The sequence below is a fragment of the Necator americanus genome, chromosome X (assembly GCF_031761385.1).
Source record: "Necator americanus strain Aroian chromosome X, whole genome shotgun sequence".
Taxonomy (NCBI): Eukaryota; Metazoa; Nematoda; class Chromadorea; order Rhabditida; family Ancylostomatidae; genus Necator; species Necator americanus.
The window spans coordinates 5436256-5508134 of NC_087376.1; the positions used below are offsets into that span (position 1 = coordinate 5436256).

Consider the following 71879-nt stretch of genomic DNA (forward strand, 5'->3'; position numbering starts at 1 on the left):
TACTCATTTAATCAAATTTTAATAGATTGACGAACTTGCAGTGCCGCATTTCCTGTACTTTAGTTTCCGACTTCTGATTTTCAGTGAAAATTCAACGCCTATTCTAAATGTCTGATTTACACTAAACTACAAATTCAATCCAATTTAAATCCAACAAAGTTGACATCCTATGATGTCTTTTCAGCGTTTGCGGTTCGACGCTGTGGAAGATTTTGACGTAAATTAGACACAGCCCTTAGTGATTAAAAAGCAGATCCCTGAGAGTTTCTAAGAATAGACAACTACTCGAGATTTGAAAGATTGATGCAAATGTGAATGCAAACATGAAGTTTAGCGAGCAAAATCTTTTCTCCAAGATTTTTCAAATCGTATAGTTGCCACGGCTTCTGGAGCATTCCTCATAAAGTACAGCTAATGAATCACTGTTTTCGAATCACTTTGCTAATCTGAACATCTCTCTTTTATTCTCCACGGAAATGAAATTTTAAAATACGTAATAGAGGGGATGAAGGCATTTTTTTTTGTGTCACAAATGCTGGTTCTGGTCTCTGGTTCCATGCTGTACAGTTACTAGTTGCTTGGAAAAAATTTTATTTGGGGGTACCCATAAGTAGTCAATTATTTCTGTGGCAACAAAAAAGTATTTTTTTTTTACATTTGCTTTCAACCTTAGTCTAACATGAGGTCTCTGTTGTTGTTTAGGACCTTTCGCTATCTTGCTGATAGAGTTTCAGTCGCAGATTTCTTGAAGATGTCCTTGGACTGTAGACCAAGTAGGCTGAAGAGCGTTTGCTATTTCCTGAATACTCAGTTTGGCATCAGTTGCCACCAGTGATTTTAAAACTTCATTATCAAACTCAACAGGGGGTTCACTTCGATCGTTACGAGTAAAGTCAAAATCAATGCTGGAAAACTTTCCAAACCTTCGTTGGGAATTGTTGCCTTTCAATAGGTCTCCATACACATCACAAACTTTCTTTGTTGCAATAACAACCGATCGAAAATGAAACACCATGCAATGACGTAAATGTTCTTCAGTTGGTTGATTGTCCGACAATTTAGAAGGGTTCAATAAAAAGTTCGAATTTTAGTTGTTACAAAAATCATGGTCACGATTTGTAACATTGCCAAAACACGTCTTTATGCATTCACGCTCTGGATTACATAGACAGAAGCAAATATTCCACGATAATAATAATTGTCTACTTATAGGTACTCCTAATATCTGTCAATAATTTTGAAAAACCAAACGATTTGAACTGAAGTAACATTTTTCCCTGCAAAAATTCTTATTTCTTTTTCATATTTGTTTGTAGAAAGGAGAGATAATAAGATAGAAACAAAAAATGTGCTAAATTTTTCAGTTAAAAAGATTCTGATGCAAATGAGAAAGGGCTGTATTAATGTAGTTACCCACTTGTTGCGCGCTGACATTGCACCACATCATCAATAATACTTTCTCTGTAAGTTGCAAAAAGTGTCATCCATCTATTCACGTACAATTCACAAGCCATGTAGTTGATTTTTGTGACAGCTCAGACTTCTAGCACAGATTCCAAAAGGATAAATGTGGCAGAGCAAGGAGGAATGTAACGATTTCTATAACAGGAAGACTAGAGCACTAGCGGAAGAAATTCAGTAGCTTCTGGGAAAAAATGGAAGTTATAACTGGTTTTCCTTCACAAACGCAGAATTCCAACTTTACTGATTTCATGAGGATTTTCTTTTCTTGAGGATATGTACCCAATTTCTCCTCTTTGTAGCCAGATTAACTAGGAAATACGTAAGATTGCCTATGGCCTTGGACATCATGGGTTCATGGAGCAGGGATATTTGGATTTTGAATACTTATTCTCAGTACACTTCAAGGATACAGAAAAGTCGTGTCGTTTTCTTTCATGTCAATTCAATATTCTCGAAACTAAAACGATCTCGCTTATTCAGATCCGGAAGAATTGAAAATATGCCTATCGGATTTGAATAGATTGCATCATAATTAAGTTGGCTACAACACTGATTGAAAATAATATATATTAAGGATTAATTTTTCGTCGGCTCGACATAAAACTCCACTACTTTCCGAGGTCCCTGATATTTTGTCTCTTTTTTAAAGAAAAGGATAAGCAAATGTTAAAGACCTTCTGATGTTAGAAACCAAAAATCATTCTCCAAGTGCGCATGTGTGTGTTCTTCGATGTGAAAGAAATGGATCTAGTTTTAATGTAGCTAATCAAGAACAAACGGAGAGGTCTTCATGCTTGAAATGTGACTTAGAACCAAAAATCGAGAAAAAAAAAACTGAGTTGAAAAGTTGAAAATCGAGGAAACACTGATCAGAAACCGCTAGCAGCAATAAAGCGCCTTCTTAAGCCCGGTCCAACGACGAAAACGATCGTTGTCTAATTATGGAACTGCGTCGTTTTTGGAAAAAAATACGAGATTAATTTGCAAGAAATGAGGTTCCTCGTTACTTTTGCAAAAATAGTCTTTCGTGGAGTAATCGCCTACATCGCATATCCTTCATCTGATCATAACAATCTTCTATTCCCTTTCTCATTGAAACCAGGCCATCACCATATTCGCGAAGAACAAACACGAGTTTTCATGCAAACGCTGCAAACCTCAATATTGCATGTTTTCACCTTTGAAGTATTCACCGCTTCAGTTTGCGCTCTGAATCATTTGTCTGGGGGTCAACATTAGGGAAAAAACCGTTTCAAGGCCCTTCTACGCGCTTGTTACAATGTCGAGAGTGGGCGGAGCTTTTGAAGACGGTGACGGCGACCATCCACGACACGAACTGCTCCATCACTCTGTGTTTATTCCTCAGAAATAAGCAAATGACTCATTCGTTGATTATTTTATGATTTTTGACCTCTAACGTAGAAGAAACCTACAGAAGTGTTAGCGTTGCTTTAGGTATCTCATTATTGTTCGGTTAGTGAAGCTTGGGATTTTTCTTATTGAATTAATCAACAAATGTTGCAGCTGATTTTGAAAATAGACGTCCTCAATAATTTGCCATAGGAAAGCCTTCTCGTGATTCATGTTGTATGCGGGCATTTTTTTTTTATTTGTTTTTTTTTTGTTTAGTACTGTAAGTATATAATGCGATAAGTGAAGGGGTTAGATTAAAAAAAACAACACAGGCCGAGATCTACACTCCATCTCTTAGTTTCTAAACAGAGATATCAGATATTTTATTTTATCAATGCGTATTCTTTTGACACAATTAAAGACAACATCACATTGAAATCCTCGTTTATTAATTGTTAGCTGTTAAAATCTGTTAGTTGTATTGCTTTCGTGACATGAGGAGATCTGCTGGCTGGTTTTATTCGGTTCATTCGTTTGGTTTATATTTATTACTTTATACTTTTACTGGCGATTTGACAATGCAGTAAATGTGAATATTGTGTATTTGTTGAGAACGAAATGGTGTTAAGTCATTCCTGGGGGACATCAGGCGGCTGTGGTATTTAGTTCTATTTATTGTGTATGTTTTGAAACCGATTAATTCCTCACCGGTTCCATCTACTAATAGAATATTCAGTTAGTTGTTTTGTGTATCGTATTTTCAAAGATTGTGATACGAATGGAGAGCATTCTTTGAAAATACAACCAAACGTGTCACATTTGAAGGAAATAAGAGACTCCTTGCTTTTTAAATCTTGTCTTGTAGACAGTTCCTTTTCAACTTATAAACGTCTAAATTTGTATGGGGGCAATTTTAAGATCTGGTTATTGCATTCGATAGAAATAGATACACATAATAGAGACGCGTGTGCAAAAAATTACTTTACTAGAATGGAAAATAAAAACTAATTTGGTGTCTTGTAGATTGCGAAAAGCTGTGCAGCATATGAATATTATCTTAGAATACTAAATAATTAACCTGTTCTTTGAAGCGGATGAACAGAAGTAGAGTTTTGATCTCGTAGATTTTCTCAAATCTTTCTTGAAATGGTTCAAATGTTAGTGTCTAGCATTTCATTATTCGTGCTGCTTTATTGCTCTCATAATCGCATGAAATAATTATATACATAATTTGTGTACTTCATTATATTACCGCATAACGTTCCTTCATGTTGTGCGCGCATAATTTCTCAATTGTATACGTCATTTTCTGGTTTACACAACTGAAACATCAGAATGAGAATGCAGTCAACCTTCAGAAGAAAGTTTGATGAATTCTAAACACGGTTTTTTCCAGGTTTTTATTGCATTTTATTTTTTTCAGATGCAAACAGCATTCATTTGATTTAAATCCATTTATATTTGTGGTAAAGCAAGAACCTCTCTCCCTCATACTAAACTGTAATCAGCAATGTGGACGAATTCACCGTTGTTCGCCTCTTAACGTTCATATCTAATTCGCCTTTGTTGGCGTTAGAATCCAAGAGATTGAGTTTTTAGCTTTCAAAGTTTGTTTTCTAGAGTTCTTAGCTTTAAGCATTACTCTGGAACAGTAAGTCTTTCATCTACTTAATTTTTGTTTCCTCTTGCTGCTATTAGCAGAATAATTCTGTTAGAGTTTTCCTAAACATTGTACTCTAAGAGGGAATTCGAGTTAGGAATTTATGATGAGTTTATATATAAAAAATATTGCTAGTTACTGCAACATAGCCTGCTTTTTTCTGATATCTATCATTCCTTAAAAAAGATTTTAAAATGCTTGCCACAGCGTCGATTGTGGCGACGACCATTAAGGTGTAAACTGCGTAGTGAAAAACGTAATGTTTAGCAAACTCGCTCCTAGTTTCTTATCGGTTAATTCGTCCACCTAATTTCTTGCGTTATTTCTCTCACGTTTTTCTTCGCAAATACCCTTGCGCAAGTATTTGACTTCTAAAGATGCTTGATTAGTTCGGTACGCTAACGTTTTTAGACGCCAAATGATCAGGGTCTATCGAGTGCTTGACACAGTACTCATGGCATTAACATGTGTTAACGTCGTCGACACTTGAATCCACACACTCTCAAAAACATAAACGTACACCCACAACGCTCGTGATTACCAGTTGCTGGGGGGTGTTTCATGCGATTTCATGGGTCACAGAGAGGGAGCGCCGCTCAACCAACCACTTCTCTCGTCTCCTAATGTTAATGCGCTCGTTGCTTTCTATGCCATCCAGTTTGATTCATATTTCTCACAATCTTCACGTGTTTCATATCTGCTTGTTTGAACATTTCACCAAACGTCAAATATTATACGCTAAAGAGGAAAATCATAACTTCTCGTATCGTTCTAGAATGCGTCTACATTTCTGACAAACGATTTCTGATAACCTATCCACATCCGTTTTCTTCAAATCCTAAAAAATACTATGAAAAAATTCCTGAGATTTGCTGCAGTGCTGCAGTTTTCTAGTATAAATCACAAGAAACAATCTCCACATATACAAAAAGAGATAGAGTCCTTTCTGTTTCGTTTTTTTTTCCCCAATGTTTTCCTTCGTTTATGGATGATATATATGTACATAGAAAGTTGAACCACAACGCAACAACACAGAGAAAACGACAATTTTTCAAACACATATCACTTGCCATTTTCCTCTCTTGTTGCATTTTTGTTAGTACTTCTACGACACTTCACTTCTTTATGTACCTCGCACCAACGTTTATGGATTCTCTTTTCTACATCGAATTTTCATAAAGATATCCCGTTACAACTACGAATGAGAGATAAACAACTAAAAAAAATCCCATAAACCTAATAAGAATGTTGCGCAAATATACACTTCATGACAACTTTGTTTTGAAGTGTTTTATCCTACTCGCGTTTACTTTTTTATTGACAATTTAGTAACGACATAAAAATTTTTTTTGGGCAACTGTTACATGTGAGAGTGGTAATTCTACGGCTGTCGTATTTCGAAGCTCTTCTTGTATCTCGAATCTTCTTCAAATCATTTAGTTTTCGTTCTGTGTTTTTGTATACTGTGTATAGGTGGAACGTTCCGGTTCATTCATAAGGGTAACGTCCTTAGTGTTTTTAATTTACCATATTTCTCACATTGTCTAGGAAAAAGAAAAGGATTGTTGGAGGAATAATGTTTCTCACCTTTTTGTTTTGGGCGTCACTCAAGTAACACTTTATCAATTGTTCCGAATTAGGGGAATTACTTGTTTTTGTCAAATCGTTTGAAGGAATGTACGTCGTAGCAGATGAAGAAGTCAAGTGGTCAGGAAATACGCTCTTGTGCTACCTAGAAGGAATGCACTTTAAAAGAAGGAGTAGTGGTTACAGTACTACGCAAATAGGTATAAATATGTATCGTCCAAGTAACTTATTCGTTACTTTAACCTATTCTTACTCTATTCATTGTTTTATTCTCTTTTTTGCTGCTGATTTCCCCAGTCACGGTGCACGGACTGCTTCTCTTCCAGACACTCGTACATTGTATATTGCTTGATTTTTGACATTTTTGCTGAATCGAATAGAGCAGGGCCTTTGGGATTTCCCTGTCGTTTCACAAAAGAAATGCAATGGAAGGTTTCTGTAGGAGTTCAAGAGGCGCATAAGTGACAATTATTGAACCTGAGTTTGTGCGAAATACCGGTCCCTTCACTTACCTTTACGTATATATTTAGAAGAGCGTTAGTATGGAGATAAATGGGCTAACAACGATTATGAAAGTGTGAAAGGAGAAACAACTAAGATAGTTTTTGGTTTTTTTTTCAGAAAAGGGTGTATTTTGTTTACGTGTGTTATTCTATACTGTTCTTTATAGTCTATCCCTGAATTTCGTAGAACAACACGCTTACGATTCCAAAATCTCCCAGTCTTAAAATAACCTTACGTGGAAAGCTGTGTTTGAGATCCATGAAGGAACAAACATCACAGATCACTCGGAGTGGTATTTAAAGGCAGCACCCCACGAATCTGAGGTGGTACAGAGTTCAGGTGGAGTATTCGTATACGGTATAGTAGATTATAGAGAGGGAGGTGATTCCGTCCATTTCTTCCTAATTACCGTAAAAAACGGCCGGAAGATGCGGCGCTGCACAAGACTGGCGCGCTCCAATCGAACTCTTTGTAGAAAATAGCGCGCCAGAACGCCCGAAGCCGTATCTTCCTAGCCGTTTTTTACGGCAATTAGGAAGAAATGGACGGGATCACCCCTCTTTCTATAATCTGCGATCCCGTATACGAATATTTCACCTGAAATCCGTACCATCTCAGATTCGTGGGGTGATGTCTTTAAATGGCAGCGTGTATAACTGAGAACTATTTCCTTGACTGTACTACCAATTTTTCCATCAAATCTCTCTTCGGTTCTTGGAATGATGGTGAACGTATTGGAATGATATAAATTTAATGTCGAAAACATGGATTAAATTCTCTCAAAAGTGGTCTTCGCTGAAGAAACCTTCCCTACCACGAAAATTCTCCAAGTTCAGGGACCGGAAAAACGGGAGAATATCCAGATTACTGATACGAAGCGGCGACAAGTTTGGAATTTATACTAGGTTTTTTTTTCAGATAACATATACATCAAGTCATCCTAATATATGAGCTTTACATCATCAACGGTTTTCTTCATTCCTTTACTGCTGTTATTTTCGATTTCTGCAAATGCGGATGATGAGGAATTTTCTTCGTCACATCGACATTCAGTACGGAGGGCAACATATCGGCGACGACAACCAGTGTATCATTTTGTTCAAGCTCGACTGATATCGGTTATTTAGATAGTGTACATGTCTAACAAGTAACCACTTCAGATGTGTTCATGGCCATCCGGTAGACGGTGAGTGCGAATGTGAGCAGGATTACATAGGAAGACATTGCGAGAAGAAGAAACACTGTGCATCGTTTAGACGCTACAGAAACGGCTCGTGAGTTGGTGATTTTCTGGAATTGATGGTCTTTCCATTTGAAAAACAGTCGGATGCGGAACACTATTCTGAAATTTTTTGTTCTTCTATTCGGAACTCTTGGTATTTTTGTTGTTGTTTGAGCCATCCGATCCCATCCATAACTGTCTTTTATGCTCTATTTTTTTTTTCAAAGGGCTTTTATCTATCTATGAGTTTCTATGATGTTTTCTACGACGTCATATATTTTCATAAAATTTTTGCAAAGGAGGTGGGCGTGGGAAGTGCAACATAAAGTTTCTTTATTAATACAGGATCTTCGCCTGGAAATTCGTTAATAACTAGCAGATTTATGAAAATAATATATACGGAGCATCACATCCAAATAATGTCTGGATGTATGCACTAATATGTACGTACATGTAGCATTCGTAATTTTTCTGTTTTACTTGTAGGAAATACCAATATATACTTTGGAATTCAATATTTGTTGTATTCATAGAAATATGTCACAGTGACATTGCAAGAGCTTCACATTTGTTTTTACACTTTTTTCTAGACGGTATAAATAAGAGTTTCGCGTATTGAAAATATTTTCACTAAGAACGGCGGTTTTATGAGAGTACTGTACAGATACAATACCTGCATAGCGACATCTAAGTTACTTTTACCTATTCGGACCTCCTAATCCTATCATTAATTCAGGTTTTCTTTCTGGACGAAAGGAAACCTAATCGATGATCAATTAAGTGAACGAGTTATGGCGTAGATCAGATCGTCAGTGGAATTATTATTACTTATTATCTCACTTTGAGTCAATACTCTACTATATTTTCTTGAACTAACTATTAGCATTTTTAAATTGCGTAATGATTCTGGAGTTAATAAGTTGTTGAGCTTAACAGCACCCTTTTATCTTCTGTTTATTTTACAACTTCCTTAAAACCACGTCTAAATCTCTACTTAATTGTAGTACGAATTTTATTAGAGGGACAACAAGAAAACTCGATGGCTTCTTTCTGTACATGTGTAAATTTATGATTTCATTAATCAATCAATTTATCATTAAATCATTTAAAATTTCTGATTCTTCATTGATTTATTTCCTATTACAATGCTGTGCGTAGAATACGTTATTATGAAAGCTCGGAAGTACAGATTCCAAAATGGAAATGAGTGAGTTGAGGCAATTACGAGTTGAATTTTGAGCATATGATCTGTTATGATCATTGATTGCCTGCATGTCTGGATCGATACTTTGTCGAAGTCTCCACATCGTATCCAAAACCGATATTTATAACCACGAATTAATGGTTAATTTTGGTTTTATGCATTGTGTTCTCGTTTTTTTTTCCCTTTCGAATTCACATCCCATTCACATTTTTATTGTTCCATTTACCAGTCAGTCAGTCTCTTTATTGTTTATTTTATTTTTATTTTTATTTTATTGTCGACCTTATCGTCTTTATCCTTTTCAGCGAAGATTTGGATGGCAAAAACAATCTTCTGTCCTTCCTTTTTCGCTACTCCGTCTCCGTTTTGATAACGATTCCTTGAAGCATATTTTTCAAAATACAAAAACTTACGTATTCAGGATATTAGAGCAAAATTTGAAAGCCAACCCAAAATTACTGCTCATAGAAAATGTGAAATTCTAACAACAAACAAAAGCGAATGGTATAGTTCTGACTCTTTTCCACACATAAATTCATGTGTTGTTTCTAACTTTAAATATTAAGCCTGTACTCTTTGTATTTTTCAGTAGTGATTGTAAAAATTCGATAAAACTTGCCGTGAAAGAAAAAAAAAGGTTATGCAGTAACCAACACAATTTTTCTCCTTCTTTTCTCTTGCTTTCCCATCCAACCTGTAGATGAGGACAAATAATTTGTGATTGATGGCAATCTAATTATGATTAACGCCGTGATTTCCAATTGTTTGTCACAGCAAAGGCACTTTTTTCTTGCTCCGCGTTTAAGGTGTCGTTATAATTAATTGCTCTCCTATGGTAAACACCAAATATCACAGTGGATTGATTTATTGCACAGAGATATTTCTGCCGGAATCCTATACTAGTACTGTTTTACTGGTTGAGCGATCTAGTTAATTTGTGTTCCCTACTCTCCATAGGTTTTCCCACCCACAGATAGCAGAAATTTAGCTGATTCACACAGCATTTGTATTGATTTATTGTATTTCCAGGTGCCCATCATGTATTCCAGGATACTATGGGGAGTATTGCGAAGAGATTCATTGTGTTCACGGAGAACCTAGCAGATTGGGTAAGAGCTTTGTAAGTATTAGTCTGGACGCACGTACGTTTTTATACAAATATATATGATATGAGTCCTAATGGGAATTTCTCAGAAGAAAAAAAGTACAAATAATAGCATAAATGTGGGAATGAGATAGACGGGGACGTGTTCCACTACTTTTTCCTGTGATGAGTATTTACATAAAGGACCCACTCTGTGGCTTTTTCATGGAGAACATCTTCATACATTGTTTAAATATAAACCATATTAAAACAAGCTGAAATTTTCTTAGTAACCTTCAACCATAGTACCATGAAATTTTTGATTATAAAAAAAGTAGATAGCTTTATGCGAAGTTCCAAGAGTACGGTATAACAGCAGAATGGCGACATGAAAAAGTTACGAAGAAATTCCGAGGTCGACTCGAGGGATATAAAAAGTCGCTTGTGTTGATGAGATTTTGACTGCTTTTTTTTGACAGAGTATATGGGATGGATTTGTGCTATCACAGTCATTCATTATTTCAATGAAACAGAGAAGGCCTCCGTGGGTAAATCACAAAAATATAAGCACAAACGGCTGACATTCTCTTAGTTTGTGGTGCTGAAGTTCGTAATCAGAGTGCTATCCTGCCATTGTGAAACTTGTTCTTCAATTAGTTACATCGTTTATGCTCACTGCGTCTGTATGTTGTATCCCAGTACTTTTTTTTTTGTTGATATTCCCTATTTGGGTGGGCTTTTAGAGAAGCTAGATACATTCGTACCCTGTTTACTAGAAATGAAAACTGTGAAATTAAATCAAGAATTTTTAGAAGATTATGACTAAAACTTGTTGGTCAAGAAAGTTTTTTTTTTCTACGATCACTAACCAAAGCAGCATTGAATTTCCTCGGCACAACTGTCACCGAATTCTCTTTTCTTCGCTTTTTTCAAACCTCTTCGATACTTGTGACGAACATAATTATCACCGGTGTCGACTATTATCGCTGTCAAAGTAGCATTCCAGTTGTTCAACATCTGATACTCTGGATGATACACTGGGGCGGCTGTGAAAGTTCCGCTAGCGTGTTAAGCAATTTTTTTTTAGTTATTCTTTCATGAAGGATTCCTCAAATATCAAAAAAAAAACCTTTTTACCAATCCGCATAATTGTTGAATGGTATGTATATACACTTGCTCGAAGAAATTCGAAATTTTCTCAAAATCAACCACGTCTCTTTTTTCACGGAGATTTTCAAGGTGAAGGAATGAGGAATCAGTTTAGAAAAAAAAAGGAAGAATCTTATACAAGTGGTTCTTGAGATCTCTTTTAAGTGCTGAACACAGTACATTCCAGATATGCATTCTTTGCAAAGTGTTTTACTCACGGTCTTCTAGGCAACCCTATTTCTGACCATTTGAGAAGCATCATAAAGAGAAATAAATGGAAAGAATTTCGATTGATGAAGTGATAGGGCGACTTTCATAGCGCCTGATAGAATGGCTGTGTAAATGTTTGGGGATACATGAATATTAGATTAATGGGTAAATGAATGGAAAAGGAAGGAATGGATAAGTGTGTGAACGCTTAGTTTGTGAGAAACGTACTGAAAAGAAAATCTCAAACAGAAGATGAGCAAGAAAAGAAATGGAGAAAAGAAAAGATTGTTGTAAAAATGTGCATAGTTTTCATACAAATGAAATGTCATCCAGCGCTAGAACTGTGCTTTCTTTAAAATTTAAACTAAAAGTCACATTATCTCTTGATTTTTTTTCGCCAATATTTGTGCTTATATTTCATGTTAGTTGGAAAGGTGCTGAGACGTCCTAGCGATTTATTATTTGCGGTTTCTTTCTCCGTTCCACTCTTATTCGTTCAATCTTTCTCTATCATTGATATATTCTCTTTTTAGTGTTTCAGAGACAAAATGCGAATGTGAGGACCCGTATTCGGGGACATTTTGCGACGAACTGAGTACAAAACGTGTTTACAGCTACTATAATCGCCGAGTAAGTATTCTGGTATACTCTAACCATATGAATGGAGACGGCAAGTGTTGATCGTGATGAATTCGATAATTGGTGGACAAACGTTTGAACTTTAGCGTTGTTTGCAGCAAATTACACCCACTTTTGCGGTCTGGAACCAATTGAAATTCGGGGAGATGATCAAGGTCATTGTTCGCGAAAGGTCACTGTAGTTTAGTGAACAGAGCACATAGCTATAAGGCATCGTGGTTCGTTGAGTTAAAATGAGGTGGTCTATGATCGCTAATGTTGATTTTTATCCATATAAAGGAATTAAATAGATTCAATCGATTGAACAGCTGAGAAGTGATCTGGCGTTTCCGTTGTTAGTTTCAGCATGATAGTGAAGTCAATAACGACATAATAAGGTTCCCTGAATCTTTATAAACGGATTCCTATAGCATTAATTAGACAGTAATATATTAGTGTAACCCTTAAGACATTAAATTGGAGAATATGGCTTCGAAGTTTATTGTGAAGGAGTGATTAAATTATCAAATCACATAGATGTATGCCATAATTCGTCCAGATTCATAAGAATCACTATGATGAATTTTTCACCGCAAGTTGAGATATTCGGCGGTTCTTTTAAAGAATTTTTCTTTTTTCTTATTTCGTTTTGCGATGCTTCTGATGCTAGGAAGATTTTGCGCTGCAGAAATCTGGTATTTTGTGGACTATGTCTATAAGTTTACAGCATTTTTGAAAGTGATGAATTACATTCTTGTATAAATTTACTCTAATACGTCAACTCCTGAGATTATAATCAAAATTTTTGTGTTTTTATTTTAATGCTCTTATCCGTATTATATTCACTCAAGAAACCTCCTTGTATTCCAGACGTACTTGTTGGGACCACTAGGAGCTCTATCGTTAATCCCCATGTGTGCTCTATACATGGGATGCGAGTACATGGCTAAAAAGAGACGGGTATGTCCAAATTCTTTATGGATACTCAAAAGTAAATCTCTGTATGCAATTCTGTGAAATTATAGAAAGGAAGCGATTAATCCAATGAGGAATTTTCCAGAAGACTCTCAATTTTTCCAACTCGAAACGTTTTTACAGTAGAACGAAAAATTTCAGGTGAAACGAGTAGGAGAAATGCTTGGTGGCCAAAATATCACCGTTGACCAGGAAGTATTGCATCATCTTCTCACTAAAAAGGTCTCAGAGGTTTAGCACCTGCTCAGCGTCTCTTCTATGACACGCTTAACCTCAACCCCATTACTTTCTCTCCGTCACTATTTCTCCATTACTTTCCGTTTCTTTGCATTCTATTCTTAAAGAGGTGTTTTCTGTTTTTTTTTCCTGGAATTCAACTGTGGCTGATACTCATCAGCATGGACAACTCTGTGATCAAAGTAATAACTATATACTTACGCATAAGTATATGTATGTAATTATTGCACTCTTATCATCTTTACTTTGTTGGCTCTGTACGTTCACTCACGCGATCTTTTAGCGAATGCTATGCCTCAATTATGATCTTCGCTTTCGAGTGTAGTTGAATAGATCGAATAGTTCGAACTACCTATCATTTATCTGTGATTTTCTAGCATAACGGAAATGAAAGATAAAGTGATTTGAAGGTGACCGACAGAGCGATGAAGTATGGACTCATTTGTGAATTGAGTCATTGAGTGCTGCTGCATGGAAAACGTGCTCGAATCCGAAGAAAAAAGTTCTTGTTTAAGGATAGTTTAGTGGACTTTGTCTTGCTGTCCAACTAAGCACATTATCTATGGAGCATGAGAAAAATGAAATGAGAGTAATAAAAATGTAAGTGATTTTCTGCTACCCAACTATTAAATGGTAGAAATTAAATTATAAGTCTTCTGGCAACAGAGTGAGATATTCCTCAGATATTTATAAACAGTTCAGATTTTTTTTAATTGGAGGTATTTTTAACGGTAATGGATCAGGGTTTTCTGTTAGGGTAGGTTTTGTTTTTCCTCATCGTTTGCCCGGTCTCGGAGCAGTACTCGTATTTTGTTGTCCTAATGAAAAATTACTTCTTTCATGAATGAATACACTGGAAATATGGACAACACATAGATTTTTTTAAATAAAATTAATTTAGGCAGAAACCATTGTATTGAAATTAACACAAGAAATACTAATGTTAAAAATTTTGATTATATTATCTAATCTGACTACCAATGAGGTGTTGAACTTCTATTTTAGGGAATTCAGTTGAGTTTTGGCGGTTTTCCCTCCGCCATTGCCTCCTTGAATCTTCATTGAATCTGAGACTGAAATAAACAAGACTAATCAAGCAACTAAGTGTAGGAATGTTTCGCTTTTCTCTTTTTGACAGATGATCTAGAAGAAGTCATGTTAACATTGTTTTTGGGAGTAACAATCTTCTTTCGAATATTCGTATCGAAACCACTGTGAGCAGACAGATTTGGGAGTCATGTTAGGCAAAGAAATTGGAGTTTCACTGATCACTGCTCTGGTTTTCTAGTTTTTTTTTTTGAGCCTTTTTAACGATTCCTCCGCTCGATGAATTGAAAATTATATTGAAAGCCTTGTAAAATATTTAAGAATGAGAGAGATTGCACTGCATTGGAGGGATCAGCCTAATATGTACATACTGCCGTGGGATGCTTAACTTCGCTTGGTAATAGAAGTCCATAGATACTGTAACAGTTGAACTTGTGGGTAGTAAACGAATTGTGCAAAGAAAATTGATGTATAAATCAACTATTAGCGCCATGAAGAATCTTAATTTATAAAAATTTTGATTTTTTAAAGCTCATGCGATTATGCTGCTCAGTGTGTTGTTTTTTTTTCGAAGCGGACGAATCCACATAAAAAAATAGATTCATTTAAAATCGTAGAGAACACAAAAGGTAAAGCAAATAATTGTTAAGATGGCTAGCAATGGCATGAATACAATAACATTCTAATCTAATTTTAAAGTAATATGAACCCAACAACATGAAAGGCATAAAAAGCATAAAATGAAGAAGGGGAAGCGAATTGGTTGAAGTTTCGCAAATCAAACACGAAAAGATGACAATTTTGTGCAGGGAATGTTGACAGATTATTAACAAATTGAATTTAGTTCTCGGATAACATAAGCAGCGGAGAAATACGTTTTTCCGGTCCCCTAAAACAAAGATCCTGACAGTTTTGTTCGTACTGTATCGGTTGCTCCTCCATCTCTTCACTTTGTGAGCATCTTGGATAATGATAAGGAACACATGCTTCCGACATTCGCTAGAATTGATATCAGTACAAAATTAAGCAGAAATGTCTTAAAAATATTGTTAAAAAAAACAAATAATATCGAATAACGTAGAAATAGATATTATTGTAGTTTTGTACTAACAACATTCTCTGTTATTTGTTGTTTATCTCACCGTGTCCTCACTAGATAAATATAGTTTTGTGTCATTTCTGTTCTTTCTAACTTTTATTTTACATAAAATTGAAATGAATAATTTTCATATAAAGCTAAAGACAAGCTTCATAGAAGCAATACCAGGACATTTGAAAAATAAGTGAGACCTTCAGGATCTAAATATTTTTATTCTTTTATTATTTTGAGATTATTTTTTAACACCGGTTCAAGGAAAAATGTCTGCTTGAATTTTCATTCTGTCTCAATATCGACGTCATTTCGGAATTCGCTGTGGTTCAATTTCTTTCTATTCATATTATTATTATTATTATATTATCCAAATTTGTCAATTGTATATTCATTTATATACGTATTTATAGTGTTGTATGCTCAAAGGAAAGAACTCATTAGTATTAACGTAGCTGTACAATTTACTCAGTTACCAAATCCAGCTGAATTCATGGATCATTGTAACGATTGTTTTCATTTTCATAAATTTTCTTCGTCGGCCTGCCCGGTTTTTTAACAGTAAAGTTTTTAACATATTACCTCATCATTTGGGACATCAACTTTCGAAAGATATCCGAGAATTTTACATTTTATTTAGGAGCTGTATGACAATAATTCTAGCTTGAATAATCAGTTATCTTGGCATTCACTCCAGGATTAAGTAAGCGCTGTACCTTTTACGTTCGCGTGGTTCCCATGAAATCCAGACATTCTAAATGACCGGTGAACACAATTTCACTTTCATAGTTCCTGCATCGCTGTTTTGTCGTGGTGGTGTTTTGTTTTTTCACTAATGTTAGAAATCAGTAGGAACTGTCCTTTTACCATAATCTTCCGTAGAATTACTTCAAAATATGTGCCACCACGTAAGAGGGGGGAGAGGCATTTAGGAACATTGAATGATTTTAAAATGGCGGTTAAGTTCGGAACGCGTTGTATAATAGTATGTATTCATCTTCCGATCCTACATTTCCATAAAATTTATGGGAAATGCGTGATTGTTCCGTCTCCGGCTTTGGACTGGATCATTTGTCCGTAGTGGGAGTAAGAGGAATTCGCAGTTTAATCAGTGTCTCGTGTAAAAAGCAATTGGGTACAAGAAAAACACATTATTGGCCCAGTTTTGAAGCTACCACATTAAATTCTCAGATGTTTTGTCTTCGTAGATTTATATCGTTTGTTTTATCTTCGAAAAAATTCGCTGAGCTTTTGAGGTGGAATCAGTGCTCCGAATTCTCCAGAATCAAATTGCTCTGAACCGTCATACCATAACCGTTAATATATGTGAGGAATGTTTTAGGCTGACATCTGATATACGTATTAATTGATATATACTAATCGTTGAGTTAATTACTTTGTCCGGAGATTCTCTTTAATTACTTACCGGCCTGTAATATCTCTTCACATATTTCGGTATCGTACCGTCGGAGCATTCGGTTCGTGTAATTTTACAGCAACGTCGATTTTCCAGACCTGTAAAACAAAAAGAAAAACTTTAAAAATTTACAATTCTGTGGAGTGATTTTAGCTGAAGATCAATACGAGGATTTTGTATACTCCCATTTCATCAGGATATCTTATGACATTCATATGTTATATTCGCAAAGTTTCTCCCTATAGGCATGACATTTCTTTCTTATTTCTTACAGTAACCTTATATTCAGTCGGAGGTAGAGTCAAAAATCACCAAAACGGAATTTTCCCAGCCTTGAATTATATGAAGTCTAATTGGCGTTGAAATGTGTTCAGAAGAAATTCTGGACACTGCGATGATCGAATTTTGAGACAATATATAGAATAATGAATTTCACATATTTCAAAAAATAACATATTCATTTTTATGGTTTCGCAAAACTTTTGAATCCCACCTTCTCTTATTTTTTTTCTATTCAAAGATTTCTACAAAGCAATGTAATGAATCTTCCTCGTGATTATGTGAGAAATTGAGCTGTCTACTGACCTCTTCTTCTCTTCTTCTTTTTACCATAATAAAACTCGAGCTATTTAGAAGACTTTTCAAAAAATCTCTCTAGATCTTTTTAAAGAACGAGTGAGAGTAATCACAAACTACGGTGATGGGTAAAGCTTTTAGAAAACAAGATCTAAGAATTCCGTTCTTCCCTAACAGGTGCTGGATGTACAATCCCTAAATGTTATTGTGCCCTTTTCAACGCGAAGAGTCTCGGGAAAGTGATGCTTTAGAATCCTAGCAGCCAAAAAGCCTTGATAATTGCAAAAAAGTCATACTTGTACTCCATCTGACATCGAACGGATGAGTGAAACATTTAAAAGAAAAAAAAACGATCGGATGTTTCCATGTGAGAGGGTTTCGCAGATTTATTAAGAAACAAAATTGGATGCTGCAGATTTATCAAGGAACAAAATTATGTTTGCGGATTTTTTACGGATTTCAAAGTTTTAAAGAGCTGTAGTGATGTTACTGTAGCTGGTACAGGCGCTAAACCAAGGATACCCTGACCACCTCCAAAAAAAAGTCTGACCAGCAAACATTTGTGAACATATGCGGAAACTTATAATAATGACTGCTTGATATTTTATGGATTTTTCAGTGCACAATGTTACTTAACCGTACTTGGTGCTTCTAGATTTTGCTCCGTATTCTACTGATAGTTTATTTTTGTGTACAGTGAAAATCTCCTAGGATCACATCCCTATCACTGGAACTCTCAAATAGTGTTATCTTTTGCTCTACCCGAAGAATTCGAAGGTTCCTATTTCCATCTTGGAAAACCTATCTTTCTTTGTCAGGATTTTTCCTACTAAAGGTCTATGTGATTTATTTCTGTGACAAATTCGATCACTATGTCATATAGAGTCTCATGGAACTGCTTGTTTCCTCTCGGACCCCAATTTATTTGAATTTTTTGCAACTTGTAGGGTTTGTTAAGATAATAGTGATATCAGGTTATCAAATATTTGATATATTTGTTGAGGTCACATGAGGGGAAAAGTCACCTCGTCAAGAAAATGTAGGTGCTTAATTCGTCAAAAAATCGTCTGCTCATGGATTTCGGCAAATAAAAGTGCAAATACGGAGGGACAATTCCGTTACAAATGCAACGATTGTGCGCACCTTCTCGGATAATGATGCTCATTACATTCGCGCAGATCCCATTTACTATTTGCGATACATATCGCAGCTGGTTTTTCCAACAACACAGCTCTTTTTTTTGGTTCTCTGCATCCACACAAGAATTAATGAATCAATGCAAACTTACAGTCTAATCTAAGTATGGGTGAACGACGAATTGGATCATCGGACAGAGCCTAAGTTAAATTTTTCCTGGCAATATGGTGCAAAAAAAATTGAAACCGGAAATCTCTTTGAAGGAGCTTACCTGGACAATTTCTTGTGTCATGTAAAGTTTTGAAGTGATTTCCGAGGCATGTTTTCGAGTATTCGGAACATATCCCTGGAAAAATCTGTACTTTCTGTGTGATCAGCTCTTCCAGTGCTCAACCTCTTCATCCATGAAACATACAAAAAGAGAGAACACGCGAAAAATGCACTCGTGTTGTGAAAACACTTCTTTCACGTAAATCTACAAAAGTAGCACCTTTCGTGGCCAGTACGGAGGTGTTGTAGTCGTTGTCGTTGTGGCTTCTGTTGTCATGACACTCGTTGTCGACGGAGTTGTTTCATATGCTTCCAAGTCTTCATTCTCCGCAAACGAGTTGGAAGCTAACGCATCCGAGGATTCATCGAAATCCTGAGAGGTCAACAGATCGGTGAAAGATTTTCCGTCAATTTCTTCTGTCACCGCCGATTCGCTGTGCTGTACGGTCGCTTCTGTAGGTTTCGTGTTTTCCGTAAAACCTTGGTCACTGAAGTCGGATTCAGCAGTCGTTCTCGTGGGAACCCTAACGTCACCATCCAGTGGATTGTCGTATATGTATGAGACGTTATCCGGAGTAGAACTCTCTTCGCTCTCATCACTCGTGGCACTAAGGAACTCCGATGAAGAGGAACTTTCCTCTGTCGTAGACGGTAACTCTGTATTGAAATTTGACGTCGTTGTCTCGTCTTCCTGCAAGTTTGGATCATCTGTAGAGGTCGAATTAGCTGTAGGCTCTGTTGCAGTGGATAAATCTTGGGACTCATCGGTTGTGCTCGGATACAAATTCAATTCATCTTCCTCATCTGGCAAGGAACTCGTTGCTATTGTGGTGGTACTTGTAGTCGTCCTAAGTTTATACGCTTCCACCAACGCTTTCATAAGTTTTCTATTCCTTCGAAGCACCTTACGGATATGTTCATCATCCAGAGGTGTTTTGAAATCAGTGGCTGTTTCAAGTTCTCGTAGAACATCGCTGATTTGAGACTGTCCAGCAGTGTATTTCTCGTCATCTTCCGAGAATGTGCTCTGCTTAGCCACCAGTATTTTCTTTTCCTTGGCTGGTTTCAAATGTTTGGGAAGATCCACGGTCAGAGTGTCCAAAAATACGCCCGAATTGTTATTTGCTGCCTTACGAGACATATTCTGCCTTCAATGATAAGATATTAATCGGTGTTATTCTTACTTTAAAAAAGTGCACTGCTTACCTTGTCAACATTCTGCCTTCGGCTATTATTTCTCCCTTAAAAGAAGGGCGATGATCGGCTTCTAGTTCTACCGCCAACTGTTCGACAGTTCGTGTTCTTTGTCCATGAGATCTCCTCTTTTCACTGGGAAAACGAGGTAGATCTCTTAATTCGATGCCTCCTGTCAATTATTTCTTTTAAATTTTTTGTTTTTTTACTCTGGTGTTTAAATACAATATCGTTGTAACCGTCATTACATTAGTATTACCTCCATTCATTTTTCGAGGCACATGAACAACCTCATTTTCTAGCCCTCCTTTGTCCAAAAGCTGTTTTTCGATCACTACCTTGACAGGTGCCTTTTGTCGACCGGATTCGCTAGGAAGATCGACAATTTCGGATGCACCCTGAAATTTCGAGCGTTTTCTCGTTTTCCTTTGTCGAGTTCCACGGAGCATGGGAATATTGTGACAATTAATAAAATAAACTATAATAATAAGTAATAAAGACAGTAATAAGAAACTATGTGGTCTCTCTATTCCTTGTATAATTAGCGGAATTTGATTTTTTTTTCCCAGACAACAATTCTTTTTGGTAATATATTTGATCTTGTCGAAAATAAAGAAACCATATGTAATTCCACATAGAATTCTGGACGAAGCTACACCTTTTTTTCAAGTAGAAAAACTTGGTTTTGTTTTGTAGAGTGCTTACTTGACAAATTGTTTTGGAAATTTCAATGATAATGGATTGATCTAAGAGGTTTGGTTTTGGTTCTTTTACGATGAGAGAAAAAGAAGTTAATGGAAATTAATATGTATCTAAAACACGAGCTTTTTTCGTGGATTCATGCATACAACAAGCTAGTTATTATGCTGTTTATGTGTGAAGAGGTTTTTCCCCGTGTCAAAAGTGTTTTCGTGGATACGCGGCCCGTTTCTCATCCGGCTACATTCGCTGCAGTTCAAGGACCAATTAACGGGGAGTCCATTTAGTTTACAGTTGATCGTTTACAGTAATTTATATGGATTTTCTTTTTACAAGTTCCCAAGTTTTAGACATTGTGAATGATTTGCTCAAATGAGGAATTTCTTTGAAATGCGACAGGTGTTTAGGGGCGAAAACAGTAATTCGTGTTTGAGATGAGATTTTTGATGCGCGTGCGAGATTGGAGACCGTCTGACAGATATCGAAGTGAAATTGTTTCTGGAGGTGCACAGTTTCCTTTTTTCCCCTACCTCACATAAGTCTGGAGTGCAGGATGAGGTCTCGTAGAGATGTGGGCATCGTCTCGTAGGAGCGCCAAAACTATCCGGAAGTGATGGACGAATAACGTCACGATTGCGAACAGCTTGACCATAATAGCACGTGCCATAGCACGTACTCCACTCTGTCCATTCGCTTAGCTCACATTCTAAAAGAAAACGTTAGAAAAATCGTTAGTGTGGCTACTAATAGAATTAATGATGTAGTACTAGCTTCCTATAGATGTTTCTTAACTTACCTAAATATTTTTTCTTTTTTTAATCTTTTTTTAAAATCTTTTTTCGTTGACCAAGAACCAAGAAATTCCAATAATTCTTGAAATTTTACTTCTTTTTCTACAAAAATATTTATTTGTAAATTTTGCAAACAGTTGTTTTCTATAATAATTTTGTGTGATTTGTAAATAATTGGAAAATGTATGTCTCGAAACCATATCTGACTAATCCGAATTTATCACAGATATTCCCGAAGCAGATTTGGTGAAAAAGCAGAACCATTGTCATAAATGCGCACAAAATCGTCCAATCGGAAAATTTGTTTTTTTTTTCAAACTGTCCACAAACAGATCTACGTGTTTATATGTTCCAAATCCTACATTTTTTGGGATTCATTCTATATTTCTCTTACAAAATAATGCCCTAACAGAGTAATCCCAAAGGTCACTCCTGAGAAAATTCAACTATTATTCAGGATAAAACTGCTGCTATAGAATGCGAATAGTATAAGAAACAGAAAAAAATGACAGGCGTACATTCCTATCGAAACAATCACACTTCTCTACTATCAATGAAACCATCGCTTCACTTTTGAAGTTGACCGATATACATCTAGGAATGGAGCCAGTTTTTATTATAATGGGAATTAAATTGGTAGATCCAACAAAGTTCTGAATCGCCTAATGTCACCTTCATTAAAATTTCTCTCGCTCGTTTCAAAAAAAAAATCACCACTAGAGACTCCCCTGGAAGAAAAAATCCTTCTTGTTAATTTTTGAAGTTTTCGAAAATATCATCACCTTAGACGTAAAAAAAAGCGAAAGAAACTGTGTAGAGGGAGAAGATTACTGCTATTTAACTACAAAATCCTCGATTCAGATGTTTAATGACATTCTCTTAACCTATACATTAAATATCATGAAAAAATAAGTATCCGAAGAGATATGAACTAACCTGATCCGAGGACAATTGTGACGTATAGAGTTAATAAATAAATTCTGATCATCGTATTGTCCACAACAACTGACCGAGACGTTGTGTAGCTGAGATTCTCGAAACGTTGCTCCGCCCCAAAAATCCGTACATGTCTGCGTATCCGTAATTTGTGTACGCTCTTATGGATTTCGAGATAAAACAAATGTTCAGGTGTGATCTTATTCTCAATCAACGTCAAACCAATCCAATGATATGAAACAATTTACTGATAAGGAAGCAACGAAGATTCCTTTCTTTCTTATACAGAAGATCAACCGGATTTGTAGAAAGATCTTCGGGATTTACAGGATATATTTTCAAATCATGTTGAAAAAATACAATAAATTCTTTTAATTTCTCACTGTGAGATATTCTTCTATGAAAAGTACAAAATTGAATGAAAATACAAAACTACAATGTTTGTGAGGTAATTTGTGAAAGTAGACACTCATCCAACATCCGGCAGGATAATTTCCTTAACGTTTTCCTTGATAAGCCAGTAAAAGATGGAAGTAAGAGGAAAAATGTTGATTTTCACTCTTATTTTTCTTTTTTTTATTTTGAAGGGGGGGGGGGAGTATAATTTATGCTTTCTCTACAGCAATAGACTGTTGCACGATAAATTAGAGATCACAACTGTGATGGATCAGGTGGATTTTTTTTAAATTACAGAATTATGAACAATTCATTTTATACCTAATTCTTCTTAGAAATTACCCTAAGCCCAAAGCTTTTACAAATTTCAGTTTTAGAGTTGTATTCTGCACGAAAAAAAAAACTAATCGTACTCCTCCAACATCACAATTTTTGCTCATATATTGGTTATTTTACCAACATAAGTGGAGAACTTCCAAGCAAGTAATGAGGAGAAAAATAAAGAAAAAGGAAAAATGCAGATGGTAAATCATTATTCTCCGCCAAATAGAAACTTCTGGAATAGATGATGGGATGAATTTTTCAAAGAACTGGAAAGAACACACATCGAGTCTTAATCCTATGATAATCCAATCTTTTTTCGAATACTTGAAGAATTTTCATTCTCCTCTTTAAAAATTTCAGTTCTTAAGCACATTTTTGTGGTGACAATTCGGAAAAAAGTCTTGAACAATGAAATTAGAAAGGGCAAAAGGGTCTATTTTGCAAAAGGATCTATTTTCGACAGTACAAAATCAATAGATACTAAAAAAAATCGTCTCAATGTGTCTTCACAGATCTACATTCAGCGAAGAAGGCCTAAGAACAAAACGGTTCTGTGATATGTGTTTATAACTGAAAAACTAGTATGGAACAACAAACACCGTTCATAGTTTCCCTGAGAGCGACTTGTAAACTATCATTGATAAAAAATTTAAATCCCGTTTTATTGAGAACTCCCAAATCCAGAAAATAATGTCTTCTTTTTCACGTTCCTGCCTGAAATAGCTACCCGTATACCTAAATGGTTTTCGTTTCAATGATTTCAATGAGAAATCCTGGTGCTGCATATTTTTGCAAAGCATCAAGGATTTTCATCGTCCACCTATACCTTTTTTGTGCTGATAAAATATGAGGAAATTTTAAAAAATGAACTTTTCGAGGGCATAGCAGTTTGAGGACTTTAAGTTAACAATTTAGTTGTACACGTTTAAGAGAAAATAGGTTAGTGAATATTTTCTCGCTGGAAATGTTGAATATACTGTTTTTATCAGATATATGTGATCATATGTGTGTGGTAGAGGAATAATCATAGTTACCGTAACGTGCTTATCTATTATCCTGTATTTTAAGGAAATTAGTGCATGAGAAATAGTCACATTTGTTTTAATGTAACGAGCACCTTTTTATAAGAATACAATAGACCGACTGTTCCATTAAGAGGACAATTTTATGGATATTTTTACTCTCGAACCGGCTATGTCAGCAATGCTGAGGACTTCTTGCGAATTCTGAAACAAAAACGGAAAATATATACGTCTAAATATTCAGAACCCAGAATCCGGGTGTGAATTCTAGCCACATGTCTGTGGAATAGACTTAGAGGTTCTTTTTGGAATCTCGGATTACCAGACACGTAGATATATCTTCTAAAGAGAAAGATTAATTTCAAATGAAATCACATCCAAGCTCTGTGGAATTGCTCACTGAATTATCTGGAAGAAAATCGGAAACTTTTTAAATAGAGCGAACCTACACATTTGTTTCCACAACGTCCACGATATCGTGCTCACGACTGAGAGATTGGAATTCGTTGAATTCAGGATATTTAATTTTGCGCTCTGTGGTTTTGTTTATGTAGTTTTTCTAAAAGGTTAAATTTTAGCTGTTTGCTTAAGATTCTGTATAAAAAGGAGGAGTAGCCCGTTTCTCCGCTCAATATGTACGTAATAAGTGTAATAAATATAGCGTACGTAAATAATTGCTACGCGGCACAACATTCACCGCTCTCTCCTACTTGAAGTTCTCCCAATTTTCCAGAAAAAAAAATATGAGAATGCTTTGTAGAGCTGGATCCTAAATGTGCGCCGCATACATACCGGGGTCGGTCGGCAATTTGTCCTATTCCAGTTGAGTCGCCGCAGATTGAAGCTACATAATAACGTTGGACATTTTCCAAGAAATATTACATATTATACATGTTTTTAAAAAATTTTCACTGTATTTCATAGTTATCATTTTGTTCATTTCTTTAAATTCAACTTTTTCAAAAATTGATGACATATAACAAATTTGCAGGATCTGTTGAGATCCTGAATGCTGAAAGGTACAGTAAACTTAACATGTTTGTAAAAGAATACAAATTTCATAATTATCGCCACCAATTTATTGTCAGAGATTTAGCTGAGGAACAGTGAAAGGGAAAAATTCTGGAAGGTTCAGATTTCAAATCCAGAAAGTTAACGGAAAATCTATGAAAGCGATCTGAACGAATACATGCTAGAATAATTAGAAGTTTCTAGCACATACAACGGTACGCATAGGAAGTAAAAATGTTCAGTGTTTATGCGAAAAACTCCTCGAATTCCTTAAAAAATGTCTTTTTTTTTAAGGAGGATGAATTTTCTTTAGATTATTTCAAAGATTTCTGTACGGAATTTGTTTCAATACGACTTCATTTTTATATGTTAAGATTTTCTCATTCATTACTATTTTGGAATTCTTCGAGTTACTTAGACATCCGTTTGTGATTATTTTTGTTGCACAAAATATCATTTAAAAAATTTTTAAAAAATACTTTGAAGTCTCAAAGCTTTTAGTGAGAAAGTGCAACCACTAAGAATTCCAACATAAAAACCGAGCAATCTTTCAGGTAGGCGGCCAGAGCACACGCACATCCAAAAAAAAGTAAGTAGCAATAATATAAGCAAACACTTATATGAACTATAAATAATTAATAAATATTTTGAATAATAATAACAAATGAAATAATAAATAGCAAATAAAACAAAAAACCCAAACAACATGGAAAGAACAAAAACACAACAAAAAGGAGTAATAAATAATAAAATAAAATCATAATAATTTAAAAATTAGAAAAATAAAACAATATACTGTAAATAACAATAGAGAAACAGTGTTGAAAGAAAATAGTTTGCTCTATTTATTCCTTCATTAGAATAAAAATCTGTTGCGTCACTCTTATTTACAAATAGATGTAATAATCACGAGCAAATCTAAACATTTTCTCGTTTAATTATTTGCAAAATAATTTTTTTCTGATATGTCATTGCATCCTGCCTTACTTTAATTTATATTTTCAAATTTTTAAAGATGATAACATGTCTAATGATCGATTTCTACAGTCTCATAAAGATTGTAGCTTACATAGGAAACCATGAAAACGTGTTCCATTTTTTCCACGACCAAGGTGGTAAACCTCGGCGCTCATAGCGATTTTTTTTTCAGGAAAAAAGGCTTCAATGTAATATGAGAGGAAAAGCTGCATCTGGAGGGCGAACTCAGATGTAAGTCTCACGATGTTCACCTAAACATTTTTTGTTTACAGTCCCTTCTTTATCAATTTTCAACTAATTTTTTACATTATGGACGAAAATTAGAATCACCATAAGAAGTATCGAAGCTAACAAACTGCTACAAACTGCTATAAACTGCCACTGCAACAAATTACTGTTTTTATAATAACGTACTAAAAAAAAGTGCTGAATTATATCACATTATACGTTTTGGCGTATTTTTATGAGAGATCACAACGACAACAGCTGCTGTCATTGGATACTTCCACATATCCGGACATGTAAATGCATTCTATCTTCCCCTCGAATCTTAGAAACACCACTTCATTCATGTTCTTTCTCACTGAATTCCCTTGTCAAGCGATAAGCAATCCATCGCTTGTGTCGCACTTTTTTTTAATGATCCACTTGAGATGCTGGATGTATTCGAGTCCTTTCGCGTCAGCGACTTTTTTTTTTTGGGCATCAATTCCTGGCGTTTACGATTAGCCAGAGCTTTCTTTGGTAAGTCAGTTAGTTTCTGTCTTCCGTTATCTTTGCGCTCTTTCAATCATGTAATTCGTCTTTGAAACCTCTTAATTTTTCTTCCGATACACGAAAAAGAGATGTTAATATAAATTGGATGAAGTCAGAAAATCTCGAATGAAATAGCAGCTCCGTTCAAAGTAAAAGTCACTGGCGTATCAATCGACTCGGGATGCGCCAACGCATTTTACTGGAATTCGTAATTGTTGAGGTTTTGGAACGCTTGTTGGCCTATACAATGACTTGCGGGGGTTAGCCGATGATCAAGTCACTGTTTTTTTTTCCTGACCAGACAAGTCTGGTACCAATTTATCGACCCCGGAGGGATGAAGGGCTTGGTTTGCACTAGGCCGGTTTCGAACCCTCGGCCGTATGGCTACAACGGACATCTAACCGACTGCGCCACACCCGCCCAACTCTGTTTCCCTTCTATAAAAACTACAAATTCGTTCCATGATCTTTCACAACTTCTGTTCTCAATTTCTAAAAATTTTGTTCTTTTATTCTTTTATATTCTTTCACCGCTTATTTAAGGATTTTCCTTAAAAATTCAAGCGTGCTTTTTACCTTCGTTCATACCTTTTGCAGTTCTCATCGGAGTAATCTTTCATTTCAGTTGATTTCTAAATTCATGTAACTTGGATCATCTTGAATGTGGTTTCATGCCTTTTTAATCACTGGTTTCACTGGATCTCTGCGTTAGAGAAATCGCATAAAGCTGCAAAAACCCTTCTTTATAGATCCTTTCACTTCCACTACACATATTTTAGCAAACGTAGCTTCAAAAAGTGTTCTATTAACTGTAGCAGGAAGGAAGTCTGTTGAAAAATGAGCAGAAATGTAAATTTGCTGAAGAATACGCATTATTTTCTCATACGACATAAAAATATCAATTAGAAAAAAGTTGTTTACATCGTTTTTTGCTTCAAAAAAGTGTTGTTTATTATAGTTTAATGACTGGTTTTTGTGTTTCAGAACTGTTAGATGAAACGAATAGAAAACGTGGACATTGACTTTATAATTTCTGGAAAAATCGAATGCAATTTATTTTAGACGACAGTTTTTTTTCAGCTATTGAACTGCAGAGACCACATCTAAGATAAAGGTCCATTTTGTTGATTGGCAGTCCGCTCGTTTCGTTCCTTTTTGTTCAAAAAGAAAATCGCCTCCTGTAATGAAAGTTACTCGAGCTTTATCTTTTGTGTTTTTGCACTTTTGCGCCGACAAACAATGACTCTGAATCCTCAAAAAAAAACCAACGTATTTCTTTGCAAACGTGCCTACGGAACTAATGTGAAGACAGGTTTGGAGGCGAGTAAGAAAGCGATTTCGTGAGCACTATCGATTGTACCGGATTTATTCAGTTTCCTGAAGTATCCTGGAAGGCTCTGACGTTTTTCTCTAAATAAAATACAACGAGAATGATCCGATGTATTGTTTGCGGTGTACAGTAGCCTCTTCGCATCTCAACGAGAATTTTTAGCAGATCTTGGAGGCTTGGTTTTTGTCCGTGTAGAGATTTTTCAAATCTTGCTCTTAAATGGCATTCATAATCGTCAAAAACAAAAAGAGAACAACAAAAAAACATACAAACTATTTTTATTTACTTAACAACTTTGAAATATGTTTATTTTCCTCAGCCGAAAACTCGAAGAAGCTCTGGAAAATCATAACGATACAAAAAGTATGCTGTATTAGAAACAGTTATCCATGTTGAGCAACTTTAATCCAGAATCACCAAGAGAGATGAAAATCCAAAGTTGATTTTTAATAAAATTAATGAACTTGATAATATCAGCAGTGCGACCGTGATTTTATTTATCCGCATTGTTTTTTTTTATCATTTATTCATCGCGGAGTCTTTTTCCCTCTCTCTCATTCTCTGCTTTTCATCCTTTTCACTGTTTTTGTTCATCGGGCACTTACTCAATTTATTATTGCGTCACTCAAACTCGCAAAGTAAATCAGATGTGGGCGGTTGAGTTCATCCTAGCTATTAGCAAGTGTACTTTCCTTTACTCTCCTCATTTATCCATTTAAATACATAATACACATGAGTGCAAGTCAGATGAATACGTGAAAGCCAAGTTTTCGCATTAATATCCAGGCCATTCTGGAAGTTCCCAATCAAGGTTTTCAGTTGGAAGAAACACAATAAATATGCTTTTCGCTAGGGTTATTTTTACCATAATCCTCTAAATTTTCTATTATCGTAGCGCAGAAGCACTGTTGCCTTTTAGAGAAGATTGGTTCTCAGTGAAATCTTCGTTCCGACAAATTTTTCACAAGTGAAGTGTCAAAGCTTTTTTTCTAATCCCAAAGGAATCTGTTCGAAAATTCTCTGTTATCTTCATATGATGTTTCAAAAACGTTAAGACGCTACGAAATACTGTTTGCATCTAAGATGGGTCCCACTGTTCAAACTTAGAAAGCCTATTTTATTTTTTGCTTAATTGCCATCTTCATTACTGCATTAGTTACTTACTCTACATTTGTATGTAGAAGCTATATGTACAAAATCACCTCCAATACTTATTAACTTTATTAATTTATTTTAAAATTGCTTAAATGATTGGTTTTTACTGCTTCACTTTTCCTCTTTTTCTTCCGCCCTTTTTTCACATATTGTTCTTGAATTTTGAGTAATTATTTAGAAGTTTCTTATTTTATTTTAGAACTACTTTTATAGATTACAGCTTTGTTTCTTTTTTTCTTTTTTTTTAAATTTAATCTGTGAAACAATGCAGTTGTGGGATACGCACTGAAAAGTGATGCAACACTAATTTTTACTATGGATGATGAAATTTTTCCATGCATTTCTAATTGTTCCCGTTTGTCGAAAAGTATAATGGTCATGCGAATTTTCATTCTTTTGAAATTTCTCAATGTTTTTGGTGTTGTTGACATTTTCGCCTCTCTACTACTCTGTTATTTTTATCCGAACATCTAATCGTTTAACAAAACTGATTTTTTTCTAATCGACCACTAATTAAAGGACGAAGTGGAAGTTGAACTAATTTCTCAGTCCTTTCCTATCAGCACAAAAGTTCAACCGTAATATTTAGAAAATAACGCAAAATAAAAAATAAAAAAATAAATATAAATAAAATAGAATGATAGAGTGAAAGTGAATTTAAGCGAATGGGAATCTAAGGTTACTGCATCGAATAAATTCCCTGTTTTTAGCTTCGAAATTTGAACTGAATAGTGGTAACCGTAGAACCTGTTACCTTTTAAAGGATTGAAACAATTTTGTGACGTCCAAAAACGTTGCACTAAATTCCGGAATTGAATTTTTCTTACCATACTCTTGTTTATAAATAAAAACTAAGTATCCAAGAATGTTATATATTGTTCCTGGTTTTGTACGTAACTAATGGTATTTGTGTTCCACTTCGCGACCGCTACGCGTTCACTTCAATTCCGTGCTTTCACTGCCTTCGTCTTTCTGGCTCCGTTTCACTCTGCCCGATGTGGCGCCGGGTGGACGTAATGGAAACGGACACGTATCATTCCTTCTTGGTTAAACACAAGTTGTAGTAGTTTGTAGTATACTGTAGTAATTACAGAGGACATTTGAAGAACTCCTTCTCTGAAAAATCTTTCAGGAATTCACCAAAAAAGGTTTTGTCCCTAGAAAGTTGAAAGTCGAACCCTACTCTTCAACCGCTAAATTTGTATTGTGCTACTACGTGGTTCCCATTCTGAATCTTCTTTTATGGATCAATCCTCTCACGTGGTACTGTCATAAAGTTTTATTCGACCAATTAGAGTCGGCTCTGCTCGAATTAATCCTTAATCATCCATGCTCTGCATCTATTTGATTGATTAACAGAGAACCAAGGTCTAGGATCTAGACTAAAAGTTGAGACCTTATTTTTCCATGAGTCGTCCCTCATCAACTGACCAAATGTTTACTTTCGTTTGCACTAAATCCAAGTGCAGAATGCAGATGTCTCGTTGTCTAAAATTTGATTGAATGAGTGGTTCCCTTCAAAGTAGATTGGGACTTTGCATAAAAACTAATTCCTTTAGTGCCGTTAAGTTTAAGTTTTGTTTTTTTAATTCATTCGCTGAATAATTCGGGAAATTCTGCTAAAAGCAGCTATTTCCATTATCGCTCTATACTACATATTATTATCATTATTCCGTTTACTATCACTATTTCGAAAACCTTAAAATGTTGTATGGTTAATTTCTCGGATTGTTTTCGAGATTTTAATGATTTATTTAATTATTTAAATCGTTTGATAGACTTTTTAGAAGAGCACAAATGGGAATATTGATGAGAAATCACCGCCAAAACATCACCGGCAGATGAAATAGTAAACTAATAATAGTAATAGTAAACTGAGTTACATTTACTTGTCAAAATAACTTACTTGTACTTCATTTGAGATGCCGAAGTTGAGGACATTAACACATTTCAAACACCTTCTGTTAGCTACACGACGCCACTGTCGAAAATGTTTCAGGAATTCAACCAAAGCTAAAAATAGAACGAGAGGCTCACCGTAGCGTATTTGTATAAAAATTTGTATTTGTAAACTTATTCGTGTTAAAATAAAATCCATAAGCACTTATTTTCTATTTCTCATGAATTCAACTGTACGCAAACGCTGCAGTTTTCATGGTTTGCACCGAAGAAAATCTTTTCTCTTGCTAAAAAAAATATTCTCTTCTCGAATGTTTTCCTCAATAAGAATAGCATCTTTTGCTTATCTCAATGTTTTAATGTTAACGAAATATATTGCATCAAATTTTATCGTTCACTTTAGGAGTACATGTAGCACTTGTGAGTTTATATATCGACAAAGTACTGAGATGTTTTATTTGATGGGAAATTGAAAGTTCTAATTTATTAACGGCAACACTTTCTGAGGTTCTTTTAAGTTATTCTTTCTGCGGAGGCAAATCTGACATCTTAATAGTTTTTCTCGGTAGCGAAACATTTCAAGAATTAATATTAGCAGTCAGCATTTTCTGATTAAGGTGAAGAAATAATTACCACTGGACAAATCGATGTTTCCATTGGAAAACTCATTGAGTAGTCGTTTTAAGGTGAAATTGGTGAGCAAATTTATTAATTTCTGCTGCTATTTTCTAGAATTGATCTTTTTGATCTCCAACTATTGTGATCTGATCGAAATACCTCCCGTATCGCAAAGTTCGCCGATGCTATGATGTTCTTGATTAAGTATCATCCCTAATCTCACTTATATTAACTATTGCTTTCTAATTTTTTAAAACCATTATTGTGCGGTAATTGAAGTTTTATAATATTAAGAATTTTATATGTATCTTAGTTGCAAATCATTCCGTAAAACTTTGGTGAGCAGTGCGCATCCAAATGTCTTTAGATTTCGGCTGCTCAGAGAATCATGCTATATAATAACGGGTTTATTCTGTCGTATGTGTGTATGTATGTATGTATAGCGAAAATCCAGAACGCGGTGAGACGTGTCCAATGTCCAACGACGTTAGATAGGTGTGCTGACGCCCCAAAGCGTGAAACTAGAGTGGGACGGGTCCTACGCTGTCGAATTGGTGCGCCGAGGATAATATCTGCTGTTATAATAATATCTGATAATATCTGCTGGGGTGCGACGGATTCGATGGCATCGAATTGGTACGCCGGCATCAGAAAACGGTGGAATGGAGTGGGACGGGTCTCACGGCGTCGAAATAGTGCACCGTCGCCAATGACCGTTATTACTGTGTGCGAGGAGTCCCATGGCGTTGAATTGGTGTGCCTTCGTGCATCAGTGTCCCGCAGCAACTTCGTGTGGATGTTGAAAAAGATAAATGTTACGTTGCAACCGCTTCATATCCGTGGCCACTGCACGCGCTGCATTGTGCCTCTATAACTCCTCCCCGTACCTATTTCCTTGCAAGTTTGCCTCAGGATGGTAACATCACCTCCTCAGAAAGTGGAAAAACGCTTGCAAACGGGTGCTTAAATAGTAGCAAGCTGTTTATATGGTCTGACGTGGAACGTTGTCTTTATCAGTACGGTAATGTCGTCCACGTCATTTCATGCTAAAATATCATTCTGTGATAAATGTTGAGGGAAATCAGGAGGAACACCCATTCTTCGAGTAACGCTTTAAAATTGTGTCTGTATTATATTGGTATCGAAAGAGTGTTTGAAGCTGAAGTTTGAATATTCTCCAAATGTAGAACTGACGAGTTTAGCAAGAAAATTATCCAATCTTTAGCTTTTATTTATAATAAAAAAGAAGAAGAAAGCGTTGTTAGAAAACACAAATCTACTTCCAGAAAAATAGTACTACTATTAATTTTCATTGATCAGTGAAGGGGAGCGAAGCGAACATCAGAGAAAGTCTGAAGTCCGGCATTAGCCAGACGTTCAGACTGATCCTTAAATACGCTGATAATATTTGCTTTCCCATCATTGGGTCTAATAATGTTTTATACGTTTTTTTTTCTCAAAATATATTTGCAGTTGTTTACATAATTATTAATGAACTGTAGAAAATTGCCGAAAATTCGAGAGGTCGTTCAAATTTCGAAGATTATTATTCTTCCTTCCTCCTTTTTGCTGTTCTCGTTATAGTTAATCTGGAACGCGATTCCATACCATGGTCACTTTTCAATTCAAGTTTATCTATAAAGGACGAGGAGCTTCTTTTTAGACATTCTAATAATTTCTTCTTTTCGCTAGAAGCTAGCAGCGACGTTTCATTCATTTTCTACTGGCTAAAGGCGTTTGAATTTGTGATGGATTCAACCCTGTACAATCTACATGAATGCGTGCATTATTTGTGGATATGAAAGAGGAAGAAGGCGGTGTTAACTAAAAAAATAAAGCTTGAATTCTTTTGAGAACGTTTGCTTTAAGTGATGGCTCCATATTTCCGATTCAGTTCAACCAATCCCTCTCGATGATGTACAACCGACCCATTTTATAATAACAAGTTGGAATTCTTTGTAACAGATGGCGTACTCGACTCCAGAAATTTGAGCCATGAATTAGCTCCAACGCTGCTAATCATCGCTTTATGATTCGTTCTCAAAGATATGTCTGTTTCTTTTTTTTTTCTTGCGCAGATTACTTACGATCAGTGATCATTTTTGAGTGAAACCATGAACTTGGTCCATTCTCACAAATCCAGCGTATTATGAACTCTCTTCTGATGCAGTTTTGTTTCGGTTACGAAGAAATAGGTATGAAAACCTTTAGAAAACTGGAAAATTCGTTTTCCTCTTTTAACTCGTTAGTTCCCATTCACCAACGAAAAGTGCTAGAACTCTTAGGCTCTTAGGAACAACTTTTCTTCTCTGCTATTGGATATCAAGTGTTTTAAGCGCTTAAATATCAGCCATTGTAGGGCGCTCTTAAAATATTTTTTCACTAACGCCAGATCCGAAAAAAATTGAGATCACTAAAACTTCCCTGGTAACTGTTCGGTTGATTTCCTTTTTTCCGTCCAGTGAAATTTAAGTGTTATCACATTAAATTTTACATAAGCCTAGTATAAATCATACTGTAATGTAAATATATCAGTAGATGACAATGGTGCTCGCAAAATTTTTTCTTGAATGTCTTCCTTACGAAACATTCGCCAAACAAATCAGTTGTGGTTTTGATTATTGAAGATATGAAATATAAAATTATATAGTTTATGAATACAATATATACATCAACAAGTTACTAGTAAAATAAAGAACCAATAGCTTTCTTATACTTAGGTTGTTTTTCTTTTTCATAAATATGCGGTTATTCGCGTTTTTTGTTCATTCTTCTGAAAAAGGCCGCTTTAAAATGGCCAAAGAAATAGATTTTATTATTTTTAATGGCTTTTTCTTCGTCTTTAAGTGTCAAAGACTCGCCGCTGCCACCAAAATAAAGTTATAATTGCACAGTGTCTCTTCTGTTAGTGAATTAGAAATCCTTTAAATCCCTCACCGTCAACTTAACAATAAGTCATGAAGCATTTCGCGGAGAACATCTTTCTGATTCGATTTCTAACTTCATCTTCTGAATTATCCTGCAAAAAAAGAATTAATGTGGAGACGTATGTCAGTTTACTTAATTCCTCTGATCGTTAAAATGCCTTCAAAAAAGAAAACATAACAAAAATTTTGCAAATCCTAAACTCTTCAAAGTTGCTAGAAGATGTTCTGTACTCTTAATTCTTTGTAAAAGAAAAAAAACTTTGATATGTTTCGAAATTACCTTCAGAGCAAGTGAGTATCCTTGATGTTCCACAACAGAATGTGGAATTGTTGTAGGATATGGTAAGAACGTGAATTTCATCAGCAAATATTTAGAAAAGGAATTTGGTTTCTTTATCTATGACATCACTATGCTTCCGTAACAAAGCTTCAAAAAGCTCATCAATTTTGAACAAATTTTTGAATTATTTGATTTATTACCTACTATGTTTTAGTGGCTGCCGTAATAGCCAATTTTTCTTCTCTTTTTTTTTTCTTTATTTCGACATCAAAAATCTCTGCGATCATTCATTTCCAGGAAGAGCAAAAAACCTGCAAGCCTCCCTTGTGCGAGGTATTTCGAGCTGCAAGGCTTTGCGACCTAACATACCTCATGTTCGGACTTTATAGGTTTTCTGAGAATATTTGGTGGATAAAATGTCGATTTATAATTTCAGAGGTTTGAATTGGACTATAAACTCAAAGAACAACATACAATAAATTTCTTCATTACATTATTCTCTGATCGTATCTCCTAGTATTTTCGTTGAGTGTTCACTGATAGGAACTATTATTTTTGTTCATCCTCTCTTGTCTTTTTCTTCTCAAGCATCTGAAACTAAGTGGATAGCAATCCCTGAGTGGACAACTAACAAGCCAAGAGGATACTGAGACTGTGGTTTGGTGAGATCTCTATGCAAATCTTTCTTTATCTCGACGGCCCACATTTGAAATATCCCGTAGAATTTCTGGAAATGTTCATTTTAAAGTTCATTTTAAAACAATAATGATAACATTTAAAACAGCGTTTTGTACATTATTTGGTAAGCCTAGCTCTCTTTACTAGAACTGCTTGAAGTTCCATAACCTCCTTCTCTTAGCATGACTACACATTGCCGAATACAATATCAAAACCGCGAAATTATTTTTCTTTTAATTTTCATTTTTTAAAGGATGCATTTCCTCTTTTTTGAAACAATTCTTGTCTTCGCGAGGCACCTTTGACATTTACGGCAGGAGAGATCACTTCAAACCTCTGTTGTCTTCTCAAGTTTATATGCAAGATACAAAAAACAGATATTTATAGCAATAATCCTCCTATTAGACTCCTCATGCTACTTTAAAGGCATCACTCCACGAATCTGAGGTAGTACGGATTTCAGGTGAAGTATTCGTATACGGGATCGTAGATTATAGAGAGAGGAGTGATTCCGTCCATTTCTTCCTAATTGCCGTAAAAAACGGCCCGGAAGATACGGCTTCAGGCGTTCTGGCGCACTATTTTCTACAAGGAATTCGCCTGGAGCACGTCAGCCTCGTGCACGCGCCGCATCTTCCGGCATTTTTTTACGGTAATTAGGAAGAAATGGAGGGAATCACCTATCTATAATCTACTATACCGTATACGAATACTCCACCTGAAATCCGTACCACCTCAGATTCGCAGGGTGATGCCTTTAAAGTAGATTGTTCTCAAATAGAAATTGTGAATTGTTAGATTTGAGAAAAGGAACTTCAACATTATCCTATCTATATTGTGAAATGTAAAAATTCTTAGCAGTGCAGCAGCAGCGTCAAGGATTCATTAAGGAAAGAAAATGGAGAACGTATAGATGATTCGCCTGCATGAAAACCTCAAAAATCCTCGTCTCATCTGGTGGATTATTGATAACTGTTCTCTTCAATATACGGCTGAGCTACCGGTCCGCTTAGATTTTTGTCGATGCTGTAAAAGGTTAGAAAAGTTGGTGCCTTTCGAATTTGGTGGAGGATACTAAGTATTACTTAAATTCTACCTTTTAAATTTCAAGGAAATGTGATCTGCTCTCGTCATAATCCTAAAAAGTTGAAACAGGATCTTTAATTTTAATTTATTCAGCTAGTATTTCTAAGAGATGTTTTCGCTATTTCAAGCATGCTTTCCAGCTATTTGGTACAATTAAAAAAATCCTCACTTTATAAGCTTTCCATAATGATCGACATTTTGCAACTATGTTAAAATATTTTTTTTCGTAGATCCTTCGTAGGTGTAAAAATGTGATAAATAAGCACATAACAACAACAACAACAACAACAACGTTTAGTGAGTGTATGTACTTCCAATGTTCAACATCCGAAAATAGCTGGATGATGAATAGGGGGCGGTGTGTTTTGCGACTTCATTGTATTGCACTTTTGAGGATGGTCTGGAATGAACTTAAGTGTGGAATAAATTTAACCGTAATGGTCTAAACAAGAAACGAATATATTGAGATGCACTTCGTTACGAATTCCTTTCCGTTTATGCTTAAAACGTAGGTGGCGCCTATTCTGGAGGGGATTCAGGAGTATGTTTCTTGGAATAATGGACTCTGTTCAACTTCTTCTTTGTTTCGCCGGCAAATTCTTTAGATGTTGCGTTATGTTCCTTGATCTTTGTTCGAAAAAAAAAATTTGTAGTGTGAACGCTTTCCGTAACTGTTCATAATTATTCCACACCTAATGATGATTATTAACTTCTTAAAAAAACGTTGCACGAACCTTAAAAATCAACCTTAAAAATCACCTTAAAGTCATAAAATTCCTATATATTCAACAAATTTTTATGGTCTTCACACATTTCTCTCTTCTCTCTTCTCCTCATTTCTCTTCTTTCACAAATTAGGCATGACTGCTAGATTTTTCCCCTGTCCTGCTTTTAAAGGGTAGCACCTTTTGGTGAAAACAAATAACTCAATATATCCGCTGCAAATCCAGAAATGAAGGGCATCAGGAGCACCCGATGTATCACTTTACTCAACATGAGAACATTTTGCTACCATGAAACTGAAAAAAATGGAAAATGGAAGCACGTAGAATGGATTTCATTACTCATATGAGTGTATATGGTCGCTTTACTTGACACTTACACCAGTAATCTCTTCACATTGTTCTATTCCATTACTTCCATGGATGTGAAGAGTTGGCTCGTTCTGTAAGTCAATATATCAGAGTTTCAGAAGCCTCTGCGCTCAGGATATCTAGGGAAGTTCGGCATTTCGCTGCCATGCCCGCTAGCCACCTACCATTTTCTAGATATTTTCTACAGACGCCCACGCTACATCGAACGAATGGGAAGTGAGACGAAGCTCACTAGGATCACGATGAAAATGTTCAACTCTTACCACAAATCCAGTAATTTGAAACAGCAGAAAAACACGAAAACATTAGCAGAAGCATGTGCTGCAAATCCCTACGAAAATTTACGGGATTTACCCACATGTTCTTAAAATATTTTATTGCTCTAACATTATGAGTTTGTCATTTTGTATGAATGCGCAATTCATTTTCCCGGACATGTTTTCGCAGTCGTTGCAAGGACATGCAAATGTCTCTGATTATTGATGCTTTATGAATTTGTGGAGATAGTTTTCACTGGCATACTTGAAATCGGGACCATTCCCAAAGACTGCTATTAGGGATTAATATTGAGAAGACCATAAATCCGAGAATTTTCACAAATATTGCTTTTTAGAAGGCATTTCCTTGTTCTCACACACTATTTCCATTTGAAGTTATGACCACTGATATTTGTCATTCACCGTGATGCGTCTGAGGCAACTGACACTCTTCTTCTCCTCGAAGGCAGCGTTTCACGAAACTGACGTTGTTGGGAGACTTGTTGAAAATATAGGGCTCTAGGTGTTGATTACGAGTAAGCGTGTGGGCCCCAATCAATCCCCGGAAGCCTCCAGAAAAATACTCCCTTAGACATATACGCCAGCCTATTGATTGTTGTGTTTGAGTAGACTGGTGGGGAGCCCCCAATGATCTGTGACCGCTCGCACGTGCATGCGGCGCGACACCAGGGTGGGTGTTTTCAAATCTCTCATAGGAACAAATGCCGTTTCCCACGCAGTTATTCAAAGCAATAGCAAAAATTGAGCTTATTTTCTATTTTTTTTATTTTTCTAGTTTCTTGTTTTTTTTCTACACCTCGAACTCTATTTTCCCGCAGGTTCTCCAACGACGTCCGTTTCGGGATATGCTGCTTCGAACGCGTGCTCCCTTTTCCTCCTCCCATACCTCACCGAACGTGCAATGTAGCCTTTCGACAAGCATATTTTGGTACTGACACCTACATTTCTTGACAGGATCTTCTGAACGCAGAAATCTCTTGAGCTGCTCTTTTTTTCATACGTATCTTTTTTCATACGACAAGGTCCCGCACGTTCCCATCTGTATATTATAAATAGGCATAACACCTTTAGGAGTCATCAAATTTGATAACTTCTCGGCACTTTCCTACATTTCTCATTCCGCTCGCTGTCTAGCTAATTGCTTAGCTTTTTTCCGGATGCTCTTCACTAAATTCTATTAAAGGATAAGTTCATTTCCAAGCAATAGGATTCCAAGGACTGTTCTGCTCAATTTGCCCATCTCAGAATAACCCTAGAAGTTTAGACTAATACCAACTTTACACTAATGACTACGGGCTAATTCCTCTCTGTGAAGCCATGGAAGCCTCTGAGCTGCTGGCAGCTTTCAATGTTATCACTTTGGAAATAAGTATGGGTTTGTAAATTCAGGAAGAGTTCAATACTGGAGCATTGGCTGTTCTTATACCTAATAAGCAAGCCTAACATGAGTACTGGTTCCTTACACGATTACCAATAATCATTTCCGATCCAACATTTATTCGACATTCTCAATAAACACCTGGATCCTTGTTTGGAAGTTAGTTCTCTCCCATTTCGGTTGTTTTCTCTTTGCGGCAACGTGCTAATTTGTTTCTCAGTGTGAAATTAACTCTTTCGCTGCTACGCACTCCTCCTCCTCTACCTTTGCTCAATTAGTTTTAGTTTTGTTTTACTGCTGAACTTTTAAACATTTCACCCCTTTTTGGAGTCGAAGCAGAAGTTCTCAGTCAATTTACACAGAATTAGGTGAGTTTTGACTTGTTTTTATCACTTTTTATTATTGTGAAAAGTAAAAACAATCTAAGCTGTACGAAAGCTAAAGTTTTCGCCTCAACACTCGTATTTGTACAGGTGCAAAATCTTCAGAAAATCGCTTGCCGAATAAATAAATATACAGAAGATATTAGTTCCATTCTGTCTCCTGGAGATCCTATTATATTTGTACTTATGTTCTCTAATTTGTCCTTGAAATTGTCCATGAAGGTTTTTGCAGCTTTATGTTTAATTGTACAGTATATAATAGGTTGTTAAGAAAGTCTTGTCAGAGTTTTCTTTTGAAAACTTTCTTAATTTGGGGAAAATGTAGTTGGGGGGCACTCAATGGTCCCCTTATTTCTCGACGCTCTAACTTACTTCCTCTCTTAGTAACTTTAGTTTACATGTCATAGATCCTCTAGGACTAATGCTTAGGCTACGGAGCCCCGATAGATTCAAGCATTTACTTCAAGAAATAAGGGAGCCACTGAATGCCCCAACCATCCAACTACATTTTTCCTGGACTCCTGAACTTCGATTCTTCATCGACACCAATGACGTATCGTGTGGTAGTTGTAGAACATTCCCAACGCTTCTCCGCAAAACGTACATACAGCCTGGTATCCTCTCCTTAACTTTAAGCACGATGTGAATTTGACAAGAACAGCTTCAAACTATCATCTTCTGTGAATGGCGCCATGGCAGTGGAACGACGACAGCAGTCCGCAACATCAACAGCACATTGGCAAACACCACCACCACCATCACGACCGTCCACTGCTGGTTTGCTCGCTTCATAAGAGGAAAACAAGGACTAGCACATCTAAAAGGCCTTTCTCTGCTGCTTCTGGGATTTGGTGGAATGCTGTACTACGAGCTGCTCCAGCAAGGATACACTATCACCACTGTCATTTACGCACTCAGCTCCAGAAGTTCATGGGAGTTGTTCGAGAAAAGCGGGCGAGAGAAACTTCGTTGCATCTCCTTCATGACAACATGAGATCACGTAGAACTAAAGATACCCATCAAAAAATCGAAGTACCCCATTTCCCCTCTTTCCATGATAGAGCCGCTTCTGATTGTCACCCCTTAAAGGCATAACTCCGCGAATCTGAGGTGGTACGGATTTCAGGTGGAGTATTCGTATACGGGATGGGAGACTATGGAGAAGGGGGGGGGGGGGGGGGGTGGTTCCCCCTATTTCTTCCTAATTGCCGTAAAAAACGGCCCGGAAGATACGGCTTCGGGCGTTCTGGCGCATTAATTTCTACAAGGAGTTCGACTGGAGCGCACCAGCCTTCTGCACTCGCCGCATCTTCCGGACCGTTTTTTACGGCAATTAAGAAGAAATGTACGGAATCACCCACTTGTCTATAATCCACTATCCCGTATACGAATACTTCACCTGAAATCCGTACCACCTCAGATTTGTGGGGTGATGCCTTTAAGGCTTTATTGGCTAAGAAAACTTTCACAATGTTCGATTACATTAGTCGGGCGGTCGCCGACTCGACTTTTTCAACCCGCAGCCTCCCCACTTCTGGGAGAAAAGGATCGCTAACCTGCTTATCAGATGGAGCACTACAGTGACTAAAAACTATAGTGCGATAACATAGTTGATTGATTTCTGTTGTATGCTGAATTAGAAAAAAAAAACAAAAAAAAAGTACAAAATGACAAAACTTTCTTATCAACCTAGAGTACTATTTTATATATGTGTGGTGGCTCCAAATCACTCGAACACTATTACCCAGCACGGTAGATACACCAGAAAAAACAACCAGATACAGACAAATAGAACTCTAAAAGATATTTTTCTGGAGGATTTATAGGAATCTGGGGAGGTATTAAAGGCAAATAGGGCGAACAAAAGAATTTTCTTCCACAATTGGTGTCAAGAATCAGGTTTTATTTTAAGGAAGATCCTCAAACCTATATTTCCTTCATTGTTCAAGGATACTATTCCTATTCTTATATTGCATACGGCCTTTCTATTCGTGCTTGCCCCTCATAACCTATCAAAAAACCAACAATACCGAATGAAATGTCCTTGAGAAATACCTCGCGCGCATAATTGGACTCCTAGTTGTCCTAACAACAAATATCATCACGAACGTTCAATAGCTTTGTTTTTGTCCAATTTTTTTCTCATTCTTTTTATAGCTCTTTAGAAGAGATACGAACATTTCCTAGGAAAGCGGTCTCGATCCGAGCTTTGTGAACCTGTGCAGATGCAACCTACAAATGTAAACAGCTACAGCAGTACTACTTATGAATTCCTAATGAGGAAAACCTAACCGACTCCCACTTGTCAAAATTCTGGATGAGATTACTGATCATCGAAGCTATATTTTTGTCCTTAAACATGTTTTATATCTTATAGTCCTGCTGTATAATCCAGAAATTGTGGAATTTTCAGGCTATACAGAATTGTTATCATTGTTGGGAACCGAATTGTCCACAAAGAGGATAAAATTGGTCCGATAGGATCATTGTTCTTTCCCATCCTTATCCATTTTTTAGCTGAATAATTATCTTCATTGCATCATTTCGCATCTTCGCAACAAGCGTGAACATGACGTTCTTTCAGGATTGACACAATGAAAGATAGGAGATGAAGTTCTTTCATCAACTACTGCCAACTCAACACTCTACGCCAACCCATCGTCAAATTCTTCTGGATGCTGATAGCAGCGATGAAAAGCAGTGTTTTCTCGAAGATCATGTGTCTGTTGGAGTCAGCGAAGTATGCAACTACTTTCATCACGTTTCTTTTCCAGAACTTTGTCCCTAGGGCGAGGAAAGTGTAGTCGATTCCAAATCCTTCCCATATTTTGTCCGCAGTTTGTGAAAGGCGTGACATTCCAGGAATTCAGAGTCCTTTCTTTGCGCTTTCGTTTTTATTGAGAGACACCCTCGCTCCCTTTTGAGACCAAAGTGTGAGTGAAGCAAACGGAGGCGTTGAAAGGCGAAGACCGCCTCAGAGACTGATATGATCCGATGAAAAATTGCCCTCTCGAGGGAGGACCAACGGCTGATCGCTCCACTTTTTCACTCATTGAGTGTTGAAGTAAAAATGGTGAATAATGCGTACATAAACAAGTGGTCGTTGTCGCATTTTTCGTAAACGGTTGCTCTCTCCCTCTCTGTGCGGGTTCCCATATGGCACGATGATGTGAGTGACAAATAAACTCAAATGCGATCGCCAGGATATCCTTTCGAGTACTCATCTCACTGCCAGAAAAACGGTAATGTTTTTCGGATTGGTGAGTTCTTTTCGTTGTTGCATGTTTTCTCTAACACTACAATCCATGAAACGATTAAAATTGTTATTCGGGCTTGCAAAATATTTACATTTGTTCTCTGCAGCCTTTCGTCACTGCACGCCTCAGCATTCTGTCACTTACTAAATTGAGCCCAAAACTGCAATTTTGTATGGCTTCGAAACAAGATGTACTTTTCTGGAGGCCAACAAAACTTTATTATGAGGTGGTTTTTGTTCCTGGCACGAAGATCTACTTCATAAATAACTGGAATAACTTTACTTTTATACGATATGCATTGTAAAATTTGATTTAAAAAAAAACGATATACTGAATGCTGTTCAACAATCTCTAGGTCTTCGTTCCCAAAGTCTCGGAAATTCTTCGAAATTTTTATTTATCCCAGTCTACTGTTGAACTGGAACTACCTAATCCAGCAGACTGAATATTTTTCTATTATTCATTCGGTCATTTTTTTGCCTTCTTAAGTGATGTAGATACTCTTTCTTTCCGATTTTCCGCAGCTAGCAACTACCAAAAAACAGTCCTTTTTTCTTGTCACTTGGAAATCTTTATTAAGAAGTTTTTAATTGTTTTTTCAGGAAGAACAATGGTTAATTTACTTACAATTTAACGTACGCTGAATATTTTACTGCTTATAAGTTTAATTAAATGTCACTGAGATATGCACCTTATATTTTATCTGTATTCACGATAAGTAATTCTCTTGCTGCAAATTTTCCCACTGCCTTCAAAAACGTTCACGAAAAAAAACCAAGCAAAGCATTGCAGCAGTACATTCGATGGGCTCATCTCCATCAAATCTGTAGTTCCCATAAGAGGATGTGGAACGGACAGCAGACATTCCGTGTGGATTTTATTTCTTCCTTCTTTCATCAAATAGAACGATTTTATGCGTTTTCGCTAAAATTCGAAGAACTTAGAGGGATTGCCTCCTCCCCTAAGCAAAAAAAGTGGCCAATTTAAGAAGAATCCGATGCCTTCAGTGGGACCGCCAAGTGCTAATTCTGGATTTTTAAAAATAAGGTATCAACTGCTAAGTTTTGAAAGCTTATGTGAATCCTTAACTCTGAATATGAACTATCACTCCTTTTTTATTGGATGTTTTCTCTACAACCCCTACGGTTTTCATACTTGTAACTCTCTTTTGTTACAAATTTTTCGGCTACTTTCTCATAAATTCTTCTTATGAGAGAAAAAAATTAACAAATCACCTTTTAAACCGCTTTCCAGTGAGTTTATTTCCCTTTTTATGAGAAATAAAGAAGTTATGTACTTAACCGTTAGAATGCAGGATTATCAGTCTAAAAAAAAAAGTAGAAATTTCAAATATGACCTGATTTTATACAGATGAGATGTTAGCGAAAATTTGTCATCAGGGCATAAAAGGTTTATGAATAACTCAAAGCTATTTGTCCATATGACGTTCATCCCAGAGCCAAACAGTGGCAAGTAAGGATGTTGGGTGTTGCCCTGGAATGACGGACGCGTGGACGGATGTCTACATCGGCTCCTCCCCTTGCAAGTGGTCAACGCTTCCCTCACCCAGCTGTGCACTAGGCGACCTCAAATCCCTTATTTTTCTAAGGTCAATGTTATCCACATAACACTTTCCCATATAATCATGACGTCTCTTATCCTATCAGTACCGGATAGCTCCTTAACAACGAATCTTCTCACAACGGACGTTGACGAGCCGAGCACTGAGTCTGAGTCCTACACCCGCTCTGCTCCTGAACGACCACATTCACGATCACCCACTGCTAGTCCTGTATCATATCAAAAACCGATCCATGTGGTCAGTTCCGAGCCACTTGATCCGTGCTATCACGAGATCTGCACACTGCAATCCGATGCCAACCCCTACCTGTTGAAGCCTGATTACACGCACGATGTAGAACGGAAGGGTTCTTACCTCCGTGATGTTAGTGAAAAACTTATTGGGTACACAAAGGTGTGCATTCGGGGCTAGTTCATCTTTCTGGCTCCGACAACTATTCACATACTTTTCAGGATTTCGGCCGTGCAGTCAAGTTGTCCGCTCGACCACATAACGATTTGAAAAATACTGTAATTGACTTTGGCGAAACCACAACTGCCCATGGAATTCCTATGGTAAGATATTGTATCCATTGTGGTATATAATCCAGAGGATTTTAGTCGCTATTGGACCTCATAACATTTGTCAAAACAACGCTGGTTCACGCTTCATAAATTTGCATGGCCGGTCTCGTTACCAGGAGTTCAATGGTCAAATGCAATTTTTCCCTGGATTGTTGGGGAAAATTTTCGCCTCCATCTTTTGCAACTTTTCCTTTTAGCACTTTTGTTGCATATCTATTCTTATAGTTGCTCGTTCAAGGAAATGTTTAAATGATGCGTCGTAGGATCAGAAATGAAGCAGTTACGAACATTAACGATTTCTATCATTCTCATATTATCCACACTCTCTCCTAATTTCATTTCACTGTTTCCTCGTTATCTGTACATCCGCCCTTTTATGGCATTAATCGAGAAGTGTTTGGTATAATTACCGCAATTTACGCAACAGTTTCACCAAGCATTACTGGGATTTATCCACGTATTTATTTGCACTTGTTATGCCACTCGAACACATTGGCCTTTTCATCGCAGGAAAGGAAAAATGTGGAAACCTCAAAATCAACACTGCAAAAAATCTTCCACTAAGGTTGCGCATTTCTCGCCGTAGAAAAAAAAAACAGTTGTTCTCTCGTTCACGCGGCTAAAAAAAAGTTGTCCTTGATGTTTATGGATGATGAAAATGTTGTAGGAAGAATTTCAAATAAGTTATTCACAACAAAAGGGAATCTGATTAACATAGTGAGGATTTCTAACACTGGATCCGTCGAGGAATATCAATAGGTTCATGAGGTATATTTCAGATACTCAACACCAATCGTCTTTCATTACGGATATTCTGGATCATCTTCAGCACAATGTCATTGATCTGTTTTTGTTTTCAATGTTTTCTTGTCGTAGAAAAATTTCAGAAGAAAGAAAAAGTTGTCAACGTTGAGGTGAGTTTACGTTGTTCTAGTACTCACTATCTCTGCTTTTTTAAATATATTAATAACAAATTAATATAATTATTTTCTCTTTCTAATAAAAACATCTAAAAGTTCTATTGCTCTCTCCAATTTCTTTTGCATTTTTGCTGCTGAAGCGACCACATTCTGGAGTGAAACCGAATTGAAGCTTTTAAGATTTGGCTTTTTGTTGTCACGGTTCAATTCCTTGCTAGTCATTTCATTCATCCTGACCTTTAAAAGGAAAAATGTCGGGAATGACACCACGGATGATTCACTCAACGAAAAACTCGCAACAAATGCTATCATATCCATGCGCAACATATTCTGAATATTCCATATATTATATTATATGTTATATTCATATTCCATGTTATATGTATCTTCCATCTCCTTCTATTTTACAGTGTTTCTGCTATGCTTAATACGAAAAAATCCGTAAGGAAAAATCTAAATAGAATAGCAGATACTCAGATGATGTCCTTATTATTATTATTATTATTATTGTTATTATTATATTTATTATTATTTTATATTTATTATATTTATTACTTATTATTATTATTGTGCCTGCCTAGAGTATCAAAATTTTCTAACTTCAAAAAAACTATTTATTTTGTAAAAAAAAAACCACAGAAATAATAATCAGAGTCTCAAACAAAGTTTTATTCAGATAGAGGAGAAAAATATACAGAAATAATAAATAAATAAATAAATAATAATAATAATAATAATAATAATAATAATAATAATAATAGAAATAATAACAATAATAAAATGTACAGAAATAGTATACAAAAATATACAGAGATATGGACATGTGCAAATTAAATATATTCAATTAGTTATTAAAGGAAACATATCAACTGTGAAAAGCATAAACTCTGACTTTTTTTTTATTTTTCTGTGTTGATGTTGTCGTTGATGAAGTGATTATTGCAGTTTTAATGCCTAGGGATTGTGTTAGAGTAATTAAAATCGGTCAATTACAGTTAGAATTTGAATCTGCACCGTTTCCCGCTATTACAATATGTAATCTGAATCCATTTAAAAAGCACTTAGCCCGCAGTGTTCCTGAAATCAGTGAAACGGTGAGGACGATTTACGATTTACATACTTTATAGGACTAATCCAGAAGAACAATTTTTTACAAACCTTCAGCTAGATGCATTCCATCAAGCAGTCACTTACAGTAATGACGCGAACAATGAGGAATCCCGACAACGAAGGAAACGAAACAGCAAAATCGGTAAGCATGGCTACACATTTTTCTTCTTCGATTTCTACGTCATCCATTTATGCATCCGGAATTGCTCTTCGTCCGTTATATCTAACTTCCATCAGTTGATTATTTCGATGGCAAGTTGACATTTTGAAAATTTTCGTTAAATTTGAGGTCTAGGTTAATCTAAACAAACAAAGTAAACATTATTAAAGCAGTGATGCTTGGTAATCTGAGAAAAGCAGAGAAAGCAACGAAAGAGATCGCTCTTTTTTTTTGTTGTGCAAAGTAAACAAAACAAGGAATTCGATTTATCCAATACGGATAGCACCTATCAGTCCCCATCTTCCTGAGTATTAAATTCTAATTCCAAGGAATTGCACTTTTGCACATATAAAAAGCGATTGCACTATGTACACTTAGCACTCATGAAGTTTCTGAGATTGATCTCTATGAATTTCTCAAATTTGATACTGATCTCTATGAAAGTTTGGTGAAAATTGGAGAAACCTTGCAAAGGCTGCAAAACTCATCGGTCCTCTGAACAATTTGTAACTCTATTACATCAGTTTCACTCGTCTTCGCCCGCCACAAAATAGGTCAGAGCTCCGAAATGCTCACCTAGATATGATGAAGGGATTTCGGATTATTTGTTTCTTTTTTTAATTGGTTTTGTTTTTTTTTTTAGTTCTGAAAATTCTTCTTCCTTATCTTGCTAGAGGATTTCCTCAAACTGACTGATTGCTTTTGAAAAAATTTCCTTCTCGCTTTTATCTCTCGTTATTGTCGTTCAAGAAAATGTGCTACCATAACCAAATGCTCACAATCAGGAGATCTTGTTCCTTGGATCGTATCCAGCTGATAGTTGGATTGGGTACTCTGGGTACATGCAATTAACAGCCTATTTCCATAATGGTCGTATTCCAGAACGCTTTTGTTCTCTTGGGAGCTAATCCAGATTTTAGCTTAATTTTTAGCTCATCCGATTTCACTTTTATTTTCTAGACAAAATGCGGCCCGTTTTTGTTTCTAGCTTTTTAGCCGTCACCTCGAGTTATCGAACAAATAGGTATCTTATATAGCTTCATCGACTTATCGAGAAAAACTTACATTGGTTTTTTTTTTTTGCTTTTCTAAACTGAAATATGAAATTCTAACCACGGTTCTACATTACAGGTGATTTTCGCTTTGTACAGTATGAACCGGTTTACTCAGCGTGTGAATGTGTTCGTGGCACCGACGAGGAATGCGTTGGCCATGATGCTATCCCTCCGAATCTTCAGAATGCTTGTATTTGTAACTACGATCGTCAAGATGGAAGTGCATGGCCGTGCTACAGTACCAGGTGTGTACATGTTTGTTTCGCAAATTCTCCCATTCATCAGGTTCTTTCTTTTTTTTCTCTCTGTGTCAAATGTATAACATTGCGAAAAGGATCAAGTTTCCAGTCCCCAAAAAGCTTTCGACCTGGTTTTTTTTTTCCTAGGATTTGTCTTGTACTTTTGTTGCTTTTACGGTTACTCCAATATTTGCTTCTCGTATTTCCTGGAATAGTCGTAGAAAGTCATCATATTAGATGAACAAAATTGACAAGTGTGTAGTATTTTATCCGCTTTTTTTAAGGAAATTTTTTAAACAGATTTTTGAATAACTGAACTGATCCGTTCTTAGTGGGAAAAACCTTCTCCGATGAAAAAAAAACTATGCTATTACTTGGAAACGTTATAAATCTTCTTTTTTACATCTTTTTTTGGGTCCCATTGGAATGGATCTGAGCTGAACAGTTTCTGTCGACAATGAAAAAGTTGACCGAAAATATGAGAGTAAAGGATATCTCTCCCTCTGGTGCACGAGAAGTTTCCTCTATTTAATAATTATTCTTTTATGGGAATAGTTATTCCAGATTTTAATTTCGTCACTTTACTAAACAATGAGATTTTCTGTCTACAAACATAAAAAAAAGAAAATAAAAGTTCATATTGATGGATCCAGTATTTAATTTATTACAGTATTTAGTTTCTGATTTTTCCTTTTCTGGGTTGATTAATGAACGGAGAAGGTAAAATGAAAAATTCTTCTTTTCTTCAAAAAGCAGTCTTTTCGATACGGCGGTTATTGAAAGTGCGAGGACGAAACACGTTCAATTCTTACCACTACCCCTATACATTCTGTGATGTGATTTGATTTAAATTTGATTCGTTTAAAATTGCTCAGCAACGAAATATTCCCAGTTTTCCCTGTGTTCATAAAATTACGAATACCTCAAATCACCTTCTGCAAGATATTTCCTCCTTCAAGAGCCTTCAAGAATCCTTCAAGAGCTGTGACTCTGTTTCTCAAAGCGCTTAACTAGCACCACTCACTGAAATCCCTTTGAGCATTGATATAAGGGATTCCTAACATGGAAATTCAATTCTTTCTTCCTGAAAACTTTTTTTTTCAGTTTACACTACGGTGGTGCTCAGTACAGAGATGCTGCTTTGTTTCCAGGAAATAAAGTACGCTGGGTACAAAAAAAAACAATGTTTGCCTAAATTGCCACGGATTTCTGGGAGTTACATCCATTAGAGCGTGTTTTTTTCCACTAACATATAATGACATCTTCTTCTTTGTTTACATCATTTGAAAGGGACATCCAGTATCATGACTCCATTAGCACCATGCATAAACGGAAAATGTCGTACGGAGACCTTTTCGAATGACATAGCAGGTTTTTTTTTTCTCGGATCCTGGGAAAAGACCACGGAAGATAACATGGCTCAACGGCCACGTGTCCTCATTTTTCATCTTTTTCTTCTTCTGCAATCATCATTTCGTCCTTCTGCATCGAATTACTCTTAGCGAATTCGTACACAAATCGCTCAACCGTTAAAAATAAACTACAATCGTACGAATAGGACGAAAGCTCACATAATTTTCTTGAATAGATAAATTTCTATACATTCTGGAATTACTATGTACGTCCCATACCCCCTACCTTAATAGTTGCTCGCCCAGAAAGGAGACGAGACACAGAGCTACGACATAATTCTTACAATATTCGGATTTTTTCTTTTTTCTTTTTTTAAACGAATTTGCTGACGGGTTTATCTAGTTAGTAAAGGTTACGCTTTCAGCACATGGAAGGAATCAATTTGCCCGGAATGTAACGATGTAGGATACTGTAATGTACCAAACACCACAGGAACCGATTCCGTGCCCTGTGTATGTCAATTGGTAAGAACGTTGAGTTTCTAATTTTACAGTTTTGCTTACATTGTGTATTCGTTGTCCGAAAATGATGCGAACAGTTCCAGAAGGAAGACATTATCCACGAGATGATAGTAATGTATTTATATTGGTACTATTTTAGAAAATGGGTTACTGTATACTGCGGAGTGAACAACGGCTCAGACGTGTATGGGAATTTCGTGGAAAGAAAGTTCCAGACGCAAACAGTCCATTCAGGAATGATTTTTTGGAACATCTTTCAAAGCTCGGCTACGGAAACATGACCGATCAGGTTGCTATCACCACACGGGCACGAGAAAAGTGAGAGGGCGTGTTTTTTTTTCATACTGAAAATTGTCGTTTTAGCTGCTTGAAGTACAACGGAAACACTTTTTTTCAGGCTAATTCTAAAAATGTCAGCCTTGCCGCCGCAGCGACGTGCTGCTCTAGGATACGGGAAATCTGAGCTCATCCGACAATGTTCTTTCAATAGTATGCAGTGCGATATTGAGAAAGAGTTCAAGTAAATAACTCATTTCACCTTAAGGCTCACTGTATTTTGCTGCACAATTAACTTACGACACTACAGATTACATATTGATCCATCATTTGGGAATTGTTACACATTCAATGCTGATCCGGATAATGTGCAAGCAAGTAGTCGAGCGGGACCCAGCCACGGTCAGATCACCTTGTATACTCGCTTCAGCTAGCACTTTCGAAAATAGTTCCATCTTTTCTGGACTATTTGTTTCTTGACAAACGTTAAGGGTCCCACTTTTCTTCTCTTTAATTTTTTAGACAAGTTTCCACTCAATTTATACACTAAACAAAATCTTTTTTTTTTACTCTGTGACACCAAAAGCCCAATCCCATAAGATCCCATAAGTGCAGCAGACCATTTATCCCTGGGAACGATCAGAAGTCTGATTTAAACTCTAAGCGATGCTCTCCTGGGAATACATCGAACACGCAAAGAATAGAAAGAGCATAACTCAGCGATAAAGGAGCGAAACGCCGTTATCCTGAAGAAGTGTCTGAGCGAATAACGTTAACTTTTTCAGCTGCGATTCTTAGAGTTGACTGGGATCCAGGAAAAGAACGAATGTCTAATTTTTTTCTATATAGTTTATTACGTATATAGAGGCACAATTTTTGACAACGTTACTATTTTAAGTTCTAAAGTTATGTGAAGTTCCACTTCCACATCAGATACATATCTATGTAAGGCACAACTACATCTTCTTGTCAAATCCCTTTTTTCCTCAATATTCTCAAATGTACTTTTTTTATAATATATGGCATTATATTTGTGTAGCATATTAGAAACCGATCTAATTTTGAAAAATTCATAGGTGACAACGCTGTAAATGCTCAGAGAACTTTAAGAAGCTCTTAATAATAAGATTATGAAGTATTATTAACTCTATCCTCTCGATATCCATAAATATTCTGCAACTTAAATAGAAACGAGCATGTATATTCTTTATCGCTGTTTGGGACTTATCCGTATTAAAATCATAGAAAGCAGATGAAATTTAAACCGATTCGGGCATAAAACATATGCAAAGCATATACTAATAGAAATGCTAGAAAAAAGACATCCATTATTCTATTTTGTTTTCTGGATGTGTTTTTGTTAATGCAATGAAATGAGACTCTTCATTAATAGAGCCTTCACTGCACAAATGATCGTTCTATGTCATTTTTGAAAACAAATTTCCGGTTTTTCATTCGTTTTTCATTGTTCTGAATATAATTCTAAGATTAGCACTGTACGGAGGAACTGTTACAACCAAATTTTTCGAAATGATTCGTATGTTTTAAGGAAAAAAAATATGGGCTACAATACTGTACAGCGCGTATATTTAGTGAAAACTACGGTATTTCCACCGATGGCTCACTGTCGCTTTTTTGAAACTCCTTTAAAAAAATGAAAAAAAATAAAAAATAGCTCACAGCTGTTGATGAGCTGTTTCCGAGGATATGCTCCTTATTAAGAGAATCATTTCCAAAAAAAAAAACCTACATATAGCAGCAAAGAACCATTTCCAATCGGCCATAATTGAAGGATAATTTTTTAATAAGAAGCACATTTCCATAAACATCTCTATGAGAACAATCTGGTAGCACTTTTCTTTGTTTTAATAGTCACTTTTCTTTTTTTAATAGTTTTTAATAGTCATCTTCTAAAGAATTCAAGAAAGCGACGGTGACATCTGCGGAAATACCGCCGTTTTTTTTCCCTGGGTCTGTGTACAGGCACCATTTACTTTAAATGATTTTCTTAAAAACTAGAAATCACTTCCTAAGTGTCCTACGTACACTAGAAATCTTCCGATTTCGGATGTTTTGGTTTTGTTTTGATTTTGAATTTTGGAAGGATTAGGTACCTTCTCTAATCTGAAACAAGCAACTTTGTTTAACTACTTGAGGACAGAGCCAGTGATGAGTACGGTCACTATGCTAGAGTATGTCTGTGTACAAGAAATTCCGGAGAATGTGAATACATTCCGAGAGAAAGGAACAAGTTTTTTTTTTGCCATTTATGGATCTCTCTGTAATCATTCAACTTGTCAACAACATCAGTTTTTTGTGTTTTATAAAGCCGATAAAAAAGAAGTGTTTTTTTTTATTATTGTACTCGTTTCAAACTTCAACAAAACCAAGAAAATTTGATCGAGTCGTTTTTCTCAGGAAATATTGCTGCATTTTCCTCAGCCAATACATACTATATAGTAAATCTAAGTATCCAGTTATTTCTGTTAACATACATCAAAAGTACACAACATAGGAAACTGGTATTGTGATATGAATTTAATTTCAAAAAAAGGAAAAGTGTTTGGAGTTCATCAATCCGCTATGGATGCGCCAACAAGTTTCAATGCAATTCAATATTATTTGGAGTTTATGAACCTAACAAAAAAAAATTAGATTTTTTGCACTTATTTCTTCTTCACTAATGACAGTCATTTTAAAATTGTTTTTCTTACTGTATATTATTAATTCAATCGAATCAGAACAAATCAGAAGTAATATAAAAGAGAATTATTGAATCTTCTATTAGAAATATAAGGATTTTGTAGATCAAAAATCCAGCGCTATGTTCAATTTGAAAGGAAATATTGTTACTAACTCAGCAAGGAAGAAATAAAAAAGAAATCAATATTGCGACTTCCTTAGGGTAAAAAGTCCCGACATTACTATAAGTGACCATATCCGCTGAATAATTGAATTTTTTCCCACAGCAAATATTAAACATTTCGGAAAACCATCGATTCAACTCCCGCTGAATAATTGTTTCTTAAACATGTCTATTTTCGTCTTGTATCCATTATATATTCTATTTAATATTGAAATAAATGAAATGTATATTGTTTAAATGCAACATTATTGAACATAGCAGCGACAAACATAATGTATTTTTATATCCACTCTTTTTTTCAGGTTTACGTCTGATGGTGTTCGTGAATGCATCGGATTACCTTCCAACCACTGAAGCTATAGGAGTTCGTATTGCAATTCATGGTCAGAGGGAATGTCCATTTCCGGACACATTTGGGTACTCAGCGCCAACTGGAGCAGTGTCATCGTTTGGGATTTCACTTGTACGAGATTCTATTATTCTTTGGGAAAGAGAGTTGAGGGACCACCTAAAGGTGGTCCTGATGATGATTATGTAAAGGCGCTCCTTCCATACCAATCCACGATCAGCAAGCTATTCATCAAATTCTTGCTTGGAATCCGATGCAAGCTCCGGTCACATAGTAATCAGAGTGAAATCACGAAGAGTTAGCAACTTTTGATCTCATGCAAATGAGTGGCGGATTCCCCTCAATTCGGCCTTCTATACAGCAATTTTCGAGAATATTTCCCAATCAACGGGAAGCTGAACCGAAATGTGGACAATTTTTTTAAAGTTGTTAGACTTCCACACAGAGGCATAGGAAGCCATTACAACGAACTTTGACAGAAAAAAAAATGATGATTGGTTAATTATGGTAACTATGATAATTAACGTAATTACTAAATTAAGAAACTCTGATTAGTGGCTCAGACCTCGGGAGTTTTGCTTCAAAGCAGCGTATCACGAAATTAGCATAGTGTGAAAACCTGATGGATAAAAATACAGTTCGGTTGTAGATTACGTCCACCAGCGTGCTCCGCTCAATGTATCCTGATTATCCTTTAAAAAAACCCCGTGAGAACCCTTGGTCTTAGTTCTAGGACGTAGATTAGAACGCGCCTCCCTTGCGCCTAGCACCTCATTGATTCTCGACCGCTCGCTTGTGAATGCGGCGCGTCCCAGCTTACCGCGAAGGGGCGAACGCCTTTTTTTCTCTTAGGACGATTACGGGAAATTGAACTAGGCCAAATTCGTATTCGTAATCCAAACCTCGAACTACATGTATTCCATCAGATTCTGCTACTACGTCAATTTCGTGATACGCTGCCTTTGGGACCAATTTTTCCCGCTATGACGATGACGACCACCTTTGCATGCCCTCTCCCCTGAACTCCATTTTCCCTCTACTCTCTAATTTATATGAACTTATCAACTATTTTACTTACTACATCTCTATCCAACGTTTATTTTGCGCAAGACAGCTGCAAACGCTTGCGATACCCAACCAGGGTTCTGTTACGAAACTTTGCGGAGTTCCACTGGGCGCGTTGCGGTCGCGCGGGGCAACACAAGCGTCAGTGTGTGCACGTTTTAGGCAAGAAGATGAACGCCTGACTTCTTATACCCACGCTTGCAGAGAAAAGTTAACCGGTTGCAAAATGGAGATTGTTTCAATGCAGACATGCCATTGCCGCCCGGATATATTTATCGGGATTACAAATACGAACCTGAGGTGGGTGGCAACCTTTTTGTTCATTAATTTGCTTTATCATATATTTCCAGGGATGTTACCGTAATTGCTATCAGAAACGTATCATAAGTCGATGCGGATGTGCAGATCCACGATTTCCAAGCCCGTCGAGTTCTATACGTATATGTGATCCTCGAAATGAACAAACTAGTGAGTATATGATATGGAAAGAAGTTCTCGAAATACGAAAGGATAGTTTATTCGGAATCCACCATTTTTTACAGGAGACTGTCTTTTGTCAGAGAGTGTACGAATGATTAAGAGGAAATCCTGTAGATGTACGCATGCTTGTAAACAAGATGTCTACACTACCACATATTCGGCTGCAAAATGGCCATCCGGAAGTGTACGGATGGAGTGTACAGAAAAGGATTGCAACTCATACTTTAGGTGAATACAAGAGTAGATATCTATATGAAATACTAGAAATATGTGCAATACTTAACATTCGTTATATAAATGTAGAAATGCATGCGTAAAATATAAAATTAAAGCAAAAGAGCATAGAGACTTCAAGATTTCTGCTGCACAATGCGCATGCAACGCTAGCGACGCGACCGGAGCGCACATTGCACTATAAACGCCGGCAAGTGTGCGCGCAATTATTATATTGATCCAAAAAAATAATAGAAATTAAGCCAGCATAAAAAAGCAAAAAAAAAATCACATTGTACGAAAATAAACTCTCATTGTTGCACAATGCTAAACTCTTTTCTTCTGATAAAAGTTTACATTACTTATGGATCAAAATAATACATAAATAAATAATAATGCGTATAACAGCGTTTGGCCTAGCATAAACAGAACGGATATTTAGGCGATGGCTACTTGATTCACTTTTTTCTTTGGTGGATTAAATGCATCACCCCACGAATCTGAGGTGGTGCAGATTTCAGGTGGAGTATTCGTATACGGGATGGGAGACTATAGAGAGGGTGGTGATTCCGCCCATTTCTTCCTAATTGCCGTGAAAAACGGCCCGGAAGATGCGGCGCCGCACAAGGCTGGCGCGCTCCAGTCGAACTCCCTGTAGAAAATAGTGCGCCAGAACGCCTGAAGCCGTATCTCCCGGGCCGTTTTTACGGCAATTAGGAAGAAATGGACGGAATCATCCCCCTCCCCATAATCTACTATCCCGTATACGAATACTCCACCTGAAATCCGTACCACCTCAGATTCGTGGAGTGATGCCTTTAATGTAGTATTTGGGAACAAGCCATTAAAACATATGCCCATCGAAGACGTCCTCATGTAAACACCACCTTATTACCACAGAATATGAATCAAGGATGAGAATTTTTATCCCTAACCTATTTCTACACTGTAGCATTTGACAGTAAAACTTCAACAAATTCTCCTTCTGAACTTACACATATAAGGAAAATGTTTTGCTTCCATTTGTTCGGAAAAGTAGATTACACAATAAAATTTTATTGAAGATAAATGAGCGTGTTGCACTTGAACGGGAATTAATTCCCGGAGAATGTTTCTGTACTTGCGGAACTTCTTCGCACTTTCCATATCCTGTAACTGAATCAATATAAAGAAAAGGAGACGCCATCCCCAACTGGTAGTGTCAGGAATTTTTCTCGAACACAAGCACTAGGAAGTCCCAGACGGGTCCTTCATAAGATGGATGTCTTCTGTGAAAACACAGAAAACGCAGTAGTAGAAATACGTTTCGAAAATAAATAATTGAAAATGTGGATGATAAAAGAAAACTAGGGATGAGTGGAATACAAATTTTTGGCTAGCTCACGAAATTTCTGGAAGATTCTTTTTTAACTGGTACTCCATCACTCCCTTTATATCTCAGTCCGTTAGTGCTGTAGAATTTTGAATTGACAAAATATGGAACTATTTTGGAAGGGATTTGAAAATTCCTAGAGATTGCAATTTATGGAATAAAGAGGACATCGTGTCTGAATCGTTTCTCATTTCAGCGAACATGCTGCAATGTTGGAGATTTACTACGAACAAATGAGTTATGAGGTGCTTCGAGAGTCCGAATCATATTCCTTTGTCAACCTGATCTCGGATATTGGAGGACAAATGGGATTATGGTTAGGTGAGTGCATCCCGAGTGACACTTTTTCACAGCATCTGATTGTAGAGCTAATTTTAGGTGCGTCTGTGTTAACAGCTATTGAAATCCTCATCTTTTTCATCAGTGTCGTATCGATTGCTTTGAGCAGCCGTCTGAGATATATGGATAAACTCAATACTGAAAAAGAAAGAGAAAAGAAGTCAGAGCCAGACGTGAATCGAAAATCTTCCGGGAAAAATGAATACGAGTGTGACTAAATATTATAGTTGTAGTAATATCTCATAGAGATATGTGTTATTACTAAATATATCGATCTCATTTCTGTTTGCTCCGCGTTCTTCCTAACTCTCATATGTGAATTTCATCATTACGAGTATAAAGCACTTTTTCTCGTATTTAAAACATTTCACATGATTTTTCCTTATCAATTTTCGCTCCATTGCCTTTTTAATTGTTGATTTCCCAGAAAATAAATGTTCTTGTGATATTTTCTTGTTTCCATCTCATGTAACAGGACGGCTATACTGTTTCAATGGAAAATTGTGCAATATCGCGTTATTCAGTTTGCAGAGAAATGGTCGTTAATCAGGGAAAGTATGGTAGGATCAAAACGGCGTGAGCACGGTGCAGCTGCAAAAGCGGCTGCGCTCAAAGCGATGCGGTGGAGCGTAGCAGTTAGGATCGAGTGGGGACTCTTGCTAGCACCATTCTTCGCTGCAGTTCCCGATCGTCCCACCTGGATTCCAACCCCTCTCTCCACTGCGTCGCTCGGAGCGCGGCCACTTACGCAACTGCACCGTGCTCCATGTTCTTTTGACCTTACTAGATCAATGTCAGTTTCCTCTCTTTCATTTTTCTTCTTTTATTCATTTCCCTCCCTACTCCAAATCAGATTTTAGTAGCTATCTCTACTTTTCAGGAATGGACCTTCGGTCACTTCTTGTTTATTTGACTGAATGGCTAACAAAAACAATTGAGTGAAGAACGTAAAAAGAGTAAATCCTGAAACATTCAACCAGGAGTTCCTTGTCCACTGCAGGACAAGAAGTCTCTGGGAAACAGCGTATCACAAATTTTCGAAGTTGGGGTCTCTGTACTAGTAAATTTGACACAGGTGTTGATCGTGAGTATGAGGAGGATAAATTTTTCCGTTTAAAGGCATCACACCACGAATCTGAGGTGGTGCAGATTTTCGGTGGAGTATTCGTATACAGGGTCGTAGATTATGGGGAGGGGGGTGATTCCGTCCATTTCTTCCTAATTGCCGTAAAAAACGGCCCGAAAGATACGGCTTCATTCGTTTTGGCGCACCATTTTGCACAAGAGGTTCGATTGGAGCGCGCCAGTCTTGTGCGGCGCCGCATCTTCCGGGCCGTTTTTTTTACGGCAATTAGCAAGAAATGGACGGAATCACCTCCCTCTCCGTAGTCTCCCATCCCGTATACGAATACTCCACCTGAAATCTGCACCACCTCAGATTCGTGGGGTGATGCCTATAACGTCCAGAAGCAACCGCGACGAAACCGCGAGCGCAGCCTGTGGCCATTGATCAATCGTTTTTTGATCTCAGATCTGCTCGATAGGAAGTCATGGATTGGCCCACTTTCCACACCAAATACTGTCTTCATATTACTTCGCTATTTCTGGATACTACCTTTCTTTTTTGACGTCACTCAGCACCAGTGTATCAGATCACATTAATGTTGCTTCCCTCCCACAGGCAAAAATGACAACATCCGAAATAACATACTTCTTATGAGTTACCTTCTTTTTCTGGATTCATTCAATCTATACGATGTTTGGGATGCTTCCAAATTCAGTTGGGACTAATGCGTTAATTTTTCCGATTGAATGTTGATTTGAACAAATAGTGCGAATAATAACAACAAACACCTGCCTCGATCACCGAAAAACAAAATGATAGCAAATTACCATCCTGGAGTGTACAACTAGGAGAGAGTCGGTCCTCTACGGATCTAATCGAATGACTTTCTGCGCTATCGTACTCTGTTGTGAAATGAAGTGATTTCTTTACCATTAGGTTTATGCGGAAGTCCTCCTCATGTTGTTGTTTTCTCAAGTAGTTATTTTCTGCACTTCTGGACATATGTATGGATTTATAGTTAAGTACAATTACATTCGGTCAAAAAAGCCTGATTTCCAGTTCACCTGCGTAAGCAGTTACGCTCGAACGTTGGACTTTCGTTTAGGTCCACATCTGGATTACAGTTAACGATGGTCCTACAGCGAGCGCAACCGCTTACGCAATTGCACCAGGTCGCATTGGGCCGAGTTGTGGTATAATTGCGCAGTACACCAAACTAGGAGCCTACGTCATATATCAGGTCCTCATATAGAGCATTTTTTGTGCAGTGATCTTATGCTCACTTTTCCTGGATTCGTTGCTGTGACAAAAAAAAACAGCATGTAATCAACACTCAAACTAGTATAGCTGTTACTGTTCATATTTATGTTTATATACTCCATCTCGTATTATAACTGTTATTGATTTTTTCTGTCATCTATAGACACTCTTATCTTATCTTATCAGTTAGACTCTTTCCAGAAAAACCTCATAAGATTTAAAGTCTAGTAATTAGTTAGTTAATTACATGGCACACAGTAACAATGCAGCTTCCCATCACTAGAATTATACTATATATGATTAGTTTTCGAGAAGAAAAAGGACTTTGTGCGCTTCGGGTTGATTGAAATTTTAGAAACATATCCTCTGATGAGTACATCAACAAAACTATGGGGTATTTTGGATATTCCTGGTTTTCTTGTGTGACAGTCATTGTTTTCTATATCTCAGGATGCGTTAAGCCAAAAGTTGCCTCACTTGAACCAAAATCACTCAATTTCCCTGAGCTAAGTCAAAACCAATCCATCTCACTATTCTTCAATACCTTATATTCGGAAAAGTACAAAGTTAAGGTAGAAATTACATTGGAACTCATACTTTAAAAAAACATGTGACCATGTAGTAACGTAGTAGTAGTGTAAAAACGTAATTCAGTAAGTAGTAGTAGTGTTGTAAGTAATAGCAATGAAATATGAGTAAGAAGAATGAGAAAAAGAAAAAATTACGCATCCTCCCTACAACTGCCATAGAGCAGAGCCGTGGAAATGCACTGATCCTGGCTGTTCTTGATTAACTCGTGCTGTATTGAATCATAGGAGAATATCTAAATTTTCAGTACATGTCTGTACATAGTTCTATATGAAAATGTTAGATACACTCTCATAATAAAACGTTCAGCTCAAAAACAATAGTGCCAAGATCGGCAGTAATTCTTGCAGCGAGCATTAAAGGTCGCATGTTGCGCCAATGCAATCCCGTGGACAGTATTCGCCATGACACGTTGATTATGCGATAACGGCAGCGCGCAGTTCATTTCGAAGCTTCTGATTCTGTTTTACTTTGGGAATTCCTCGCAGGCATTCGTCGACTCAGTATCCTTTGCTGTGAGCGAGTATAAACCAGTCTTTTAACGCATCCGATGATTCCTTAACAATGTGTTGATTCGAGCGGATTTCTTCCAGCACTCACTTGTTATTCGTTTGCTATTGTTTCATTATTGGTATAATTCCGTTGTTCTGTTCTGGCTTTTCCCGCCCGAATTGTACCTGAAGAGGGGGCTAGACTAAAGGAGTTTATTAGTTATCGGTTGTGCTTTGCAGGTAAAATGAGGCCGTTCATTTTTCTAGTCGTAGCGTTTTCTTCTGTTTGTGCCCTTTCCCTCAATAATCACTGGGAAGAGAAGGATACGAAATGGTTATCGCTTGTACTAGAGGTGATCAGTTTTAAGAAAGGTTTCTTGTCTCTCATATGTATTTTATGACATTGTAATTTAGGGTGTTCTTAAAAAGAAGCTCGATAATATTGCTTCTCTTCATTATGCTGCAAGTGGTTTGAAACTTTTGAATGTTAAACCGTCGGATGCTGCTGCAAAGGTATATTCTATCATTTTATTATGGATTATGTGTGTGATCATGTATTGCTTTCTTTACAGGAAGCCTGCGATGTTGCTAAGAAAGCTGACTTGTCTAAACTTGACGTCTTATACAACGCGGCTGCTTTATCCGCTGATCTTCCGGATTGCTCTTTGACAAATACAAAAGAAGCACAAGTGAGCTTTGATGTCCTTTTTTCTCCATTTATTTCTTCTCCAATTCAATGTTTCTATACCTCATCACCCTCTATCATGTATCTGCAGTAACAATGATTTACACTAACTTCGCAGAATTTTCAGTAGTTTTCGTTCATTTGGATTCTTAGAAAGGCTACAATACTAAGACTTCTAGAGCATCCGTCTAGAAAACCAAAACTTTCCTAATATCCCTCCGGAAGTATGTGCCGAAGTGAATACTTGATTAATTGCTGTGGTGTCGATTTGTTGAAATGTCTAGAAACTTGTGGAAAATGAAAACAAAACCAGTTATAGCTGGTGTTTAATAGTCTTATCGATCGCGTCCAAAGTGCTCTCTCTTTTTTTTGCGACCTTATGCTTATGCGAAAATTTATGATTATTTTCACTCTTTGCTGAGTTATATCACCTCTGTGGGTGATATTCGATCTGTGCACCTCTTCTCCATGTATTTGCAGTTTAATAATTTAACTATGTTTACATAGATAATTATCTGTTGCTACAAGTTTGTATTTTTTGCAAGTGCCGAAGCTGATGTAGCGTGGATGAAAGTAAAGTTTAGCGTAAATTTGACCTGCACTGTTTACTATTAAGCGAAATAGCTTACGAATTGATAGCTTACGAATTGCAAATTTCCGCACGTTCATGCTTCTCCTATTTAAAACTTGGCTATTCCTTATTTCAGAAAACAATTGAAAGTGTATTAGCTGAGTCTAACCCTAGTGGCGAAAGAATAACACAAGCCCTTCGTGCAGCTGATCGCTTGAACATTAAGGTAGTACGCATTTGTTTCTTCTGTGTTTTGCATTCGTGCTGAACGAAATTGTTCTTAGGTGAACCAGGCTGCATTTGATAAGATTTTAACTGCAGCTATGAAAGATGATTCAGCCGCCAAGTAAGTAACATTTCACTCTGTTAACTTCCTCTTTTTTTCAAACTGTTAAGTTGCAGTCTTGCATGGATTTTCAATGCAGCAGCTCTTTTGGATAAGGGAACTGGAGCCAAATACTTCGATAAGATCAAGAATCTTGTTTCTCAAGCTGATGAAGTAGACAAGAAATTCCTGCAAGTAAGAGTACTCGATTTTTTCGTGATTTCTTTTCCACATTCCTTCTGCTGTTATAGTTTGACGGTGGCCTCACTATTACTGCTATTGCTATTCATGGAATCATGTCTTTAGCTGAGAAGCAAGGGAAAATGCCACCAGTTTCTCAGGTAGAGCAACATATTTGAACATAAGGAGTACTTTTTCTTATTGCCTTACCGATTCGTCACCTTATTTCACCTTTTTGACGAGCCACTTCACTGAGCAGTGTTCAAGAATGTCACTCTCTTATAGGAACAGATATTATTGTTCTCCAACTACCTTCTCTCTCGAAAGCACGTCTCCACAGAAAAATCGGCTTTCCATCTGCTTAGTGCTCTTGGAGTCCTTGTAAATAATCACCACCTTGTCCCAGTTGCAATATCTCTCGTTGGACCGGTTATGATTGAGCGTCTGGATGTTAGTTTTTACTAGTTCTACGATCTCAAATGTTTTGTATTTTATTACCTATTTTGCAGTATATCAAGATTTCTGTTGCGAATGTTTTTGGCTTGCCGATCGAAGCAACTTATGTCCGTGTTGATATTATTCCGGAAGGGGCAGACTATTCCGTCATGGGGAATTTAAGGATGACGCAGTTGGAATCGTATGTTCGCCACTTCTCTTTGCGGGTATTTTTAATCATTGCATTCCTTTAAACTTCAGAGACCGACGAATCTGGGTATTCGGCCCAGATAAACTACCAGATAACCCCGGCTTCCATACGCTTGATGTGAAGATTGAGTCAAAAGTACCTATTTCTTTAAGTAGAAGAATCTCAACTAATATTTCAAAGATTTGTACCCTATTTAGGACAAGCGCCTTGTTGGTTTGACGGGATCTAGCGTTTTGATTAAAAACTGTGAAAACGTCATAATCGAAGACTTTAAACTTGGAGTACTCGAGAAAGATGATGCCGTTACTGGAGCATCCCTCAGCAGGTACCTGGTTCCGTTTATGCTACTACTTTTGCTTATGTTGGACACGGCTTTGTTCACGAATTGTTCATGAAAAAGCCTTTTTTGAGAACTACACTACATTATGCGCCAGTAAAAGTCTTCTCATAAAATCTCCGCAATTTTCAATCATTGATGTAGTTGGTGCATAAATTAAGCCTTGGCGAATGTTTTGAGAATGAATATATTTGGTGATGTTATGCGGCTTTGATCCTTTTTTAGTAGATTCACTAGATGCTGTTTTATTTTCCTAATTTAGTCCACCTTTAGTTTCTCTAAGTACCGTACTCATCGGCTTTGCTCAAGTGCAAGTAAAAATTTAATGATAGAAGCCGTTGCAGTACAAGTTTTATAGCTCCACCCTGTTTGTCATTTCTTTTTACCTCATTTGGCACTTTCCTAAAAATGCTTCTCTCTCATTGAACGCTCTACAAATCCATGGTAAATATAGAACCTTGGCTTCCACCTTCCGTTTTCTATGTGAGTAAAAATCACTTAACTGTTCTGAACAATAGCGAAACAAATATGAAAAGAGTCCAAAGTTGTTTTTTTCCCAACCCTCAATTTGATCTATTATTACAACAATGCTCTATGTAGTCCTTTTTTTAGTGTAGTACAATTCTCCAAGTTTGGAAAGGTTCTCCAAGCAGATAATACGAAGAGAGTGTACATATCCTTCTCCATCAAACCCCATAGTGGAGCTGCCGCTCCAATACAGCCACATCAGGTTATTTGCGTTTTTTTGTTCGTTTTCAGATTTTCACGCTATTTTTCCCCACCTGCTCTTCATTCTTTATCCTTATAGGTGTTTGTTCTCTTCAAACACAGCAGTGGTGCAGAGGTGTTTTACACAGCCGATGTCCAAACCGGTGGCAAATACCTTCTTGACATTGTGAGTTACTCTTTTCTTCATATTTTGCCCTATCTCTTTATTCTCGGTACGATTTGCATATCATAGGCATGATTTGAAAACCGTTTAGTTGCATTATTTGTTGGCCATTGTTATCGGCCCATGCGAGATTATTATCTCCCTAACAACACTTTATTCGTTCGAAAAAAAAATTCAAAAAACGTGCTATTCCTGTTATTCTCAATGCATTTTCGATACAAATTCTTTATTTTATTCATTTGTTTTTACTTTCTACCTCGTTATTAGAACTTTCTGTTGCTTAGCACATTTACTTCGTAGCCTGCATTGTTGTGGATCCTGTTTATAGAAGTGGAGCCAACTCACTTTTTTCGGTTTCCAAATCTTACAAGAGCAAATATTTTGGATTTACTTCCCGAAGTGAAAGGTTAATTTAGTGACTGAAAAATAGAGAGAATTTCAATGTTTGAGGAAAGACATGTCACACTATCGCTATCTTGTACCATTATCATGTCGCTTGCTAAAAGTTTTTTTTAATGAAATTCGTCTTATGTGTTCCATTGCAACGCTTAACAAATACGCTTTAGAATCTTGCAAAAGCCCACAAAGATTTCGAAGGTCTGTCTGGAAAATACACTGCTCATCTCATAATTGGTGATGCTAGGATTCGATCCCCCATAGACTGGCCATTTGTAAGTGCACTGTATTCAAAAATGTTTTTTGTATATTTTTCCCCCTCATAGTGCTGTTATTTGAGGCCGATTTCTCACTCACAATTCCACCTACACAAAAACACGTTGAGCCGAAATCACACCGTATTGAGTATGATCCCAAGCCGGAGATCAAACACGTTTTCCGACAGCCTGAGAAGAGACCTCCCACGATCGTTTCGGATGCCTTTACCGTCATCTGTCTTGCTCCACTTTTGTTGCTTCTCATTTTGGTAGGTTTCACTAACTACTTTGAATGTACAAACTGTTTAACAGTTTTCATTATGCAGTGGTTGCGCATTGGTATGAACTTTGGCAATATGCCGGTCAGTATCTGGACGCTATTTTTCCACCTTGGACTGGCTGGTGAGTTTTCCTATCCCTAGTGTGTTCTTTGATTACCTGTTCTCAATATTCAAATTTATACAATTTAGCCTTGTTCGGATTGTACTTCGTGTTCTGGCTGCGGCTTAACATGTTTGACACCCTTAAGTATCTCGCCGGAATTAGTGCATTCACCTATCTTGCTGGAAATCGCGTGCTCAGGGCAATCGCTGAGAAAAGAAAGTGGGTTTCTCCTGGATTAATGTGGTTTTTATTTCTTTGGTTGCAAGAAAACGCAATTTGCAAGCTATCATCTTCTCTGCTCATTCAGCGACCCTAATGCTAGAATTGGAACTCTTTAATAAAGCGTTATGAAAGTAGATATGGTGATCCGAATTGATATCTATCACATTCATTTTATTTTCAGACACAAAACTGAGTGAGCCAATGACTGCCATGCAAAATATTATAACAAGTCCATCTAGCCTTATTTCATTGCCGGTTTCCGATCTTGGTCTTTTTCTTACAAGAATAGGGCTGTGAAAATAGCACATAAATTCGTTTAATGTTTGATTTTATTCGGGATTGCCTTTTATTGGGCTGACCCTTTGTTTTTTTGTGGGCTACATGAACACCGAGCACTGCTCACTACGCCTTATGGCGGATACCTTCCATCCTCAGACTACTCTGGTTGTTGCGAGTTGTTACGTGCACTTTTCTGTGTTAAGTTCTCTCGGGATTCTAAGCTTGTTTTATATTACGTGTGTTTATGACGATCCACAAACGGTTTTTAAGTAGCAGTAAATTATTTGAGTGCATTGTTTACTGTTTTGTTCATTTTATTTTTTCTGTTTAATAAATTATTGTTGCTTTTGTGGTGGTTCTCCCCTCGGATTAAAAGCAGTTGACTGTGCTCGTTATAATACTTTGAAAACTTGTTTGTGATCTACTACAATGATAACATTTGTATAAATAGAATAAATTTTAAAGGATGTCCTTGACGAAAAACCTGAGGAGTTTGACCTCCATAGGACCTCGTGCTGTTGTTACATGGGATAAGGTAAACTCTTTCTGACTCCACACGTGGCATCAAAGTACTTCTGGAACGTATGCTTGTCGAAAACGGTGCTCTTGGGTTCTCGGAGGGATTTCGGGTTTTTTTCATCGCAAAGCGTTGTAGTTCCTGTCATAATATCCGATCCTGTTAATCGGATGGCAATTATTGGAGAAAATGTTTAGGCGGAGCGCATACGCCGAAACGAGGAGATTTGGGCTAATCCAAATTCAATAGTTCATCGTTTGCCTGAACATTATTGTAAGCGATATTGGGACAATTTGCTCCGGGATGCCACACCAGTGCATTATAGGTGAGTTAGAAAATGCTGAAAGCAGAGGTAATTGAGATAATTAATGTTTCTCGGATAGTGAGCTTGCTGTGGAGAATGTCGCCCAAAATTAATCGATTCCTTAACCTCTTGCATAAATTACACATTCTTAACGTGACTAGTAATGGGAATACCGGATAGAAGAAAACTTTAGGCTGAACATCCAGTTATTTAACGCAGGTCTAGCCAATAGACAATATTATGTAAACATGTTGTCGCAAACTTGCCTTGTTGAGGATCTACAGAATAAAAAGAGGATAACAGTTGCAAGACTCTGTCATAGAATTTCGTTGTTTTTTTTTTGGATGCGTTAGATATTGCGCAAAAGTTGAGGGAGGGAGGTTTCGTCTATCCATCATCTATGCCAGTATTTTTTTTTTTTGATTCGGCAGGTTTAAACAGTGTTACTAGACTATAACCTCAAGTTGTTAAAAATCAGGACATTAGACTTAACATTGATCCTCACTCATTCGAGTCGAATTATTCAGATCTTTGGAACACGAAGTTTTTCTGTTGATTAAATTTCTAATGGGACTCTAATCCTCTTAGCTGGGTTTGAATCTCGTCATTAGATCGATCCATGAATAGGTAGAGATTGCTTTAATCCGGACTGCTCTAAGAACTCATTTTGTTGAAATTCACTGCAACATTGCACTGGGTACATATGCACCTCAGCTAGCTGTTAATTTGATTAAATCAAATTATTGATACACTTTTACGAGAAAGAACATAGTACTGCTTTTCTGACTAACGGTGTCTATTCTAGGCCACCGACGTCACGTTTGTACTGGGATCCTGTGAGGAAAGTTGAGGTGGAAGCAGAGAATTATCCGTTGTTAGGTGTGTTCAGCTGTTATCATTGATATATCCTTTTCCACGAGAGCAGATGTACAAACTTGACATCGCTACCATTTGAAAAACACATCTAGTACTACATCCATCGGAAGCTGATGAGGGACTATGGGGTGGTGAAGGAGTTGTGAAAGGTTGGAAGGAGTCACGTCCGTATACCAAGAAGAAGGTATTGCCAAGGTAAGTGAGAATGTTTTTAGGTGGTTTTAAGGACGCTAAGCATCTAAAAAATCCGTCCGAACTCCAGAGACGTTGACTTTTTTGTTTGTTTTTATAGACACTGGGTACCTCGACTTTATTTTCCGGCCTTGAAAAATAGTGTACTGTATTCAGAAATTCTCGACAAACATATGACGGTAACTATTAGCTGTATGTTTCGCGATCGGTTTAAAAATGTATTGTTTATCATTTTCAGATCACTGTCACCGAAAGAACAATGCGTCTTATTGATCAACATTTTGGTCTTGACTACTATATTCTCCGTACTCCTGAGATTGATTTAGCATCAAAGCTTGGAAACAGGCTAGTATACGTAAGTAGCAATCGTATTTCTATGCTTCATGCATTCGGTTCAGACTTAAACGAGAAATGCTGCTTACTCTCGCGAAAGGTACGTATTATCCAGATGATGAGGAGCGACACAATTTTATAAGGCAGAAGTATGTATTTTTCTTGCTTTTTTCCACCTTTTTTTAAGTGTTCTCGAATCTTTTTGTGTTTAGATACGCGGAATTCGTGATACCTGAGGAGGAGGCTGATTGGATCGGTTTGGATTTGAATGAGGCTGCGCGCAAACAGCAGGAGCTCGAGGAACGACGAATTCCTGAGCCATTGAAATTCAAGTGAGTAACAAAGATGGAAGCTTAGTGCATTTTTCGGGTTTTGCCACTAGGTTTTGAATCAACATTCATGTTATACATGAAATTGAATCGTTCCATATTTCTTTTCGCCTTTCTGACATCTATTCAGATTCTTTTCATGAGCATTTCTATACGCTATGAGCTTTGCTTCTGTGAAATATTCAGGAATTTTACGTAGTATTCGAATTCCATTTCAAATCATAAGAATTATTTGTTGGGGCATTGTTTTATATACGGTTACAGTTTTGGAGCATCCAGTTTTGAAACCGGCGCATACCAAGTCGTCTGTAATTCTCGTATGTAGTTTTGAATTTCTCCTCATTAGTTAACCGTTCCTCCAATCCTGATTCTATTCCATGAGCAGCTGAATGCTTCACGTGTACTGTTTGAAAGCTAGAGAGAATCGCGCTTATCCTGATGGCTATCAAAGTACATCTTCCAGATTTGAGAGAGACCTAGTGGCACGACTGCGTGCTGGAACGGACATGATCGCGAATGAGGAGGAGTTCGCGCCGAAAACCGAAGAAAGTAAATTTGGTGAACGCCTTCTTGGAAAATACCTCGATCCTGTTGCGAAGCGTTTCCGAAGATAGGAGGTCCCTAAGATTTCCCGGTTCTCAGTTGTCCATACATCTCAATCATACAAATTTTGATAGTCATACTGTTTTCTTTCTTTACGCATCCTTTTTGTAGTTTAGTTATTTGTTTGTTTTTTCTCCAGAAGAATTCAATTAACGCATATTTGAAGAGGGTGATTTGTAAATATTTTGTGTATTGAACGACTAGAGCTAGTTAGGAATATGTAATTGTTTCGTTCCGAAATTAATTGTTATTGTTTCCTTGTTTAAATGATTAGCGTTATGATGAGTACTGCAAAAGATTGTATGCATGTCATCGAATACCGTTCCTCTCGAGAACTGTGAACTGTCTCGAGTCGTTGAGTGTTACAGTTAAAATCAAAAATAAAACTAAGTTGGAGTTTGAGTCTCTCGTACATGAACGTGTGGCGGTGCACACCCTTATGGAAGACGTTCGCACGAGGAATTGCTTCTAGGGAAGAACATTTCGCGTTTCGTGCTGGCCTTCACAGAGATCCTAGAAAGGTCGGATTTTGGACAGATATTTGCTTTTCTTATGGTTTTTTTTTTGTTTTAAAACGAGTGGATTTACTTATTTGTCCATATTTTAACAGTACTACCAAGACGATGGTTTTTTTCCCCTCAAGAGTCATCACCTTTTTCTCTCTTATTTTGTATACGATAATATGCGTAAAATATTATATACTTTCTTCCTTGGCATGAAAGTATCGAAAAATGACGGTTGACGACTAGGATTGTGTAGAATAAGTGTTTCTTCATTTCAACGTCGAAACTGCTTCGTTTAAGGTGCGAAATCTTTATAAGGATAGGTTAGAGTAAGAAGCGATAGTTCGTTATAGCGACTTTTACAAAAAAGAAAAAAAAAGAAGCGAAGTAAAAAGTAAAGAAAAAAAGAAGCGAAGTTTGACAATCGCTCAGTGAGGGTATGATTTTGTGATTTCTCGTCACAGTTAAAAAAAATGAATCAGTCACTCATATTTGGTTGTGAGTTTGTAAATGTTACAGATTTTATTTGTTCATGACAATCAACTCATCTCTTATGGTGATTTTCTCCAATGGACAGGAAGATATGCTAGTCTTTTGAACGGCAAGTACAAAATCAGTGTATGTCTTTTCCAATTCTTAGGTGATCGTTAATTGAATAGAAATAGAAAGCTAATAAAATTCTTGATAATTTACTACTTACTATAATCAGTCTAGTTTACTTTCGAGCAGCTGGAAGTGTTGATATGTTTATTTTAGAAGGGTGATAGAGTTCTATGCAGAACAAGCAAGACTTTGGATTCTGTAGCATTGTATATGGCATGCCTTCAATTAGGAGCTATCTATATTCCAGTAAATCCGTCATATACGCGTTCAGAAACAGAACACTACGTCAAAGTGAGTAGGTTTTGTTATCCTTTTTTATTTCTTCTTTGCTGTACTGCCAGATGTAATGTAATGTAATAATAATAATGTAATGTAACATCTGGCACTCCGTTACAACTGTTTTTACTGTACTGTTCTGCTTACTCTTTATATTGCTGGTGCAAATTTTAACGAAAGTGCGGGTTCTTCGCCTACTTATTGAGTTCGAAATATTTTAAAATCAGCCACTTTTGAACAGGTAGGGTTATGAGCCTTTCGCTCACCGTTAGACACAAGTTCTAAGAATTCTAATTATCTACTTATTCTTAAAAGACATGAAATGTGTGGCTAGGATTTCTGTATTTGAGCAAGGAATGGAAAAGATGTATAGTAGAGTTAGAACGACATGTAGAATGGTGCAGTTTAGTAAGCGGTTTGGTGAAGCGCAGCGCTTAGAATCAAGTGAGGACCTTTGCTATCCCGTTCGTTGCTGCGGTTCGCGATGGTCCCACATCGATTCCAACTGCTGTCTCTACCGCGCCGCTTCGAGCGCAACCGCTTACGCAACTGCCATTTTGACTGATTTCTGTTGTTTCCATTTTGATTGTTTTGACCCGACTATATATTCTCTACATTGTGACTCTTAAGGGTTTCTTATGGATTTTAAATTTAAAATAAATCTAAATAATTAGGTAAAAAAGTGTCTGAAGTGGCTTTCTACCACTGAATATTTATAGTCTGTGTGTGAGCTATATGGTAGCTTTTTATTTTTGAGGGAATTTACTTACCGTCGTGGAAAAATGGTTTAACGTTATTATTTGCTTCGTTTAGGATTCAACTCCAAAGCTAATGGTTACTTGTGATGAGGAAAAAGACAAAGTGTTCCAAGATCGTATTGATAATGTTCAACATGAGCTTAAACTTTCCAAGCAGTCGCAAACTGCTGAGGTTGTTCTGGATGTTGAGAATGTAGAGAGCAATGATGTGGCGTGTGTCTGTTATACGTCTGGCACTACCGGTTCGTTGACATTACTCTTTGTTCTTG

The 71879-nt window shown here is 36.8% G+C and overlaps 6 protein-coding genes across 8 annotated transcripts in view; 5 read left to right on the top strand and 1 right to left on the bottom strand.

Annotated features, from left to right (window-relative positions):
• Positions 1-7515: 7515 nt before the first annotated feature.
• RB195_021544 (uncharacterized protein) lies at positions 7516-13267 on the top strand (the record flags this gene model as incomplete). Its single annotated transcript, XM_064208344.1, has 6 exons — positions 7516-7655; positions 7729-7842; positions 10024-10103; positions 11979-12067; positions 12926-13015; positions 13172-13267. The coding sequence occupies 6 exons, from the start codon at positions 7516-7518 to the stop codon at positions 13265-13267; spliced, it is 609 nt and encodes a 202-aa protein (XP_064064225.1).
• Positions 13268-15154: 1887 nt separating this feature from the next.
• Positions 15155-22476, bottom strand: RB195_021545 (uncharacterized protein; the record flags this gene model as incomplete). The annotated part of the gene is made up of 9 exons (XM_064208345.1): positions 15155-15313; positions 16831-16919; positions 18686-18734; positions 18806-18880; positions 19025-19952; positions 20011-20170; positions 20258-20396; positions 21228-21403; positions 22425-22476. The coding sequence occupies 9 exons, from the start codon at positions 22474-22476 to the stop codon at positions 15155-15157; spliced, it is 1827 nt and encodes a 608-aa protein (XP_064064226.1).
• Positions 22477-39573: 17097 nt separating this feature from the next.
• RB195_021546 (uncharacterized protein) lies at positions 39574-40811 on the top strand (the record flags this gene model as incomplete). The annotated part of the gene is made up of 2 exons (XM_064208346.1): positions 39574-39631; positions 40654-40811. The coding sequence occupies 2 exons, from the start codon at positions 39574-39576 to the stop codon at positions 40809-40811; spliced, it is 216 nt and encodes a 71-aa protein (XP_064064227.1).
• A 4108-nt stretch (positions 40812-44919) lies between these two features.
• Positions 44920-57955, top strand: RB195_021547 (uncharacterized protein; the record flags this gene model as incomplete). The annotated part of the gene is made up of 15 exons (XM_064208347.1): positions 44920-45249; positions 45309-45410; positions 47335-47433; positions 47504-47591; positions 48741-48909; positions 50681-50780; positions 50917-51095; positions 51175-51297; positions 51364-51455; positions 54222-54382; positions 55538-55633; positions 55684-55801; positions 55876-56041; positions 57595-57719; positions 57777-57955. The coding sequence occupies 15 exons, from the start codon at positions 44920-44922 to the stop codon at positions 57953-57955; spliced, it is 2127 nt and encodes a 708-aa protein (XP_064064228.1).
• A 3432-nt stretch (positions 57956-61387) lies between these two features.
• On the top strand, positions 61388-69481 carry RB195_021548 (uncharacterized protein; the record flags this gene model as incomplete). Of its 3 annotated transcripts, XM_064208350.1 has the most annotated exons (27): positions 61388-61495; positions 61557-61655; positions 61715-61831; positions 62535-62624; positions 62683-62744; positions 62801-62918; positions 62975-63064; positions 63189-63353; positions 63413-63540; positions 63600-63684; positions 63747-63874; positions 64499-64616; positions 64695-64781; positions 65345-65449; positions 65515-65700; positions 65758-65833; positions 65902-66034; positions 66219-66230; positions 66782-66851; positions 67031-67158; positions 67943-68016; positions 68106-68208; positions 68306-68384; positions 68444-68550; positions 68604-68687; positions 68751-68870; positions 69331-69481. In XM_064208350.1, the coding sequence occupies 27 exons, from the start codon at positions 61388-61390 to the stop codon at positions 69479-69481; spliced, it is 2823 nt and encodes a 940-aa protein (XP_064064229.1). The 3 variants fall into 3 exon arrangements, with proteins under 3 accessions (XP_064064229.1, XP_064064230.1, XP_064064231.1); XM_064208348.1 differs by lacking the exons at positions 66782-66851; positions 67031-67158; positions 67943-68016; ... (4 more) ...; positions 68751-68870; positions 69331-69481 and having other exon boundaries at positions 66219-66234; XM_064208349.1 differs by lacking the exons at positions 61388-61495; positions 61557-61655; positions 61715-61831; ... (13 more) ...; positions 65902-66034; positions 66219-66230 and having other exon boundaries at positions 66783-66851; positions 68444-68564; positions 68654-68687.
• Positions 69482-69883: 402 nt separating this feature from the next.
• The window catches only part of RB195_021549 (uncharacterized protein), a gene marked incomplete at both ends in the record, with an annotated part of 7793 nt that continues 5797 nt past the window's right edge, over positions 69884-71879 (top strand). The window contains 4 exons of the mRNA XM_064208351.1: positions 69884-69991; positions 70493-70591; positions 70730-70867; positions 71666-71852. Of these exons, the coding sequence (XP_064064232.1) occupies positions 69884-69991; positions 70493-70591; positions 70730-70867; positions 71666-71852 (532 nt within the window). The remainder of the gene's footprint in view (positions 69992-70492; positions 70592-70729; positions 70868-71665; positions 71853-71879) is intronic.